The 72,089-nt window shown below is 47.3% G+C and overlaps 1 long non-coding RNA gene across 1 annotated transcript; it reads right to left on the bottom strand.

Moving 5' to 3' along the window:
• Window positions 1-23,514: 23,514 nt before the first annotated feature.
• On the bottom strand, window positions 23,515-36,070 carry LOC138304373 (uncharacterized). The gene is made up of 2 exons (XR_011205553.1): window positions 35,749-36,070; window positions 23,515-27,495 (listed from the first exon to the last, which is right to left on the bottom strand). It is a non-coding gene; the product is annotated as an uncharacterized lncRNA (long non-coding RNA).
• Between the last annotated feature and the right edge of the window lie 36,019 nt (window positions 36,071-72,089).

Raw genomic sequence — 72,089 nt, 5'->3', positions numbered from 1 at the left:
CGGCGCACCCATGGTGTCATTAGGTGGGTGGGGTTGCAAGAAATCTGGTGCATCAATACTGATGGAAATCTGGGCCAATAAGTGCATATACAAAGATGAAATCACTGCAAAAACACAGATGCATTCACTGCAGAGATATACACACACAATACAGATACCTACACAATCACTGAATACACAGATGCATTCCTGTAGACAGATATGCAATCTTCAAAAACATTCACCTATGTTGTTTAGGGTTCACGCACTCCAAGTAAACTTTGAGGAAATGGTGACAAAACCTTTAAAAACTTCAGTAAAATTTCCATTAAAAAATGTCTACAGAGCAGTAGGTGATAAAGACCATTCGGAAAATGCAGTTTCACATCGCCTATCATTTTTGTAGTATCCTTCTTCACTTCAACATTTTATCTTCTCTCAGTTTTCCATCCTGCTTCTTCACTTCAACATTTTAGCTTCTCTCAGTTTTCCATCCTGCTTCTTCGAAGTAGATTCTCAGTAGTATACATGACCAGTGGTGGCTGCCGCAAATGTCAAAGGGGGCGGGGTGATGGGGTAAAACAACTTTAACAATAAAACATCTTTTTAAAAACGTACCTTTCCCGTTGCCACAGCTTGCTGCCTTGCGCTATTTTTCTGCTGTCCCAGCATTCACTGGGACAACAGCACAGGCTCCCCAGCAATCCCTGTGCTGCTTGCATGCTAAACCTAGCATGAAAGCAATGTCAGGATTGGTCTGAGCGGCTTGGATTACCACTCAGACACAACCCTGCGGTCTGTGCAGTTTCTCCAGCCCGGCTACTCAACACAATGGGTTGGAGAAACCTAAGTACCATGTGTGTTTCGCCAGCCTAAAATGGCCAGCCAAACTCACCTGCGCACTTAGGTGCACTATGTCCTCATCCCCCTCCCACCTCCCATGACCCAGCTTGCCCCCCCTGCACTGCTGGCTGAGCCAGCATATAAAAAATAAAACAATATTAAACTATTGCTTTATTTTTCATCTCCAGACTCTTGGCCAGGGACTGTGGGGCATATTTATACTCCGTTTGCGCCGAATTTGCGTCGTTTTTTTCGACGCAAATTCGACGCAAAACTAACTCCATATTTATACTTTGGCGTTAGACGCGTCTAGCGCCAAAGTTCATGGAGTTAGCGTCATTTTTTTGCGTGAACACCTTCCTTGCGTTAATGATATGCAAGGTAGGCGTTCCCGTCTTAAAAAATGACTGCGATGCATATGCGTCGTATTTATACTCCTGGGCAAAAATGACGCCCGGGAGTGGGCGGGACTAAAAAACCCGCATTTGCGCCGGATTTTAGCGCCTGGGTCAGGGCAGGCGTTAAGGGACCTGCGGGCTCAGAATGAGCCCAGAGGTGCCCTCCCCTGCCCCCAGGGACACCCCCTGCCACCCTTGCCACCCCCCAGGAGGACACCCAAGGATGGAGGGACCCACCCCAGGGACATTAAGGTAAGTCCAGGTAAGTATTTTTTTTAATTTTTTTTGTGGCATAGGGGGGCCTGACTTGTGCCCCCCTACATGCCACTATGCCCAATGACCATGCCCAGGGGACAGAAGTCCCCTGGGCATGGCCATTGGGCAAGGGGGCATGACTCCTGTCTTTGCTAAGACAGGAGTCATTTCAATGGGGGATGGGCGTCGTAAAAAAATGGCGCAAATCGTGTTAAGACGATTTTTTTGCCTCAGCCTGACTTGCCCCATTTTTGGACGCCCAAACGCCATTTTTCCCTACGCCAGCGCTGCCTGGTGTACGTGGTTTTTTTTCACGCACACCAGGCAGCGCCGGTCGGCTAACGCCGGCTAACGCCATTCAATAAATACGGCGCCCGCATGGCGCTTCAGAATGGCGTTAGCCGGCGCTAATTTTTTTGGCGCAAAACTGCGTTAGCGCAGTTTTGCGTCAAAAAGTATAAATATGGCCCTTAATGTTCCTCTGCCATTGCGGAGGAGCCGCCGATGTATATGACTCAAAATCCTGCTGGAAGGGAAATTAAGGAAATAGATTTAGTCTGACCGCATGCTGTCTGAACCTCTGTGTCTCCGTAGGCTGAGCAACTACACACATGTTCATGCATGTATAATGTGTAGCTCTGCTTTTTATTGCTTATATTGTGAGATGGTACATTTTTTTCCTCCCTCCACCTTCTAAGGAGATTCTCTGTCATTTTACTGGAGATTCTACTTCAAAGGGGAAGGATGGAAAAATTTTAGAAATTAAAACGTAGAAGTGAGGAACCATAAAAATTGCATTTTCTGAACTACATATTTAGGTGATCTATGTTGGGAAAAAAAACACTATTTTCACGAGTGTGTTATGGGACTGTTAAGTCCCAAACATCCTTGGGAGGATCAGAATTGCTTGACACTTCATGAAATTATTTGAATAATTCGTGATTGCTCTTTCAGAGCCTGTCTGTTAGAAGATGTGAAAATAATGCTGTAAATGTTCAACTTGGTCTCATTTTTCAAAAACGAAATTGGGACAAGAACCTTCAAAACCGCCACTTCCATCCTGGAAAATGTAGGACTCACACACTTTGCTCAATGGCTCATTATGTATCAGGGCTGGTATTTATGCCACCATGACTTTGAATGAATACCAACTGTAAGCAGAAAAGTGTTCAACAAACTTTGCAACTTTGCCATCCTGCCATTTTTATTTTGTCCCTGCCGTTCTCCCTTTATGTTGCTATTTCCACAACAGTTTGAGTGCCCTTACACCCTTGGGACCCCAAACTGCAAACTCATTCCTCAGGGTGACCTTTTTGTGGTACCTGAGAGGAGAGACTGTCAATAGGTGGCCCCTATCTTAGACTTCAAGATTAGTCCTCATTGACTCTGGCAACTCTAGCCGTGGTGAGTGACAGCATGATACAAAGTTTTGGGATGCCTAGTGGCACACATGGAAGCTGCTTTTAATTTAGAGCAACAAAGGGGTTTGCAAGGTATGGGATGAGTGTTTTCCCCAATTGGATGATATTCTTCTTCCCTTCTGCAGCTGTGTGAAAAAATCTGGGTAGGGTGCTATCCCAGAATGTGGAGGACAATTCTGTCGAAAACGGTCTTGGCGTAGTTGTATTCTGATATAAAGAGGACTTAGCTTGGCAGTTTGGGCTGGACTATTCCTATTTGAGCAGAATCAAGACTGTTTCCATACAGCTTGGTCCAATCTGAGGTGGCGGAATGGACAAATAACCGATGAACTGGGACGCAAACATGGAGCTTCCAAAGTTAAAACAATGCAGACACTGCAACCCAACACACCACATGTGGAATTGTTGAGTACAAGCACCCTCTCCCTCTCCACTTGCCATAACTAAGGGATAGCAAGTTGTCATGGTCGTCATAGAAGAGGCACCCTCTGTAGTTACAATAAATCATTACTTCATTCTTCATTACTTCTTCGTCAGACTTTAGAGAATAAAAATACCATGTACATGCTCCTCAGTGCCATTGTCTAGATGTCATACATTACACTGCATCCATCATTGTGGTGAAGGAATAGGGAACATTTTCATGCAAATGATCAATGATTGTATCATTAATCATTGGTAGACTTTAGCTGACACCTTGCTGCCATTTTACGACCAAAATATAATCAATAAAAAACTCAAATTAGCAAAAAGTAAGTCAAAGACTTCCGCAGATTTTATTTTGCTAAAAGATATCAGGTCCAGCTGTAGAATTATATTCTGTAACTTTCTTGAATGCCTTTCTGAGGCATCTCATGAACAAGAACACAGACTGTCCATACATTTAGCTCAATGTCTGTTACAGGTCTAACAGTGGACTGAATTAGTCTATAATGTAAGCATTGTTCAATTTTCTAAAGTGAGCAGTACAAGCCACATGACGTTCAACAGATGCCTAGTCCAATGTCCATAGCTGATCCTAAACCGGACATTTGTCTATAACTTTAATATTAATAATAATCATGTTGCTTACTACATCCTCCAGTTGCCACCCTCGACTCTTGCCATAGCGAGTATGCTGACTTTGTAAAAAGTACAGTGCCAGCTTGCACCATTCCACAGCGCCAGCTGGGTGCCATTTTAAAGGAATGGCACAAGCTGGCACTAAACTTGGGCTAGCGTCTTTAAAAAATACACTAGCCGGGTGGGGGTGGTGGTAGGGCAGGAGGGGGTTTTGCGTAAAAAAATGACGCTAGCTTGTTTAGGGGCAAAAATAATGCCTCTAACCAAACTAGTGCCATTTCCTGGCGCACAACCACCAAAAACATGAATTCTTTCTTAGGAAAGACAGGAGTCTTGCCCACCACCCTATTGGCCAGCACAGGGGACAAGTGTCTCCTGGGCATGGCCATTGCACCCAGTGCCATGCAGGGGGCCCCAAGTAAGGCCCCCTATGGCACTTTAAAAAAAAAGAAAACCTACTTACCTATACTTACCCTACTCACCTGGGATGGGGTCACTCATCCTCTGGTGTGGTTGGGGTCGTTCCTGGGGTTTTGGGAGGGCACCTATGGGCCCATTCTTTAGTGTTTAACCATGGAAATGGGTCCACAGGTCCCCCAGCTTTGCACCATTATTTAGCCCCTCCGCCCACCCGTGCGTCATTTGTGACGCACGGGGGGATAAATATGGGGCTATGGGGACAGCACCAATGTTTAGATGCTAATGCCTACTTTGCATCTCATTGATGAAAGGTAGGTGCACACATCCAAAAAATGGTGCAAAAAATGGTGCAAACTCTTATATTTTTACGCTAGACATGTCTAACGTCAAAATATAAATATAGAGTTAAGTTTGTGCAGAATTTGCGTCAAACAGATGACGCAAATTTGGTGCAATTGAAGTATAAAGATGGACCCTAGTCTTTTCTGTTCCTGGACTCCCTGCTGAGACTTCTCTCCAGGTGCACAATACCACTTTTTTCTAATAAGGAGATAGTATTCCATGACCTCAAAGACCAACTTAAGACAATTACAGATGCTTGGAAATTCCACAGCTAGGGCAGTAATCAGAACTGTAGTAAGAGTGCATATATCGCTTATTTTACATGTCATGGACAGGTGGCTAGTTGAGAAGAAGATTTGTTGTAAGGCACTGGCAGTAGTACCAAACATTGTCTATGGTTCAGCACCTGCATTCTTGTGAACAGATAGGAGAATTATTAGTCCACTAGAGGAGGCACAACTCCACTTCCATGCCTGGCTGTGCAACAGGTGTGAACACTTTATAAATGATGCTGACAACGGTTGTCATTATGATGGTGGCCTCTCCTGAGTGTGTTGATGGTAAAGTCTTCAATGATATGGTAGAGTTGCTGATTAAGGTTTGTGATGACTACCCTCAGGCAGCCTTATACATGTTTTACAGCAAAATAACAGACACATATGATTCTGATTCCAGGAAAAGTCTGTGAGATGCTTTAGGGCAGTACTTCCCAAACTTTTTAGAACAACAATCCAATTTTTTGAAAAACAAACTTTCCCAACCCACCTAGCTTTAATGGACATGAAGCAGCACGATTGATTTTTAAATGGAACTAAAGCATTGTGTTGTAGCCCATTGTCATTTACAGGCAACACATTTTCTATTGAAATGACCACGTTTGCGCAGACTTGCAATTTTACTAGTAAAACTCTGCAGCACCTAATGATAATGTGTGGAAATTGTGTGTCTGTGAATATTTATCGTTTTTACATCACCAAGTAAAGTGCCTTGATTTGTTTTGATCCTATTAAAATCTCTGTTTCCACCACACTTCAGAATTTTTAAAAATGTGCTTCATTTTTGTTTTCCTAACTTGAATGCATACAGTTCATTTACAGGTATATACATTTTGTTGTATGTTGCAAAAAATGACATCCTACAGCCGTTCCTTTCACGATCCCTGTACCCCAGCAAGATTGTTGCATTGTTCACTTAAAAACGACGTCACGTTGCAGTGAGAGAAAGAAAAAAAAACACCAGTCCTCATATTGAAAGAATAAGCAGCAAATTGTCAGGCGACATAGCCTGACATTTTAGCTCTGTCTTTGAAGCATTGGCATATGTGACAAGATAAACACAGAATTTAAAGGCATCTTTATTGCTCAGACTTTCTCGATCAGCTCGCAACCCACAGTTTTGGAAACGCTGCTTTAGGGTGCTGTAAAAATAGGATGTGGTCATGAACTGAGGGCAATTTTGTGGGAGCAGATCAATAAAAGAGCAATTGTGCTTTTGAAATGATTTACCTGAACCATTGCTTCAAAAGGGGACAGCTAGGTAGAGTGGAAGTAAGTGTTTGATGGTGTCAAATGGTGAACAGTGGCTTGGGTGTATCACGGATTATGGCTCATTCTTCTGAGAGTGAAGGTGGAATGTCCCAAAAGTTGAAGTTCATCGTGCTGAGTGTGATGGTGCATTGTTCTGTGGTATTAGTGTATTGTGCTGTGTGTGATGGCACACTATGCCATTGGTACAATATGCAGTGAGGGGTGGTGCACTATGCTGCAGGTTTGGGTTAAGTGTTCTGAGGGTGATGATGTAATGTGCCTCAGGATGCAGATGAATGTGCTGAAGGTGACAATGCTCTGTTCTGTAACTGCATCTTTGATCTGATCACAGGAGTATTTTAGTGTCACTTTCCTTTATTGGCTGTTTAGGTGTATCGTACTGATTGCACTGGAATGCACAAGGGACTGTTTTACATCTAAAAAGTATACACCTTCATTACACCTTTCGGGACTGATGAATAAAATTTCCATTCACAAAAAGTAGTTACAAATTGCACACTGACTTTTTGCGAATAGAAAGGATTTTGGGAACTGGCGTATATACTAATAGGTTGGTTCACAAAATTCAGATAATGGTGGATTGCAATCCAACCTACCTCACCAATATCAATGAGGTAGGTCGTAAAATGCGACACTACTTTTGGCTGTTACCACAGAGATGGTGGGCTGTTGAGGTCTCCAGAACACCAAGAGTGTGATCACATTTTAAATAAAGTCAACATTTTTTTCCTAAAATGCCGCAAATGGGGTTGCTTTCAAACAGATTTTTTTATTTGAGTGCGAGTTGGCAGTGGTCGTAGGTACCGCTGCCTACTCAGCAACAAACATGTTTTTTTAAATATTCACAAAGGAGAAGAAGTCTCCAGGAAACCTCCTTTTGAGGTGTTAGTTTCTCTCTTTTGCGATTAAATTTTGGTTTCAAAATCCTTCAAGATTCTCTGTTTGGAAAGGATGCCCTAAGCAGGCCCCTTCCAAAAAGTGATTCGGTATTGGAATGGGTAGCGTTTTTCAATTTCAACCGATCACAGGCAGCGAAAGTTCATTTCAAACCACCAGGTGGCAGTAGAGGACCACTAATATTCCCCTGCTGCTGCACCAGCCTGCAGAAGATTTGCTAGCACTGAGGCAAACAACCATGAAACCCGACATCCAAGGCATACAACTCCCACAGGATAAATGTAGCTTATGAAGCTGAGTAGAATAGATTTAGTACGCCATCCCCTGTCTCAGCCGTTGATGCTCTTGCTGACCTGTTATGACAAGGCCAAAGATGCCAGATGCCAGGCAATGAAGTGTGGTAATGTGCTTATTGATACGCTGACACCTAGGAGGCGGCAGAGGAGGTTGCCCTGCCCCAATCCCGAGGCAGCAATGCTGGGTGATGAAATGTCAAGGTCGAAAAGATGAGGTAGTCAGAGAGAAGGCGGGTTCTTGCGATGGCATATTAGCTGAAGAGAAATCATCCACTCTTTCCACCATTCCCGAGTTCAGGGGTCACAGACCCTGATCTCTGAGCTAGAGTGCTGCCGGCGGCTGAAGAGGGGTCCAAATCTGTGACAGGGGCAGGACACAAGGAGCAGTGATGATGTGAGTGACACAAAAAACAGTAAATATCAGGTTATCAGGTTGCAACTATAACAATCTGGAACACTGTAGGAGGCTGGCCTGGCTTGTAGTGGGTACCAGAGGTACTTACACCTTGTGCCAGGTCCAGTTATCCCTTATTAGTGTAGAAGAGGTGTTTCTAGCAGCTTAGACTGATAGAAGGTAGCTATGGCAAAGCAGCTTAAGCTGAACTAGGAGACATGCAAAGCTTCTACCATACCACTTATATCATATGCACAATATCATAAGATAACACAATACACAGAGTTACTAAAAATAAAGGTACTTTATTTTTATGACAATATGCCAAAAGTATCTCAGTGAGTACCCTCAGTAAGAAGGTAAGTACTATACACAAGTTATATGTACACAAACCAAAATTAGGTAAGTAAGAGCAAGAAAAGTAATGCAAACAGTGTAGAATTACAATAGGTTGCACTAGGCAAGCATAGGTATAGGGGCAACACAAACCATATACTCCAAAAGTGGAATGCGAATCACAATTGGACCCCAGACCTATGTGAGCTTGTAGAGGGTTGCTGGGACTGTAAGAAAACAGTGAGAGTTACCAAAATACCCCACCCCAAGACCCTGAAAAGTAGGAGTAAAGTGCACCTACTACCCCCAGAGAGCACAATAGTCGTGAAAGGGGGATTCTGCAGGAAGAACAAACGCCAGCAGTGCACTGACAATGGATTTCCAGACCTGAGGACCTGCAAGACAAGGGGACCAAGTCCAATAGTCGCAACAGTGTCCAAGAGGGGGCAGGAGCCCAGGAAACCCTGATGAAGGTACAAGGAAGCTGCCTCCAGATGGAAGAAGCTTGGAGTTCTTCAAGAAAGAAGAGGACTAGGAACTTCTCCTTTGTAAGACAGATGTCCCACGTCGCAATGAAGCTTGCAAAGGTGTTCCCATGCAGAAATACTGCAAACAAGCCTTGCTAGCTGCAAGGGTTGCGGTAAAGGTTTTTGGGTGCTGTTGAGGACCAGAAAGGACCAGGATGTCGCCTTTTGGAGAAGGAGACAGAGGGGGCGCTCAGCAACTCAGAGAGCCCTCTCAGAAGCAAGCAGCACCCGCAGAAGTACCCCAACAGGCACTTAGAAGAAGAGTGAACTGGAGTCCATGCGAAGTTACAAATGGGGGTCCCATGACATCGGAGGACAACTCAGAAGGTTCTGCACTGCAGGACAGAGGGCTGGGGACCCAGGCTACGCTGTGCATGAAGGAAATCCTGGAAGAGTGCACAGGAACTGGAGCAGCTGCAAATCACGCGGTACACAGCTTTGCAGTCTAGAGTGGGAAGGCAAGGACTTACCTCCACCAAACTTGGACTGAAGAGTCACTGGACTGTATTAGTCACTTGGACAGAGTTGCTGTGTTCCAGGGACCATGCTCGTCAGGATGAGAGGGGACCCAGAGGACCAGTGATGCAGTCTTTTGGTGCCTGCGTTAGCAGGGGGAAGATTCCGTCGACCCACAAGAGATTTCTTCAGAGCTTCTGGTGCAGGGTGAAGGCAGGCTACCCCTAGAGCATGCACCACCTGGAAACAGTCGAGAAAGCCGGCAGGATTAGGCGCTACAATGTTGCTAGTAGTCGTCTTGCTACTTTGTTGCGGTTTCGCAGGCATCCTGGAGCAGTCAGCGTCGATCCTTTGGTAGAAGGTGAAAAGGGAGATGCAGTGGAACTCTGGTGAGATCTTGCATTCGTTATCTGAAGAATTACCCAAAGCAGAGACCCTAAATAGCCAGAAAAGGAGGTGTGGCTACCAAGGTAGGAGGATTGGCTACCAAGAGAGGTAAGAGCCTATCAGAAGGAGCCTCTGACATCACCTGCTGGCACTGGCCACTCAGAGCAGTCCAGTGTGCCCCCAACACCTCTGTTTCCAGGATGGCAGAGGTCTGGGACACACTGGAGGAACTCTGGGCACTTCCCCTGGGAGGTACTGGTCAGGTGAGTGGTCACTCCCCTTTGCTTTGTCCAGTTTAGCGCCAGAGCAGGGCTGGGGGATCCCTGAACCGGTGTAGATTGGCTTATGCAGAGATGGGCACCATCTGTACCCATCAAAGCATTTCCAGAGGCTGGGGGAGGCTACTCCTCGCCAGCCCTTCATACCTATTTCCAAAGGGAGAGGGTGTAACACCCTCTCTCAGAGGGAATCCTGTGTTCTGCCTTCCTGGGCCAGGGCTGCCTGGACCCTAGGAGGGCAGAAACCTGTCTGAGGGGTTGGCAGCAGCAGCAGCTGCAGTGGAGACCCCGGAAAGGCAGTTTGGCAGTACCCGGGTTCTGTGCTAGAGACCCAGGGGATCATGGAATTGTCCCCCCAATACCAGAATGGTATTGGGATGACAATTCCATGATCTTAGACATGTTACATGGCCATGTTCGGAGTTACCATTGTGAAGCTATACATAGGTAGTGACCTATGTATAGTGCACGCGTGTAATGGTGTCCCCGCACTCACAAGGTCCGGGGAATTTGCCCTGAATGATGTGGAGGCACCTTGGCTAGTGCTAGGGTGCCCACACACTAAGCAACTTTGCACCCAACCTTCACCAGGTGAAGGTTAGACATATAGGTGACTTATAAGTTACTTATGTCCAGTGGTAAATGGCTGTGAAATAACGTGGACGTTATTTCACGCAGGTTGCAGTGGCAGACCTGTGTAAGAATTGTCAGAGCTCCCTGTGGGTGGCAAAAGAAATGCTGCAGCCCATAGGGATCTCCTGGAACCCCAATACCCTGGGTACCTCAGTACCATATACAAGGGAATTATATGGGTGTACCAGTGTGTCAATGTGAATTGGTAAATTTAGTCATTAGCCTGCAGTGACAAATTTGGAAAGCAGAGAGAGCATAACCACTGAGGTTCTGGTTAGCAGAGCCTCAGTGAGACAGTTAGTCACCACACAGGGAACACATACAGGGCACATACTATAAGCACTGGGGCCCTGCCTGGCAGGGTCGCATTGACACAAGGACTAAAACAACATACATATAGTGAAATATGGGGGTAACATGCCAGGCAAGATGATACTTTCCTACAAACACCTCTTTTGCATAGTGATGAGGCCATCCCCATGTAGGGAAGGAAGTCCCTTCACAAGTCGGTTTTACTGTCATAGACCGTAGCTGTTAGCTGCGCTGATTTTTCAAGATCAGGTATATGAGATGTACGGTTATAGACACCAACACTGTCTGCAGAAAGATGTCTCTGCACACCAACGTGCCCCAAAAGTAGAAGAATGAAAAACAAAAGCAATGAATACAGGACATCGTTCCTGCCGTCTATCACGTAAGCATGGTTCCCAATCTGTCACACTTATTGAAATGATGGACCAACTTTAAACTTGCTTAGGCTGAAAATTGAGCAGGCATTTGTCTTTTTTGTTTTTTAATGAAAATTGGGGACAGACATTGTTCATATCTAAAAGGAGAAATATATAATTCATTCTTTTAGAAAGCAATTCATGACGTTAGAAGTGTCTAACATCAAAATATAAATATGGAGTTAAGTTTGTGCTGCATTTGCATAACAAATTACTCAAATGCGGCACAAAAAAAGTATAAATATGGGCCTAAAAGCCTAGTGGAAATCACAAAAATAAACACTGAAAACAGGAAACTAACTTATTTTGCGATTCAGTAATGACTTTATTACATACTAAAAAGCCTGTGATTTTCCAGATTGCAGGCTTTGAGACCAAAAAATAGTTTTGTACATCAGGCCCTTCAATCCTTATTACATCCTTGCACTGCAATCCTGTTTTCATTATTTTACACTGCAGTAGGCATTTTTATTGCTTTTTTCAGCCCTCAAGTGAGTGTCTCAAACCTGTTAGCTTTGCTAGTGCTTCCACAAGACTTTGAAGCTACCACCCAATACTGAGTCTAAGCGGATGGATACAGAGGTAAATAAATTAGCAATCAGGGGAAATTGGCTGAAACCCTACACTAGTTTTGTCAGAAACTACCACTTGCTCAACATTTCACTGTCTCTTGTAGTAGTGCTACTGCCTATGAGCTGGAAGCCCATGTCCCTCAACAGAGCACTGCTTCACATACTGTAATTTGTGATAAGGAGGCAGAATCATGAGACATCTGCCCCTTATGTCTGCTGTCAAATGTTGCTCAGTGTGCCTATATTTGCTAGGTTGTTAATCTTTAAATAAGTCAATTTTCATTAATACTGCTAAGTGTTATACCAACCAAAGAATATACATCTAGTTTTACTTGTAGTTGTGTCAGCTGTCTACTTACTTACCTTGATATTATTGTTTTACCTACTCAGATGTGTTCGTAAAATGGAATGTTTGCCCTAATTCTTTAGTCAGTACCTTGGATTTGCCTCCATGTATCCGTTGTCCTCATGTGTGACTTTTCAATGACTCATAAGTCACATTTTAAGCAACACTTTTTTAAGAGGAAAAATAACCAGTTCGGTCTGTAAAAAACATTAATTTCAGAAACAATTTACTTTCATTTGTATAATTGTCTCGAAAGGCTCATACACATATCTCAAGTGTTTATGCCAAGTAAACAACTGCTGTTGCTCAGACACATGTGAGGAACCCATATCAGGGCTCAAGAGCCGGCTCATGCATTTGCCACAGGTATAATATATGCATCGCCTAATATTGTGAGCCTCTCGCCAAATCTATAGCTGCCCACGATATTCCTATCTGTGGATACCTATCCAAAATAGGGGAAGAGCATGTGACAAGCTAGAGCCGCTCGCAGGCACTGTCAGAATGTTGTCAACACCACTGCTGCTGTCTTCTTCCCTACTTTGGGACACCTACTGTGCGTAACAAACTCTAGGCTACATGCATGCTACTTGTATACTCAGGACCCTATTCTCACGAAGAGCCTCCTCAGGCATTGTGGAGACTCCACCACGAGTGTGGAGACTTCGACACGACTGTGGAGGCTCAGAGGTGTAAGTTAGTTAGTAAGATTGGGGGGTGTGAGCCTCAGATTTTCTGACAATCGGGCTGGCATATAATGTTTATATACATTATATGACAAGCAAGGTGCATGAGAGGGGCCAATGGGGCATTGGAAAGGGAGAGAAGTGCTGATCAGTAAGAGTACTAAGCAAGAGCAGCTCGCAGCACTAACAGGGGGCGGGGTAGTGCACGTGTGGGGGGTGAAATTAATGAGAAAAAAAAAACGTACCTTCATTGTCACTGCCGTCACCACCATCACTGCCACGCTGCTCCTCTCATGCAGGCAGGCACAGGCTACCAGCCAGCCCTGCGACCAATCCTGGCGCTGTTCAGAGAAGCGTCAGGATTGGCTGGAAGCGCCCAGCCAGGTCGCTCCCAGGGAGACTGGGAGACTGTGCATGCGCTCTCCAGCCCGGCAACTGTGTTGCTGGGCTGGAGAGATCCTACTGCGCATGTGTGTTTGGCTGGCCTGAGACGGCTGGCCAAACACACATGTGCTCTACTGTGCACTCCCCCTCACTGCTCGTCCCCCCGTGGCCCCATCCCGTTTACTAAAATATGATAATAAACATAGTTTATTATTGTTTTTTAGTGAAAGGTTTGCAGCAGCTGCTGCTGGTGGAGGCGATGCTTCTCCGCCCTAGCGGAGGAGCCGCGGCTGTTACTAAGAGAAAAAAAAACAATATTTTGAAAAATAACCAATACTTTTTTGCCTTTAAAAACAGATGGAGTGTGTGTTTTTGTGTTCGCATGTTGAAATTCCTGGTGAAATACGACTGACATCTCGCAATACCCGAATGAAAGAATCTGCACCCAACTATTTATCAAAAAATACATTTATCAGGGAGTGTAACACCCCAAACACCCCCCTGAATCTACGCCCCTATGGAGGCTCTTTGTGGATTAGGCCCTCAGATGGTTCTGTGATATAGTGAATATCAAGCACCTCTCCCTGTCAACACCCTCCCCTGGGATGTAAGCAAGGGGATGAATGGAGAAATTATAGATTAGGTTAAAAAATGTATGTCTTATGTCAGCAAAGTGAAGTCAAAAGTGAGGCTACCCTAGAAGTTTGCTTGAAAGGCAGAAAAAGTTGTGGGTAATTATTGTGTAAAATGGGAAAAGATGGAATAGGAGAGGGTGTCGTTAAATTAAGCATAAGCGAGAGGAAAACAGGGGCAAATTAAATGTGTCAGAGAAGGCAAGATATTCTGCGGAGCTACCTATATGAAATGCTAACACGATGAGATACAGACTGCAGAAGCAACAAATGTATGCTAGTAATAGGCCGATTGTATTGCATGCTTGTTCACCTCCATAAAATGAGATTTGTGGAAGACGCACACTGTTTAAGAAGCGCTGCTTCCATGGCCACATTTCTCCCCCTTGCCTGGGACTTCCCCCAAGTGGCGATTTCTTGGGCTGGTGTCTATAGCGAGATGGCCTAGATCACTGGTCATCTACCGCACTGCACACCACAGGTAGCCCTGCTGGGCTAAGTAAAGCAGGTCCCCCTGAGGCTCTCTGCCTTGCTGGTCTTTCTACCCAAACTGAGGGTGGCCATTCACTGAGGAAGGCGGTCAGCATCCTAAAGTGCAAATTGGCTACATGACGCTGCATACTGTCAGGAACAGCTCACACACTACTGGGAACTCATGCTGATATGCTCAAGGCCCAAGGATATCTGGGGGCCACTGGTCCTGTTATTTGGGGTTGCAGGTATGGATGGGGCTCTGGATAACGTGGAGGGCTTGCCGATCTTGGATGCTGCCTCCTGCTAGTGAGTGGTCCCCACTGGGGCTCTGCACTGTGACTCTGCTCATCCCTCTTGATTTGCTTTTTCTGCGTGCCCTAGCCTGTTGTCTGTGATGAGGGATGTTACCTCAGTTGTGGATTCTCAACCATGACCTCTTTGCTCACTCTTTCTACTGTAATACACAAAGCTATATGACATGCGAGACCTCTGTATTCCCTGTCCTCATGCCCTATATTTTTGTTCCTTTTCCCTTGTTTGTCATTATAAAATGCCAATAAATAATTTAAACAAAATAATAGGCAGATTGTGAGAGGTAATGAGAGAGCAGCATAAGGATACAGACAGATAAAATGTGGACATTTTAAAGTGTTAGACAGGAGCTGCAGTACATGAGTGTTAGACCTGAGAACCTTAGGGTGGCCATCCCCCAACTTTTTGCCTGCCTCCCTCCATTTTTCCGATACTGTTTTTGGTGGTTTTAGGACTCTGTGTACTTTACCACTGCTGATCAGTGCTAAAGTGCATGTGCTCTCTCCCCTATACATGTAAATTGGCTGCTACCCAATTGACGTATTTAATTTACCTGCAAGTCCCTAGTAAGCTGCACTAGAGGTGCCCAGGGCCTGTAAATTAAATGCTGCTAGTGGGCCTGCAGCACTGATTGAGCCTCCCACATAAGTAGTACCTTAACCATGTCTCAGGCTTGCCATTGCAAAGCCTGTGTGTGCAGTTTCACTGCCACCTCGACTTGGCATTTAAAACTACTTGCCAAGCCTTAAACTCCCACTTTTCTACATATAAGTCACCCCAAAAGTAGACCCTAGGTAACCCCTTGTGCAGGGTGCTATGTAAGTAAAAGGCAGGAAATGTACTAATGTGTTTTACATGTCCTGAGAGTGAAAAACTCACACATCCGTCTCTCACTACTGTGAGGCCTGCTCCTCTCATAGGGCAGCATCAGAGCTGCCCTTACAAATTTTTAGGCTGTAGATTCTGATCTGAAAGGAGTAGCCCTGTCATGTTTAGTATGGCCAGAATGGTAATGAAAAATCGTACTTACTGGTGAAGTTGGATTTTCCATTACTATTTCAGAAATGTCACCTTTAGAAAGTAGGCATTTCTCTGCACATACTGCCATCTGTGCCTTACAGCTTGTCTCCAATCCACATCTGGTCTGTGCTGGTTGACAGCTCCCCTTGTGCATTCCACCCAGACAGCCAAAAGCACAAGACACTCAGCTGCTCCTGCATTCATCTGCATACAGATGGGCTTCCCTGGATAAGAAGGGTGGAGGGACTCTCTCACGCTCCAAATGCCAGTGGCCTGCCCTCATATATAGATCTGATAACTCCCAAAGGGCTCCTGGCAGACAGGGCTGGGTTGAAAGGGGAACTTGTGCACTTCAAAACCACTCTTTGAAGTTTCCCCCACTTCAAAGGCACTTTTTGGTGTATATACTGGGTCTCTGACCCCACTCAGACACTTCTAGATCTACAACTGGACTCTGTCAGAGGGACCTCCTGGCTGCCGAAAGGACTCATCTGGACTGCTTAGCTGGAAGGACTGCTGCCCTGCTTGTTGCCCTGCTGCCTGCTGGCCCCTGACTCTGCTGAAAGGACTCTGCCTTCCCCACAAGTCCTCTCCAAGTGCTTGGATTGAGCTTACCGCCTGTTCTAAAGTCTCAGGGCCACGAAGACTTCACCAAAGAGATGAAAATCCTCGTGCATTGGAAAATCGATGCAACTCTTGCAGAAATCGAAGCAGCTCCTGCCTCATGGTTGAAAAATTGCTGCATCGCCTACCAGTTCAACGCAGCGCCTGCTCCTTCTCACCATTGCATCAAGGATTTTCAATGCATTGTCCCTGGGTGTCAAAATATCCCCACATCGCAGTGAGGAACAAAGGCTGCGCTCCTGGAAATCAACGCATCACCTTGCAGTGTGGAAAGAAAAGACGCATCGTCTGTGCTGCACCGGAAAATCCAATTCAGCACCTTATTTTTCAATGCATCTCCTCCTCTGCGGCCCCCATGCGTCGTTATTTTTTACGCATCCCAGGTACTGTGTGTTACAAGGATACAACCACTGATTTTTAAAGATTAAGACTTATTTAAACCTATAAAGAGTAATATCTTGACCTGTGCACATCCGATTTTTGACGTTTTGGTCTTATTTTATTCAGATAAATATTTTCTATGTTCCTAAACTAGTGTGGAGTACTTTTTGTGGTGTTTTTACTGTGTTACTGTAAGAGGTATTGCACAAACACTTTACAAATTTCCTTCTACGTTAAGCCTGCCTGCTCTGTGCCAAGCTACCAGAGGGTGAGCACAGGATAATTTAGGTTGTATGGTGGCTTACCCAGACTAGGATTGTGGTCCCTACTTGGACAAGGGTGTATACCTCTGCCGACTAGAGACCCAATTTCTAACAATGAGGCTCATGCAAGTGCTTAGATAATACCATTCACTCTACACCTATAGCCTGTGGCTCAGTTGAGTCTCCATCTGTCTTACTTTTCCACACCCTACTCTCACCTGAAACCAAGGGTTTGTGGCTCCTAACCCATGTGGTAGTGACACTAAAGCAACTGATCGCAGAGCTGAACTTCAAATCTGAGAGCCCTGAGACTGCAGCAGGGTTGATCTCTCATTCAGAACTGGCCAGGCTGATGGAGTAAGCTGATCCTGCCCCCGAATCTGAGCTCTGAGTAAAGGGGCTGAGAAACATACCCTTCAATTAGTACCACTTTAAAGCCAAATTTATAGGCATTGCCAGTGAATCCTGGATGAGTGGCCAGTATACCGGCAGTGGAGAAGCATACAGTTGTGTGCTGAAAGCGCATGTCCAATAATCTTGTAGAACTGCTTTGAGTGCCCGGTGCTTTGGCTGCCATGAAAGCTTAAGCAGAAAAGTGGGGGAAAAGGAGCAAGAACAAGATGGAAAAACAGGGGCGAAGGGAAAAAGCAGGGATGAAAAGGAAACTACAAGAGTGGGATACAGGGGCATGGAGAGTAGGCCGACGGATGAAAGAAACATGAGGTGAAATAAAAACTAGGCAGGTTTTATATTCGGCAATCGCAAAATTTGGGGGTGTCACCAGCAGGCCTCTTAATAAAATTTGGGCCCTAGCACTCATTCTTTAACACATTAAACAGTTGGTAGGTATCTTAGTCCCTGCTTGGATGAGAGGTTAATGACATGGGCATGGATATAGATGCTGCACTACTTGGTAGATAACAGGGTCTCCTCAGGTCAGATAAGGAAGGTCACTAGTGGTCCTTCCGCTCTGTTTGAACCGAACAGTTAGTTTTGAATCTGTCTCTTTGGGTCTGAGGGAAGTCTGAAATAACACTGTTTTGGTCGGGAGAAAAGTAAGTGTCCACCTCAGATGTGAATGGTGGAAACGGCAAGAGAAACAGAGTAACCTTGGTGGGGCTGAGAGGGGTTCGAGTATGGAAGCCTTTGTGGGGGCCCCTATATCAGTAGCAAATACTAGTTTGTTCATAAATACATATCAGGGGACTGGCTAAAATTAGTGAAGGATGTTTCCGGAGGTGAGTACTGAATGCAGGATGATATCTATAGCCAGTTAGAAGAACTACTTTCCTGGCACTGCACCTTCTGCTAAGAGTTGGCTGTCATCCGAGCCGCAGTTTATGTTGTGGACATGTAAAGCCGGATGTGGCGTCAGCTCTGAAGGAGCGGTACTTTCGGCCTACATGTTGCATCACTTGCAAGGTTCTGGCAGGCATTATGTTTTCAAGTTAGAAGACAATTTGAACAAGGTTGCTGCCCATGAAATGACTGCTTTTTGTATCATGTGTAGAAAGTGGAGAAAGCACCTAAAGTCAGGAAGATCGGCGTATCTTTACTGCGCAAAATTTTGGTTTGTATTGAAATGGTTTCAGGAAATGTACTAAGAAAAAGTACCTGGCTTCCTACCTTCATTTTTTGGTCTCGTCCACGAGACAATGCATGCGCTGTCAGTAGTGAGTTATTTTGTCAGCTTATAGTGGCCTTAGATCCCACTCATTGTTTATCAATACTAGGCTTCATTGTTGTTTCATTTGCTTCTAATTTGTTTTCTTGGTGGGCTTTCTCTCCTCTTTTTGTGTTTGTCCCTCGCCTGCAGCATTGACTTGTTACTTGTGTCCCTCCACTACTCATTTTTCAGGTGCTATGTTTTTCTTTTTGTTTAAGCACTCCATGAGTGTATATATTTTCTAGCTTTTTCTCTGTTTGTCTTCCCCTTTCCAAACTCCATTGTTTTCCTAGTGTGCCTTTCTTTCCCCCTTCAGTGTTGTGTTCACTTTCTTGCCCTGTACATCCGTTGCTGTCTCGCCCATTCACTTCTCCCCTGTGTTGCTTTCTTCCCGCTAGTTTGCCTCCTTCCCCTCGCTCTCTGTGGTTCTTCCTCCTCCTCACACCCTCCATGTTGCTTCCGCCCACCCCTCTGTGTAGCTTCCCTCACCCCCAAGATTCTGCCTCATCTGTACTGTTTCTGTACCCCTCATGGTGCTCGATCTCCCTGTCTCTCTATCATATTTCACCCTTTGCACTTGACTCTCAGAGAATCTGAGGATATTTGGATCTGCTTCGCCAGGGAGCAAACAAATGACTTTTGAATCAACTTCACTGGGGAACAAATACTGCAGCTCTACTTCAAAAGGGGAGCCGGTGCACCAAGAGCCCCTGGACCTGTAACCACAGCCTGGGGTGTCACAGTAAAGGAGGTCAGACCCTCAGCTTTCTTCCACTGAAGTGCATGGTTCCCCATCTGATGTATGCCACCGGCTGTGCTCCTGCCGTATGATAGACACCGCAGAGTGAGTGCCAGAGGACCAAAGGTGTGGCTTGACTCCAAGGATGCCAGTTTTACATCACAATTTGTAGTTCTCGCCTACAAGACAGCTTTTAGCCATCTGTAGGTAAAAGCCTATTGTGGACCACGGTGCTTTAAGTAGGATGAATGGGGGTGTGACCTAAGTAATTAGGGAGTGGCTTAAAAGATCTGAACTACAATCATAGTTACTTGTTAATATGAAACTGCTAATGTGCACTCACAAAGCCAACATGTCTGGCTAGTGTTAGGCATTTGGTTACTGTTTAATATTGCTGGATGCAATAGCATACAAATTACGAGGCACCTATGTGCTGGTCAGACAACATGCTGTAACAGCATAGGATTTTATTGCAAATAATTAAAAATGGTAATTACAAATGGTACATATGGAACCATCACCAGGTGCACACTGGAAAGATGCCATGAATTGGATGAGAATATAATGTGAACATTGTTATGGCCCACTAACCCACACAGCTTTCAGCCTCTGCTCCAGAGCTCTCAATTGTGGCCCTTGGGAACAACCTCCCACTCTCACCTAAATATGACTCAGCTCACATGTAACACACAAGCATCGGAAAACTCAGTAGCTCAGTCTTTTTCAGCCAATACTTGTAGGCTTTGCCAATACTTAGTAAAGTTAATTCCAATTCTAAAATACAAGTACACTAAAGCAAAGGGAGATTACAAATGTTAATAAATGCAAAGCCTTTATTTATGTAAAATATATAAAGTATTCACAGAAAATATAGCTAAAACCACTGGCAAAGCCAAGCGGTCCCAAAGATGAGACCTCTTAGCTTTGCCAATTCTTATTCGGAATATAATTTTGTTCTCAGGCTGAGCTGACACCTGTCTCCCCAGGGGACCCTGAACGGCACTTCAGTGGACGATATTTTCAGCAATGGGTGGACTTTAAAGTTATATGTGAGACTGCCCTTACTGGATTGTCTGTATTTATTGCAACAGGTGCAGTACAAAAGGCTCCGGGATGTGAGGGCCCACTTTACCTTAATGATGGCTGGGGAGGCCAAGAGAGCTCTACGCCAGAAGGGGCTTATGTTTATTGGTGGCTGCCAAAGAACATACTATTGAACTCAGATGCAATTAAAACAACCCCTCGAAGCCTTAACAGTTACATTCATATCAAGCAATGGTAAAACTAATAGATCTGGCCTTGGCAAAATACGCAACGGTTAATGATTTTTGTTTTTATGTTTTACTGAAAGCATGTGCCACAAAAAGAAAAATAAGAACAAAAAGAAAAGAAAAGTCACCTAAAGTGGCAACCATTTGCTTTCAATGATAATCTTTAATTTAAAAAAGTAACCAATGTTTATAATTTTAATAGCACTCTTGATTACCTCCAACAAGGATAGACACCTTTTTTATATGAATACAAATACCGGGAAAATGTGACTGTTATTGGTGTAAAGAAAATGTACAATTGCCATTGCATTTAGGGCATAGCTAAAGTTGCTGCAGCAGTTGCAGCTGAAACAGGGCAGAGCCCTGCGAGGCCTATGGAGCCCTGGTAACTGCTGTATTTTACTACTTCACCAGCAGTCAGAGGCCGTTCCCCATGCTGGTACCAGGGTGCAATGCATCCTCCTACACTACTGCTTTCCATTACTGAAACATGGAGACAAAGATTAAACACACAAGGATAATGTGGCCTTGGAGCCCAGCCACCACATAAACAACCAATATGGCAACACATCATGTACCCTTCATTCACCCCTCCTAATTAAATCCCCATGCTCATGGTCCCGCCTTCTATCTTCTGTTGCCTTGAGCTTGGCAGGGCTTTGAAGCAAGCTATAAGTGTTATACAAGCAAGCAACAAGACGTCTTTTATAAACCATCAACAGGGCCACTGGAATCATATGCAGTGCTTAATTTGTGCTGTTGTTTCCGGCACTTGTTTTTGAGGGCCGGCGCTTAGTCTTCTGCCTCAAGCATTTACTGCGAGCAAAAGACACACATGGGAAAGACGGAGGAAGACAAAAACGAAAAAGTGTCACAATGGGAGAAAGTAGAAAACTGCTAGAGTTAGCTGAAGGGGCAGGGAGCGTCTGTAAATGGATTGAAGAGGCCCGAAATGGCTTCAGGATTACGTCGCCTCAGTATTTCGTGCTCGCACGTTTAAATACAGCAGCCGCATGCTTCAGAGGAGGACTTTGGGCACCGGCACATTGTTATTTACAAATTAAGCACTGATTATATGTCATTGATAAACGAACTTATGCATCAAGGTTGATTAAATTATGTATCAGTAAAAGTTATAGTATGCAGCACATTAAGAAACAGATATAAACACAGTAAAAAAGGGAGAAAGCAAGGATGAAAAAAGCACAAAAGTGAGATAAACAGACAAGATGGGTAAGGTAGTGGAAAATAGTCAAGGTTTCTACCGATTAAGGGGCATATTTAAGAAAAGTGGTGCTGCACGCAGTGCAGCACTACTTTTCTTGCACCCCTTAGCGCCTTAAAATACGGTGCACCATGGCGGTAGTTAGGGGACTAGTGTCAAAAATGTTGACACTAATCCTGCAAAGCACCCAGAGGCCCATTGAAAGCAATGGAAGCCTCCTTTTAATGCCTGTTCTGAGCAGGCGTTAAAAGTGCCGAACAAAAATGGTGCAAGGAAATCTCTTAGATTTCCTCGTGCCATTTTTTCGGCCCCCCCTAATCGGGGAATGCCAGCTTTGCATACATTACGCCTGGCGCGGGCATAATGAGGGCAAAGGCTTACAAAGTGGCGCAATGCATGCATTGCACCACTTTGTAAATATGGGGAGGCGTTTTTGATCTTCTAACGCCACATTAGCGTTAACAAATGAAGCTAATGTGGCATTGGAATTGTGCTATGGGCGCTTAAATATGACCCTAAGTGCTGAAGGTTTCCTGTTTGGATTTTCATTACTGTGGGGCCCCTTGCTAAAAGCAGCATATGGTCAAGAGAAGTTAGGTATTCTGGCCTTAGAGGGATTCTCACAAACTATCAGCATGTAGGAAAGGGGACTGCCCGTTCACATGGCCAAGCCAGAAGCAATGGTAAATGATTGCCCTTCTGGAATTACTTTTAAAAGCAAGCAACACTGAAGTAAATGCCTTTGGGTCCCTGGGGATTAGGTCCTAATGCATTTATACCCCATATAGGATCCAAAAGAGGTGCTCTCTGAAGTGGTGGTAAAGCTGTGAGTAATATAATGTATTTATTTAGTTATTTTTAATTTACAAAGCATACTATCAAAGGTGGGCATCATGTCAAAGTAACAAATGACAGGCTTTTAACTTCTTGGAGCAGTGGACAGCAAAAAGAAAAGATAGGTTTCAAGGCTCGGCAAAATCTCAAATTGTTGTTGCTAGGATGCATCCTAAGTAGAAGCTCATTCTACGTTTGGGTGCAAAAGCTTGAAAGGACTTCCCACCACAACACTTACCCTTGGAAAATAGGACCTTAAGAAAGCACCTGCTATTAAATTGTATTGACAATATGGCTTAAGTCAGTCAGTATAACAACAATAACAGTAATATCTATTACTAAAAGTGGGACCCCTGAGCTTATTTTTTTTTTATTATTATTTTTTTGTGCAAATTAGGCACTAGTTTGTTATTAGCAAAAATGGTTCAGAACCAGCACCTCAGAAGTTCATGTAGAGTTGCAAACATTATTTGGGATAATTTAAGTTGGGCATTGATGTAGCAGCACCTTAAGCACCTGTAGATTTTTTTTTTATTTTAATAAATAATTTAATTTGTGTGCTGGTAATTTTTTGTTAATTCCAGATAATTGCTATTAGCAGAATCATGAGTAGAAAAGTCAGTTTCCAATGCTTCTTTGCCACAATTCTTAACTTATTTAGAGTTTGGCCTTCGGGCTTTACCGTCACAAACATGACGGATATCCCATCCGCTGTATTATCATTTCTTTAGGATATTATGGGATCGTAATACGGCAGACCGGATATCCATCATGTTTGTGACAGAGTGACCCCATCCTCCAAACTCTAAATCAGGCCCTAAGTTTGTGGAACCAGAGTGCCAAACTCTAACCCCATCCGCCCACCCATAAAAAATTACACAAATGATTATTAACATACAGTAGATTTAATATCTCAATTACAATCAAGTCTTTCACATCACCAGAAAGGGCAGACCTACAGCATTAGCAATGTGCAGTCGATGAGTTGGACTGATGCTACCGCTGCTTGGTGTCACAGCGGCTCCAGAGTGGAATTTCTCGTCTTTGTTGATACGCGTGGTCAGAAGCCCACAGTACACTCATCCATAAAGTAGGAAACACTACACTGTATGCATGGGCTTAGTAGTGCTTTCTACTTTATGGATGACTCCACTGTATATCTCGATGCTCTCTGTAGGGTACAAACGTTCGGTATTTTGCAATGTCCACGTCTTCTGCATCCTTGCTGCCTCCAGACATTTACGATGTTAGTCCCGAGAGGGTCAGTGCCTGTTTGGTAGAAAAACTGGCACTGCCTCACTCTGGCTCGTGGGATGCAGCGGGGTGGCTTGCACACAATATACAATATGCGGTGACACCGAAGGCAAGCTGCAAGAGAACTGGGGTTACAATGGACAAGCAAGCTTTACATTGAATTACACAAGGGTTACACAGAGGTTACACTGAAATTACACTGTATTACACAAATCTTACTTTGGCAACCACTGTGGTTACACAATAGAACACTGGACGTGTCCAATGTTTTATGCAGAGGTCTCTGCTGAATATTAGCAACATCTCGCAAAGGTTGCACTAGAATTTGTGTGACAAATAAGTTACACAATAATAAAAAAGTATTTAAACGCAGGTTTAGCTTGAGTGGGGCTACCGAGACACACATATTACCCAGAAGCTGCCCTCTAAGTACACAGTTTACACTATCATTACACTAAAGTTGCGCAGATATTTACCTGGGATTACTCCAGCATTAAAAAGAAGTTGTATCACATTTGCAGGTGGGGATATGGGTGTTAATTATGAGTTACACAATGGATGCAAAAGGGTTTTAAAAAATGTCATAGTGGAATTTCACGAGGGTAACATGCAGGTCACAGTGATAAAAGGTTTGCTGGGAAATTGCTCAAGGGTAACGTGCAAGTCACAATGAAACCGGGGTTATATTGGAGTTAAACAATGGTAGCATGCTTGTTACAATGAAACCGGGGTTATACAGCAATTGCAGGAGGGTAACATGCATTTTACAATGAAACCAGGGTTACAGTTGAATTCCACAAGAGTAGCATGCTGGTTACAATGAAACCGGGGTTATATAGTAATTACACGAGGGTAACATGCTGGTTACAGTGAAACGGGGGTTATATAGGAATTACAAGAGGGTAACATGCAGGTTACAATGAAACTAGAGGTACACTTGAATTACACAAGAGTAGCATGCTGGTTACAATGAAACCGGGGTTATATTGTAATTAAACAATGGTGGCATGCTGGTTAAAATGAAACCAGGGTTATACAGGAATTACAGGAGGGTAACATGCTGGTTACAGTGAAGCGGGGGCTATATAAGAATTACAAGAGGGTAACATGCAGGTTACAATGAAACTAGGGGGACACTTGAATTACACAAGGGTAACATGCAGGTCACAATGGAACTTGGGTTATCCTGAAATTACATGAGGGCAGCATGCTGGTTACAATGAAACCAGGATTATGTAGTAATTACACGAGGGTTACATGCAGGTCACAATGGAACTGGCGTTATTCTGGAATTACATGAGGGTAGCATGCTGGTTACAATGAAACTAGGTTTACTGTGAAATTGCTGATGGGTAACATGCTGGTCACAATGCAACCGGGGTGAAACAGGAATTGCACAAAGGTAAACTGGAATTACGCAAGGGTAACATGCAAGTTATTCCACAATCACAACAAATTTACAGTTTGCTCTATAATTTCATCATGACCATACCAAAGGTATGCTAGCATGGCATCATGCATACACACAATATTTTAGGATTATAGGCATCACATCAGAATTACACATGGGCTACGCCAAGATCGTTGCACTGGGATACTCTTAGATCATGTTATTAATAAAAAAAGATTGTGATGATATTGAACTTCTGTCAAGGTTATTCTAATGTTAGATTTTCAATGAACGAGTTGTATACTGTAAGTGCCACTGCACAATGTTAAATATCATAGTGTGAACACACTAGAGTTTGACAATAGTGACATTCCACTACTTCAAGGTTGCAAAGGAAATGAAATAGGTTAGCACAGAATTACAAGAAATACCTTGAGGTTAAACTGTGCAAAATATACACTGAACCTAAACTGAATAAGCATACAACCGATACACTGTAGACCAGTGGTTCCCAACCTGTGGTGCGGGGACCGCTGGGGGACCGCAGAGCCTCCTCAGGGGGTCGGTGACTGCTTAGAAAATGTAATACACTTAAAAGATTAGGTCTCCAGCTTTCAGTAAAGACTCACTGGGGGGGGGCCCGGATTCTAATATTGATTCAGTGGGGGGCCCGGGTTCCAGTACTGATAAAGTGGGGGTTCACAGAAGTCAAAAGGTTGGGAACCACTGCTGTAGACTACTTACCAGCGATACACTGTCTGGTGCTGAAACAATTCATACTGCAGATCCACTGTGCAGTGCTGAACTGTGCTGGAGTTATTCTGTAAATAAAGTTCAGCCATAACAAGTTTAGTCACACAAGAGTCATGATGTAGTAACAACTTGGGCACGGTAAAATACTGTCCCGAAATGTATCTGTTAAAACCAAACCTTACTGTATGCTGGCAATGAAAAGAATGTTACGTGCTATTTCGTGAGTTGTATGGTGTGTCTGTGTGACGTGCGTTATGTATGTAGTGCACTGTAGTGCCTGTGTCACAATACTGCGTTATGTGGTATATGTTATATGAAAACGTATACTGTGATGCTGGGATATGCTTTAGCCACTCACTGTGATGTATTGCGCATCACTCGACTAGGCTGCAATTATTCAGTTATTACACTGCACATATATAATGATACACTGAAACAGATTGGCGTTGTCTGGTTTTGCATTACTCAGGAAATCTATGGGTCACACTAAAGTGGCACTGTGCTCTGCTGAGCTCAATCGAGTGAAGTGTAACAGTAATGTGCTATTTAGAATTGAATCACACTGCATGTACATTCTGCAGTACAGAGCAGTACTAGTGTTACACACTACGGGCATGAGTTAGAGATTGGCAGACAGGCTTCTCAGCCTCAGGCGTGGTGCAGTACCCTGTCTGCCAAACTGATGGTCTGCCTGCCCTATTCAGAGTCTGGAGGATTGTCATGCTTCTGACAACGGGGCCTCCAATAGCACCTCTGCCTGAGAGTGTACACCCATGGCCCAACAGAGCTGGGTCCTTAGCGTCGGTACATCAGACCGCCTGCTTTATTTAGAGTGAGTAGTCAGACATTGTTTTCCTTTTTAGAATCACCTGGAGAGTTATATGCATAGAGGCTGTCATACTTCATGTGGACGCTCACCAAACTTCTTTGTTTGGGAGTTTGTTTTTGCAAAGAAACCAAGAAGTTTGGTGAGCAGCAGCATGAACCATGGTGGTCATGCATCAAGCTTTCTGTGTGTTTAGAGGCCCAGAGATCACTGCAGAGCTAGCAGAGATCTCCAAATGTAGTGGGCGTTAGTCTAGCCACGGTGGTGGAGAAAAGACCTCCTCCACTCTGATGGAGGACAGGCCTCTTCCAAAGTCTAAATCAGGCCCCAATTCCAGTGCACATTAGATGTGCAGTACTGAATAACACAGGTGTGAAACTCTCTATGGTGCACTGCTGTACTAAACTGGAATAACTTTGCACGTACGAGATTAGTAAATCAGACTGGGAAGAGTGCAGAGATTAGCTGAGCTGTGTTTAGTGCATGGTTAGTGAGCCCCACAGCCTGGCTAGGCACTCATGTTCCTGATACAGAGGAGTCCTCTTGCCTGATGAGCCCTCCTGGCCACAGTTTTATGGGCGCCATCTTGGTGCTGAAATCCACTTTTTCAAAATGGAGGATCTGGGGCGGCCCTTTTGTCGTACCTGTTCAATCAAGAAAGAAAAATGTCATTAGTAGAACATCCAGTTTTTGTTACACATCAAAAACAACCATTCAATCATGAATTAAGCAGCAACGGAAAGCTTGTTAATTAGAAACAAGTAGGAAATATGAAACAATAACATGTTGGTAATCCACAGTGATAAAAAGGCAAAATATTAATATCAAGACAGAAAAACATGACATCATCATGAAAAGAAGATTTATATGATGATCCTGAGAAGGAGGTGTTTTAGCCAAATCAGTCTTGAATGGCTGTTTCTGTATGTTAACATTAAGTAACGGCAGTTAAACCTCCAGTAATAAAATATTGAACCGGAGTTTAAAAGTATATTACAACCCACCCAGCCTGCCCCTCTTTACATATAGGTTCCAATGTGGTATCCAGCTTTACCCAGTGCTCTCTGAATACAATTACTCCTCTCCCAGTCAGATTTGCCCTCTAGTTGGAACAGAACTGGAGATCTTCATTTTACTGGAAATCGAGAGTGGAGGTGTTGCACTAGAACAACCCTCTTTCTCTGTCTTCCTCCCCAGTGCTTAATTTGTAAATTAAGAGGTGTCGGTGCTCAAAGCCCTTCTCTTTAACACGAGGCTGCTGTAATTAAATCTGCCAGCACTGAATACTGAGGCAGCGTAATACTGAGCCATCTCGGGCCTCTTCAATCCATTTACGGCCACCCCTGCCCCTTCAGTTCATCCTGCAACTTTCTACTTTCTCCCTTTATGACCTTTTTTAGTTTTTCTTTTTTCCGTCTTTCACATATGTGTTTTTGCTCGCAGCAAATGCTTGATGCATAAGAATAAGCCCCGGCCCTCACAAATAAGTGCCGGTGCTCAGCACCGGAATCAACAAGCACAAATTAAGCACTGTTCCTCCCGCAATCTCTGTTTACCTTGTGGATTTGTTTGCTATCCTTTGAGTTTTTGGAGAGAATGGATTCATTTTGCTGGTAGGGGCAACCTTGACCTGGATGTGATCTCAGCTTCCGTGGCCTCGCTCATTATTTAATTTTTTTGTATGAGTGTGCCCCCTCTCCCGTGTCCAATTATTTCTTTACACAGTTATTAAAAACATTGAACATGATCCTGTCCAGTGCAAGGCCCTTCCTAAAAGTTGACCTTTCATTGTTGCAACCTTTATTCCTACCCTCAGAAAAGCAATCCGCCAGATCAAATGAGGTGGTCACATGCGCTTGCACATTTATCGGTATATTTACAAGCCGCGACCCCCACCTTGTGCCGCCCTAGTGTCATTTTTTTATGCTAAGGCGGCATTAAGGAGGCCATTCCCCACGCCATATTTACAAAGTGGCACAATGGAAGCATTGACCCACTTTGTTACCCCTTGTGCCACTTTATGCCTGCGCCAGGCATAATGTATGCAAAGAGGTGTTCTCCTTCAGCAGGGCCAGAAAAAATGGCACAGTGAAATTTACAAGATTTCACTGCGTCATTTTTTCCATGATTTTTAATGCCCGCGCAAGGCAGGCTTTAAAGTGCCATTCCTGTATTGGCCTATGGGCCTCACTGTGCTTTTGCTGCACTAGCACCAACATTTTTTAAGCTAGTGCAGCGAAGCACCACAACAGCGCCAAAAATGTTGACGCTGTTGTGGTAATGACCACCATGGTGCACTGTATTGTTAATACGGCGGAACCATGGTGTCATTAGGGGGGCACAAGAAAAGTGGCACATCGGGACCGATGTGCTACTTTCTTATAAATATGCACCTTATAATCTTTTGTCATTTTACTCCATCTAGGAAATGTGTTTCCACGTGCAGAAACCAAATCCCCCTGCACATTTCTAGTTATTATGAGGGCGTTTGAGTGTTTTTAACACCACCTTTGCCTACTAAATCAGAAACAAAATTGGAACACTACACACTGTAAATTCCTGCCTGAGTCCTGCAGATTTCTGGTTTAAGCGATTCACTAAATTCCCAAGGGTAAGAAGGAAAATCTGCAAAATTTGTAGATTCCTACAGTCACTCCTCCTGCCCTAAACTTAGTGGGAAACAATGTTCCATTTCGAGATCACCGCTCATTTACTCATCTTTAGAAGATGGGACTTTTAGGTATTTTCACACATTATATTCACACTTACTCCACCTTTCTGCAAACCCTCTCCACCTTACTCCGCTAGCGTACCTACGCAAACTGAGTGTAAATATCCATTGGCTAAGCGTGTGAATACCCATAAGTTTAGGTCTATGTGAGTGTTCACCAGCTTTCCAATGGCAATCTTCTAGTCCTTTTGTGTAAACAGTACTCACGCTCTTACGCATCTACTTCAAACTGTAGACACTTCTGCTTAGTAGCAAGTTCCAACTGTGGGTGGTAACGACGGAAAATCTTGATTGTGTGATTCAAAATTAGATATTTATACCCACAGATGCAGATTTTCTTCACATTAGGAGTAGCCAGGCGGGAAAGAAAGGGTTTTAGGTTAGGCCCTAAATGTATCTGAGCAAACTGAGTGTAAAACACAATCAGGGAAATTTGTTAATATTCACTAATTTAAGAATTTATGGTTGCTTGTCCAGATTTCCCAATTACCACCTCCTGCTCCACATCCCAACACCTATTCTTCCACCCTTAATCAGAAACTCTACACTGCCTACAATTCACAATACTTACTGATATTCCATAGCCGTGTATTCCATCGAACGGACTAACTGCATGAAAAAATCGGTGAAACAAAATTGGTAATGTTCTCAGTATTTGTACGGAGAGCTTTGTAGTCCTTCCTTGTTCTGGGCGCCCCTCCTGACCACTTCTGGGGTTTCCATTCACTGGTGTTGTTTAGAAAAGAAGATGGCACGTTTTGCCCACCTAGGTGGTACTTGGGTGGAATAAAAGTGTTCGTAATTGGGACCAGGCCACTAGGCCTAACTTCGGGGCATATTTATACTCTGTTTGCGCCGGAATTGCGTAGTTTTTTTTTACGCAAATCCGACGCAAAGCTAACTCCATATTTATACTTTGGCGTTAGACCCGTCTAGCGCCAAAGATCTTGGAGTTTGCGTCATTTTTTAGCGTGGACACCTACCTTGCGTTAATGATATGCAAGGTAGGCGTTCCCGTCTAAAAAGTGACTCCAAGGCATGTGCGCCTTATTTAAACTCCCGTGCAAAAATGGCGCACGGGAGTGGGCGGGTCAAAAAAAATGATGTCCAGCAGCTTTTGCGTCATTTCTTAACGCCTGGTCAGGGCAGGCGTTAAGGGACCTGTGGGCTCGGAAGGAGCCCAGAGGTGCCCTCCCATGCCCCCAGGGACACCCCCTGCCACCCTTGCCCACCCCAGGAGGACTCCCAAGGATGGAGGGACCCATCCCAGGGAATTTAAGGTAAGTTCAGGTAAGTATTTTTTTTTAATTTTATTGTGGCATAGGGGGGCCTGATTTGTGCCCCCCTACATGCCACTATGCCCAATGACCATGCCCAGGGGACAGAAGTCCCCTGGGCATGGCCATTGGGCAAGGGGGCATGACTCCTGTATTTGCTAAAACAGGAGTCATGTCAATGGAGGGTGGGAGTAAAAAAAAATGGCGCAACTCGGGTTGAGGCAGATTTTTTGCCTCAGACCGACTTGCCCCATTTTTTGACGCCCAAGCTCCATTTTCCCCTACGCCGGCGCTGGCTGGTGTGGGTCATTTTTTTTTACGCACACCAGTCAGCTCCGCCGGCTAACGTCATTCCATAAATAAGGCGCCCGCATGGCGCTTTGGAATGGCGATAGCCGGCGTTAACATTTTTGACGCACAACTGCGTTGGTGCAGTTGAGCGTCAAAAAGTATAAATATGGCCCTTCGTATCTCTACGAGTATTCCATAAAAGAAAAAAAAACATTTTCGAGCGTCTACATGTCCTGTTTTCGTTACGAATTTGCACTACTGCGGCGTCTAGGTTCCCGAAGAGTTTTAGCTGCAATTTTCCTAACAGCCAGAGAGTGGGAGTATTGCTCCATGAATCGAAATAAGTTCGTCAATGGCAAATTTCTTCTTCTCCAGCTTTCGAAAGTTGAGTGCGAAAAACGTAATCAGCTTGCCAATTAAAATTAATTTCGGCTCGTAAATTCCCAAAGAACATTTGAGCAATATTCATAATTTCGGCTGTACTTTCAGCAAAATAAAATGGCTATACTCTTTTTTCACCACAAGTAGCACGAAATCGAAAGTGACTTGTATTACATTTTGACCGACGAATAATCCCACCGATTTGAAGCTCTATATAACACGTGCATGTTAGCAAAGTCAACTTTTCAAATATTTTAACTTTTCAAAAGATTTGAGAATATTTTTTAATGAAGAATAATTCTAGTCCTTTTAAAAGTTGGGCTTTTTGTTTAAAACATTCACTCATCCTTGCGTGTGAAGGATAACTTCAAACTCCACGCTAGCTCAAAAAACAAAAGCGTAGGCTCAGGCGGTTTTACTTAGATGGATGCAAATTGTATATGGATGATAGTTTTAGGTATTTCCGCACCTTGCAGTACCCTTGCTCGAATAATAATGAACTGAATTACTGCACTGTATTCTAGATTTATATAACGCTCACTACAGCTGACGAGCTATCGAAGCGCTGTTCGGATTGGTAGCACGCTATCCAGTGGTGACCAGAGCTAATTTCTGGTGCGAACTGTAATTGCCAAAGACGATTTGAAAAGAGGGGCGGGCCTGCCATTTGTAAAATTCAGCCAAAACTACAGAAAGTATCGGAGAAATAAAGGCCCGTATTTATACTCCGTTTGCGCCGAATTAGCGTCGTTTTTTTCGACGCAAATTCGGCGCAAAACTAACGCCATATTTATACTTTGGCGTTAGACGCGTCTAGCGCCAAAGTATGGGCAAATAGCGTCATTTTTTTGCGTGAACGCCTTCCTTGCGTTAATGAGATGCAAGGAAGGCGTTCCCGTCTAAAAAAATGACGGCGACGCAAATGCGTCGTATTTATACTCCCGGGCAAAAATCACGCCCGGGAGTTGGCGGGTCAAAAAACCCCGCATTTGCGCCACTATTTAACGCCTGGGTCAGGGTAGGCGTTAAGGGGCCTGTGGGCTCAAAATGAGCCCACAGGTGCCCTCCCCTGCCCCCAGGGACACCCCTGCCACCCCTGCCCACCCCAGGAGGACACCCAAGGATGGAGGGACCCACCCCAGGGACATTCAGGTAAGTTCAGGTAAGTATAATTTTTTATATTTTTTAATTTTTTTTGGTGGCATAGGGGGGCCTTATTTGTGCCCCCCTACATGCCACTATGCCCAATGACCATGCCCAGGGGACATAAGTCCCCTGGGCATGGCCATTGGGCAAGGGGGCATGACTCCTGTCTTTACTAAGACAGGAGTCATTTAAATGGCGTCTGGGCGTCGAAAAAAATGGCGCAAATCGGGTTGAGGCGATTTTTTTGCCTCAACCTGACTTGCCCCATTTTAAGACGCCCTAACGCCATTTTCCCCCTACGCCGGCGCTGCCTGGTCTACGTGGTTTTTTTCCACGCACACCAGGCAGCGCCGGTCTGCTAGCGCCGACTAACGCCATTCCATAAATACGGCGCCCGCATGGCGCTTCAGAATGGCGTTAGACGGCGCTAAATTTTTTGACGCTAAACTGCGTTAGCGCAGTTTAGCGTCAAAAAGTATATATATGGGCCAAAATGTCCAGCTTTTCATCCAGCAACAAACAGCGCTTAGTGTGCGCCGCTGGTTTCAGGTGGGTGGAATTGGAAACCATTTTTGGAGACCGCGATTTATAATTTTTTCAACTGACTTTGACTCAGAGAAAGAGAGAAATGCAGAAAAGCGAGACAGAGGAACAGAAAGAAAGGAAAGGTAGAAATACAGTTACAAATCGACAAAGCAGAGATAAAAATTCAGAAAGTCTGAAATCAGGAGCCAGAAAGGGTGGCGTGGTGGGCGAAAGGGGCAGTAACTGTGGCGTCACACCTACTGGCTTTTTTTGTAGTTGTTGCAAATTAAGCACTGCCCGTGGAGCATATCGGTAGTCTAGTGTGCAGAGATGTGAAAAGGCTCCTGGCCTCGAAAGGTGCTGCAGATTCTAGCAAGATTAAAAGGTTACGCAAAATGGAACACTAGTCCTTACAGTGGTATATACAACCCAGTCTACCTCTGGCGAGGCCATCACAGTGGCCATGGGGCCACGAAAATAACACATTCTCAAAGACAGTTGTAAACATGCACCTGAAGTTCTACGAAAGTGCGGGGGCGCAGATTCACAACTTTAAGGAATTCGCAAAAGAACGCCTTGAAACCTGCAACATATCACCATGGAAATCCAATGTTGGGGTCATTCCATGCAATATCCCTGTAAAGGCATTTACTCCTGCCGTTGTTACGAGTAAATCTTTCATCGTTCCCAGGACCGGAAAGTGTAAGAGAAGAAACTGTAAATACCCACAAATGTGTAAATGTGTTGTGGCCAGAGACGGAAGGTATCCCAGCCCTGAAACATGCACCCGCGGCAGTTGACAGGGGTTTCCTGACAAACATCTGTGCATGAAGGGATCATATCATAAGCGCAAAAACAGCTTTTCAGAATTCCAAAGGTGGCTTTGCGTCCGTGTAAAGGGCTACTTGGCTTATGAAACCCAATTTACTCATGCGTTTATCTTTGTGAATTGGGCCTTCGGGGTCAGAAAAGAGGGCTCGTGTGAGTGTAACGAGTGCTGAAGCACAATCCACAAGAATGCACGCGGCTCTCGAGGGGTAAGAAATGTTCAGACTGTTTGTGACGCACTCCAATATGCCTATGTGCGGAACAAAGTAAACAACAAACGTAAGCGTTTTCTGGAGATTTTTTTTCTTCTGCAGAGTTCGATATAAGGAAGGAGAACCAATTCTGAAAAATCCAGCACTGCATCAACTTCAATTGCACGGAAATTCGCTTTCAGGAGAAAAAAATCTGCCCAATTCGTGGTACAGGCTTGAGTCGACATTTGTTTTATGTATAGTTTTTTAAAACCTTATTTAGTGACGTATTCTGAGCGCTTTTTGCTGATATTATATTATAAATATATCCAATTAAGCAGCAGGCTTGGACTGAAATGCAAGGACGTGTACGTAAATGTAAGTTTAATTATTCTAAAATAATGGGGGGTAAGGGAGATGACAAAATGGTAAAAATACTAATTATTATTATGAGATTCTTGTTGAAGCTGTCAACTGATATCTAACGCATTAGGTTAATGAACCTGTTGCTGAGATGGGTGTTCATCACATGGCAAGTTTCAAGATAAGAAGTGAAACGCCCACTCTATGGTCATCATTATGAGTGGCCTCTTACGTTTGATGATAGGGTTGGAGCGGAGTCAGTCACATGCCAGGCAAGTGCATCTGAAAAGGCGGTGGGGCAGTTAGTTGCGTGCGAGGTATGTGCATCTCAAAGGCTGTTAGGGCTGGGACAGACTCAGTTAGCTCTCAGGCCTGTGCCTCTAAATGGCCAGGATGACTAAGGCCTTCCGTCACGAGCCTGTACCCTGCGGATGTTACAGGCCAATAGTGCTGGGGAAGAGTCAGTTATGTGCCAGAAGGATGAGAGCCGGACCAGGAAGGTCGAAGAAGTCCTGACAGGGCACCTAAAATCCGTTAAACCACTAGTATTTTAGTTTACAGAACTCCTAAATGATGTAACCCAAACCTATATTTTTACGAATATCTCTTCTTCGCAACAGTGCCAATGACAACTGAGGTAAAGTTCTGTGTCTCGCTGCAGGCGACACATTCGAGTTGCAGTAAGATAAAACAGGGAATTAACGCACGTACAATAGTGACCTGTTTGTAACATACAGACCTAGTACGTGAATGATTCGTATTCAGCCCTAGCGAAGTTTAGAGGCACAGGTCTGCAAAAAATTCCCCTAATTTCTCAACATAAATCAGCCTGCTTCTGCGCGCAGTTAGGCCAGATAGGAAACTGTGGACTTCAAAAAAGCGTGCAACGCAGCCAGCCTAGAAATAAGACACGGGCTTTACTTAGTCGTCCTAAGACTCCATATTGATAGAAATAGCGAAATTATAAATTACTTCCACTTGCATTCGAACATAGGCCATGCAGGTTACACAAAGCCTCCTACGGTAGGCCCTCAACAGACTAGCTATAAAACTAGAACATTCTAGAAACAATTTTTTCACTTCTGGAACTTTGTTAGTCTCATATATGGAATGTTCCAGAAGGGAGTCACAGTTGAATCACATGGGCAGGCCGTGAAACCTTACCAGTTCCCGATTTCTTCCTTTTCAGCAAGCGCGTGACATGGTATCTTCGACTGGCGGAGTGGGTGGTTGGCTTCCACCAGTCCAGGCTCCACGGCTTCAATGAGTCCCGGGACAGTTCTGGTGTCGGGGCGTTCTTTGGTGTCCACTCTGGAAAGGTCGCTCCTGCTGGACGACATGTTACTTTCTTGAGTCCTAGCCTTGGGTGCGTCTGGGCTGTGGCTCTGGTGCATCAGCCGCGCTGGGGTGGCACTGGCCGATCCAGAAGGCGGAGATGGGCTGGGGCAGTGGTGCTCACTCGGTTGGTCGGTCTCCCAGCGCTAGAAAGTGCGGAGTCAGAGAAGAAGAGGAAGATATGAGCGGAGGTCTCCCAATATAAGGGCAGTGATGGCACCCCGCCCCTAGCAGTGACACCACCACCACTTCCCCACCCACTGGTTTCCCTCCAACCGAACCAGCCTGGATCACATGAGTGCTAACCACAGGAAGCAGGTGGGAGGTGGAGGTCGCGGGGTGCTGGCCTGCCCAGAAGCTTCCAGTAAAGACAGCACCTAGAGGCTCTTCTGGTAGGCCTGAGATCTCACGGTGGCCCACAGGGGGGGGCGGGGGTAGGGGGAGCAGCAGGTCTAAATCTCACCAGGACGCCTGACCGATGGGTCCTGCATCCGCACTGCTCTGTTGATGCACCTCAATCCATACTTATAGAACTCCTGTGACAGCAATGCACCCCAGCCCCCCCGCCTGGTCAGTATTAGGAACCACTCAGAACTCTGGTGAACCTGGGCAGAGCTGCCTATGTACCTCAGTCAAGATCTGCAGCACTGTTATTGTCGAAGGGGCGCCATATTGCTCAGCAGCCCCCCTCGGCCATGCTACTATGAGCAGTCTGCAGGGCGAAGCGCCCTCCTCTGGGGCAGGCGCGCGCCACTGCCCTCAGCCCGCGCGAGGCCCGCAGGTGCTGCCTGCAGCCAGCTGATAAGGGCGGGTGTCAGCCCGCGAGGCCTGTCAGCGCAGAGCCCAGGGCCGAGTGCGCGTTATCGGGAAACTGGTAGGGAGTAGGGGCGACGCTGCAGAGAGGACGAGTGACCCAACGAAAGAATGAATGAACGAGCAAATAAAGCAATGAAGGATGAGCGCATGACTGAATGACTGAGCAAAGCAACTGAATTCATGTCTTACTTGATGGAGAGGCTAATGAAATGGAAGAAATGAAAGCGCGGTGTAACACTACCAACTGCGTGGCAAACTCTGAGTTCATGAACAAATACACTGAAGGCGGCGTTTCCACTTGTTCGCTGCGCACCTGCGGTCTTAACCGCCTTGCTTCTCTCGCTCCTCAGTAAGACGCACCCCTCTTATTTGCCCCCCTCCTCCTCTCCCTCGCTCTCACGACTCTGAGGTGTGCGTCGCCTTCCTCCCCCATAGGGCGCTGTTGGTTTGCGGTTTCCTCGCCCCAGTTTTTGGGCCTAGTTGCAGCACGAAGCCGCCTTTCCTCCCCTTCACCCTCGCCAGGGCGTGTGCAGTGGCGCCGGGGAGGACTGGGGCCAGGGGTGAAAGCGGGGACCCAATGTACACAAATTAAGGCCGTCATTTACTACTCAGTAAGTTGAAGGGGTTCATTGGCCTTGCTTACCTTACCGCCAAAGGCACCCTTGCAGCGAACCCCTTCTCCCCTTTTAGTCGTAATGTAAAAGGATCCCCCCGCCCGTAAGAGGGGCACTAAAATGTATCTTAGGATGGCCCCCTGATAAATACACAAAGGTCCTAGGGCCGACAGGATGTCGGGGTCAAGCAAATTTGATAGGGTAGTACTGACATCCTTTCCCTCTGTGTATTGCAGTACTGCATCCTCTCAACTGCTGGCTCAAACTTTATGAGATGGAATGTGTCCTCAAGCAGCCGTCGTGGATTTGGGGGTAGAAGGTTACAATGTCCCAAAATCAAGTGTTGTAGGCAGGTGGTGAACAAGGAGTGTAGTACTGAAGGTGACAAACAGAAAGCCCCGCCCATCTTTATAAGCAACAAAGCAAACATAACTTAGATCCCAGACTCTAAGATGACCAAAGACCCTTTCTTTACTCCAATTCCAAGGAGCTTATGCCCACACATTGGTTGTTGATATAAAAAATGATCAGCCTGATGTGGAATTGGCTGTAACAACTCCAAGTACTGAAATACTTACCGGGGTATAAACTGACCTAAAAATACTGAAAATTAACTATTCTGTAGCATGACTTTCAATCAGATATGCATGTCCCAGTGGCCTCTTTTTTGAAGGGAAAAAATAACTTGGCACAAGAGAACGATGAAACACATTGCAAACACAAGTTTGTGACAGCACATTGATCCCTACAGTGTCTTGAGCATTGACTTCACTGTCATCGGTTTCTATTGGCAAGTAATGTTGTGCATTTATATAATAGCCGGCTGTAGACTTGGTAGGAATAGAAATGGTGACAGTGGTGATCCATACTGTACCTGTCAAAAGTTGTCTACAAAAGTATTAATAGAAATTTGACAGGAAGAAAAACATAATTTACTTACAAGAAGTGCTCCAAGCCGCCGGGCTAATAAAGAGCCTGCCAAACTAGGAATTCCGTATTAAGATTGAGTCAAAATTATTCACAATAAAAACAGGCATTGACAAATCCGCCTGAGCCTAGTTTTAATTTTCTAGTGCATACTGTGTCTGCATTTCATCGAGGCCAACTCCTTGGACAATTCCCAGTCCAGCTCCTGCAGCAACCACAGCATGGAGACAGCCCTCCTGGGAGCCACAGACGACATCAGATTACTCCTAGACCGCAACCACACCGCACCACTCCTACTCCTTGGCCTCTCAGCAGCATTCAACAGGGTCTCCCACAGCACTCTGCACACCAGACTCCACAACATAGGAGTCCACGGAAGAGCCCTGGAATGGATCCACTCCTTCCTCTCAGGAAGATGCAGAAGGTCAGACTCCCACCCTAAACTTCCAGACCCACAGGAGTCAACTGCAGAGTCCCCCAAAGATCCTCACTGTTTCCCACACTGTTCAACATATACATGGCCCCTCTCGCTGCCATCATCAGAAGCCACGGTATGAACATCGTGTTTCAACTCATCATTTCCCTCACAAAAGACCTGGTCATGACCAAAAGGAACTTCCACTCAGGAATGGAAGCCGTCGCCATCTGGGTGAGAGAAAGCTGCCTCAAGCTCAACTCTGACAAGACGGAACTCATCACCTTTGGAAACGCCACCTCAGCTTGGGACGACTCCTTGTGGCCCACATCCCTCAGAGCCCCACCGCACCGATTGAGCACGCCCGCAACTTAGGAATTATCCATGACTCCTCCCTATCCATGACCCGCCAGGTAAACTCTGTTGCCTCCTCCTGCTGGCACACACTCTGCAAACTTCGGAAGATCTTCAGATGGATCCCAGCAGACTGTCACAGGACAGTCACCCACGCCTTAGTCACTAGCAAGCTTGACTACGGCAACACCCTCTACACCGGCACCTCAACCAAGAACATAAAAAAACTACAACGCATCCAGAACGCTGCTGCCAGACCCATTCTGGACCTCCCTTGCCAAGAACACATCTCCCAACACCTGCGGACCCTCCACTGGCTATCCGTCGAGAAGCAAATCACCTTCAAGCTTCTCACCCACACATAAAAGGCCATACACAATGCAGGACCAGCCTACCTGAACAACAGCGTCTCCTTCCACACCCCGCCAGATCCCTCCACTCTGTGCAGATGGCCACCATCCCGTGCATCCACAAAACCACCGCCGGAGGACAATCTTTCACCTACACTGCAGCGAAGAGCTGGAACAACCTTCCCATGCACCTCAGACAAAGCTCGTCGCTCTCCATCTTCAGGAAGAACCTCAAGACGTGGCTCTTCGGATGAGGCCCCTCCCCCCAGCGCCTTGAGACCCTCATGGGTGAGTAGCCGCGCTCTATAAATACTGATTGATTGCATTAGAACGAGGCATAGTGGAGGGAAAGGTGGGATAGGGCTATTGCTGTAAAGTAGTCCTACGTCCAGTCAGTGGCATAACGAAACTGAAAGGGGTCCCCCTGCACAGAACATGGGAGGGAGCCACCCTCCAGATTCACTCAGACCAGGTGCTGTGATGAGGGGGCCCCCTGGAGCTCAGGGCCCCTTCCCCGTATCGCGGAGGCTGCCGGGGCCTTTGTTACCCCCATGCGTGCAGTTGCAGTATTTAAGCAAAGGCAGAATACACCCCAAAACCAGTAGCAACATGACAGATAAATACTCCACAGGGGAGGGGGAGCCAAGATGTAACAGACAAAGTCTCAGGACAATGGCTGAAAGAGGCTGGTCATAGAAAGCAACTGGTTGAAAGAGGCCGACCCAAAGCACACTCTTTGTATACGGTTAGTAATAGATCTGTATGACTACTGCATTCTCAAAAGCCTGGAGGTAAACATCATTGTTGGGACAGAAAAGTCCTCTGCATGGTGATGATTGTGCACCCCTGCCCGGAGTGCCATAGCTGCAGCAATATCTTAATCCTTGGTACCGATTTTTCATTATGAGTGATCACAAATGAAGTGTATGTGCCAAGACTCAGGCCGGTCTTGCTGATTGCGGCCTTGTTAGACCAGGGTTGGGAGTGCACAAAGCTTTACCTCGTAAGTGGTAAAGGGCTACTGCCCTTACAAACAGTTAAATAGCTCAAGCGTGGCAGCCTACCGTTTATGTGATAGTGATCAGTAGAGTGAATCCACCTTTTCACAGATGTTGCTGAAGTGAGTTATACCGGTCTACTCATGTAAGGTTCTGCAGCTCTCTACCTAACTCACACTTGGCTTACGTCATGTTAGTATGTAGTGCTGTGTAGCACACGTGATTGCATGTGTAGGCTGTAATGTATGTGTGTCTGTATTTGGTACAGTACATGGCAGCTTGTGGGTTCCATATTGGCAGCACAGGGCCCTGGAAAGGAATGTATGTGTGGATAAGACATCCCAGACAGAATATTTGAAATGTCTGCATTCTTGAGAGGTGGGTGAGATACACACACACACACAGGCAGAAGGGAGAGCCAGGCTTCCCTGTACACTTCAAAAGGGTCCTTTGCTCCTGAAAAGGTCACTGGTCAGTGGGGCCTGAGCATATCACAGGAAGGAGATGGGACTGAATAATTCATTTTTAAAAGTAGACCTGGGGCAGTGGTAGCCTTTTAATCAGCACATATCAGTAATGCTGACAGTCAATTATGATTCTCTAGTCACTTCCCATGTCCTGTGTTTCGGGGCTATAACGTTTTAAGATGCTCCTGCTGTGATATACTGCTTACTGGAAAAAAGGCACGACAGAGTAGGCATTTCAAGGTGGACACCCACTACAACACACACTTCAAAGAATAAGAGTCTACGGGCCAGATGTACAAAGCCCTTCTGCATTTCTTAACGGTCTGAATCAGTATTGTGGGCCGTTGGGAAATTCAAAACGGTCTTCGCTGATGTACAAAGGCCTTTAGGAAATCACAAATTGCAATTTCTACCCTGCAGAAATAGCAATTTGTGATTCCCAGAATAGGAAATCGCAAATAGGGATTACCTATGTGTGATTCCTATTCTGATGTACAAAGCATTTCCTAAATGCAATTTGGGCATTTAAGAAATGCAACTACCATCAGCTTCAAGTCAATTGTAACCATGTGCAATTTAAAAAAAGCACCCCCAAAATGCTTTTTTTAAATTGCAATAGAGCACGCACATTCCCCTTGGGCCTATGTGTGCTCTACATCTGCACACTATTTTTCGAGGGCACCTAGGTGGGGGGGGGGGGACTTTTGCCTATTGCCATCCTTGGTTTTGCATTTCCTAAGTAGCAATTTCCTAATAGGAAATCGCTACTTGGGAAATGCAAAACCTTCCTATTGACACAAATGCAATGGGATTCCTTATTTGCGATTTCCTAATAGTGATTCCTATTTTGCATCTAAGGACTCCTAGCAGATTATGCTTACTGAATACTGTATGTGAACGGTACTTCCCATTGTTTGCTGGTTCTTGTTTACTAAATGCAAAAATAAATACATTTTAACAAAAAATCCCATGCCAAATGCAGAAAATCCGCCTTCAGGGCAGAACAACGTTCACATCTAGCATCCCCCCTAAGGCCCATTCTCTTCAATCTACTAGGCGTGTAATACAGACGATGCAGGAAGTTAAAGTGTATAAGGCACAACCTATAATTAGGAGAGTTCCCGCATCTGCACGCAGCAATAGCTCCACTTCTTCTCAGGAGTGGTTGCCCCTAGATCCGCCTCCCAGTGCACTTTCGCTTTGGACTCAGCAAGAGGCTCCGTAGTCTGCATACAAACATACAGTCTCGTAATGAGGCGTCGGGCAGACGGAGCCGTATACACCACCTCCAGCACCCGGCACAGCGGGGGCTCTGCGGGAAAACAGGAGTACCACGCCCGCAACAAGGACCAGATCCTGAAAAAAAATAATCAACAGATCGCAGTGTCGCAGAGGGCTCCTAGAGCGCTCTCCAGGGAGACAAACGTCCCCGCCTGGAACCAAGACTCCAAAGTGGTCATATTTAACTCCCAGAGGCGCTCAGATAGCTGGCCATCCTCTGACAGAGAAATGCCCGCCACAGACACACCTACTCCCCCCCTCACCCTCCACTCTCTCAACCCGGGCCCTGCCCCACATGCACCCCATCTAGCCCCACACACACTCATGGCCCCTTCACCTGCCACACCTGTCACTTCTCCTGCTTGTCATCCCTCACACCACACAACAACCATAGCGACCCCACCTTCAACAAACACAACACCCCCTACGCAAGACTCACTCACCCTGCCCCCACGAACCAACCCTGCCACACATCAGCCCACAACAAGAACACACCCCGCAACAACACCCTCAAGCACCACACCAAAGCCACCCACCGCAACCACCTCAACTGCCTGCTCCTCAACATCCGCTCCCTACACAAACATGCCATAGAACTCTGGGACCTCATCACATCACACTCACCTGACATCGCCTTCCTCACGGAAACCTGGACCAACCCCTCCTCAGAACCCAACATAGCCATCGCCACCCCCAAGGGATACAAACTCCAACGCAAGGACCGCCTCAACAGGCCATGCGGTGGCATCGCCATCCTACACATAGACACCATCAAAGTCACCACCAGCTCCCAAGACACCACCGACAACACTGAACACATGCACTTCCTAATCCACATTAACAACAACTCCACCCTCAGAGGTACACTAATCTACAGACCACCAGGACCATGCTCGGCCTTCTGCGACACCCTCGCCGACAGCATCAGCTCGCACGCCCTCTCCTCCACAGACTACATCCTCTCGGTGATTTCAACTTTCACTTAGAAAACCTACAAGACCACAACACTACCTCCATCATAGACAACCTCACCAACCTCGGACTCAAACAACTGGTCACCGCACCCACCCACTCAGCAGGACACACGCTCCACCCAATTTTCACGGCAAGCCAACACGTAGCCTACACCCACACCACCAAACTCCTCTGGACTGACCACCACTGCATCCACTTCTCCTTCACCAAACCCCCCACACGCTACCATCAACACACCACACCATACCGCATGTGGGACAAGATCCCCACAGAACGACTAAACTCCCAACTGGCCCATAACCCCCCCACACCAACGACCCCAACACAGGAGCACACAACCTCTCTAAATGGATCACTACCTGCGCAGACACACTAGCCCCCCTCAGAAAACACATCGACACCCGCAACATCAAGAACGCCCAATGGTTCACCCCTGAACTCCAAGACTCCAAGTGCAAATGCCGCCAAGCGGATAAAATATGGCGATTAGAACCTTCCACAACCAACTTCTCCACCCTCAAAACCACCATTCGCACCCATCACCAACTCATACGCACCGCCAAAAGAGATCACTACAAGACACGCCTTGACAACAACTCTAAACAGCAAAGAACTCTTCACCATCATCAATGAGCTTGCCAAACCCAAAGCCAGCATCATAGACCCCACACACACACAGCCCCTATGTGACGCCCTGTCCAACCACTTCCTCCACAAAATCCTGGACATCCACAACAGCTTCATACCACACACACCCAGCACACACACCCCTCACTCACCCAACCCAACCCCCACTCATGACCCCCCACCACACTCTCCACCTGGACCCCTACCACACACGAAGAAACCGAGAAAACCATGAACTCCATCCACTCCGGCTCCCCCTCCGACCCCTGCCCGCATCGCATCTACAACAAAGCCAGCCTAACCATCGCCCCCATACTCTACGACATAATCAACTCCTCTTTCGACTCCGCCACCTACCCAAACCCCTGGAAGCACGCGGAAATCACTGCTCTCCTAAAAAAAAACAAGCCAACCCGGAGATCCTCTCCAACTACTGCCCCATCTCACTCCTCCCTATCCTCTCCGAAGCAGATGACACCCAACTCATCCTCTCCCTCACCCGCAACACCACCACCGCCAAAACCAACCTACACGCTGCTCTCCTCGACACCGCCAACTGGATGACCACTAACCACCTCAAGCTCAACTCAAAACCGAGATCATCATCTTTGGCCCCAACAAAACCACACGGGACGACTCCTGGTGGCCCACCTCCCTAGGACCCCCACCCACCCCTGCAAACCACGCACGCAACCTCAGCATCATCCTAGACCCCTCCCTCTCCATGACACAGCAAGTCAATGCCCTAACCTCCTCCTGCTTGAACACACTCTGCACTCTAAAAAAATCCTTCAAATGGATTCCCCCAGAAACCAGGAAGACAGTCACCTGCGTGGGCACTCATCAGCATCAGACTGGACTATGGTAACGCCCTCTACGCCGGCACCACACTCAAACTCAAACGCAAACTCCAGAGAATCCAGAACACAGCCGCACGCCTCGTCCTTGGCCTCCCCCGACACGAACAAATCTCACCACACCTCAAATCCCTTCACTGGCTCCCCATAGACAAGAGAATCACATTCAGGATCCTCATCCACGCACACAAATCCCTTCACAACACCGGCCCAATCTACCTCAACGAAAGAGTGAACTTCCACACTCCCACACGCAACCTCCGATCAGCCGACCTCGCCCTAGCCACAGTCCCCCGCATCCAACGCACCACCACAGGAGGCAGGTCCTTCTCCTACCTCGCCCCCAAAACCTGGAACTCCCTCCCCACCGACCTTCGCAAAACCGAAGACCTCCTGGTCTTCAGAAAGAACCTCAAGACATGGTTGTTCGATCAGTGACCCTCCCGGCCCCCACCTTGATTCCCCCCCCCCCAGTGCCTTGAGACCCTCACGGGTGAGTAGCGCACTCTACAAATTTATTTGATTGATTGATTGATCCCGCACCGGCATCGAAGGCGCAAACACCTCATGCATCCCAGCCTGCCTTAGCAAGCACGCCCAAGCCAGCCCCAAGCACACCACAGTGTTTATGCCTCGTCCACGGGGCCTGGGCGGTCCGCCAACCACCCCAGCCAGTCTATCAGGCCATATCGAGTCATGCTCGGGGGCCAGATGTGGCAAATAACATATAGGATGCAACCAAAAATGCGCAAAGTGGGCCTGCGCACATTAGTAGTAAAGTTCGAGGCCCAGGGCCGCAAGGCTGCCCTGCTCGAACGGAAGAGTCAGAGTCTCCCAGGAAATTCTGGGCTGCCCTCCCACTCACGCAAGGGTCAGGAGTGAAAATCTAAGCCGTTTCAAGAAACCAGTTGTGAGAACAAGAGGTAAGCTAGTAAAGAGATACAAGAATTTAGGCAAAACCACCATCTTTGCTATCCCCAAAAAACTCAGGGTCGTCAACATTAGGGCCATAGATGGACATCAGGCGGAACGACCTATCGTACAATGTGCCCTTCAGCATTACATAGCGACCCAGTAGGTCCGCAAGCAACCCGCCTGTGTGCCATGGCAATCCCTTCCTGATCAAAATCGCCACACCCTGCGCATAGCCCGAGTACACTGCCATATGACTCTAGCTAATCCAGCTAGCCTTCACCCGTGCTCTCGTTTCCTCAACCAGCTGAGTCTCCTGCAACATACATATATCAACAGCATGGCTCTGCATATAGGCCGACAGCAATCTCATCTTGCGTCCATCATTCAGCCCCCTGACATTCCGGTGAGGCACCAAAGCGCAGTCACGCTTGTCTTTGCCATCTCAAAAATCCCTCAAATCACATGGCGTCCCCAGCCGCCAGACAGAAAGCAACAGCTGCAAAGGAAAGGGGAAAAGAGAGAAGGAGGAATAAGACAATACTATCAACCCCAACAGCAAACATTGCACGTCCCCACCCACGCCGGCCCCCCAATCAGGCCAGCCCAGTAAACCCACCCACACCCAAACTCCTAACCCACTGCAGAACAACAAATCTCTCAGTCGAACTCATCAAGCGGGGTATCAGCGAGGCCATCCTGGAACTGCCCCGATTGGGGTGGGTGGGGAGGAGCATCAGGATACCATCCATAGTCCAAGACCGGCCCGTCAGAGCAAACCCAAGGCAGATCTCAAGGCACGGGGGCCACTGTGGTCCTCAACAACAGAACAAATTTTAATCATTGTCGCTGTCAAGAGGTGAATTATCAACCGCCCCATCCGCCTGTGCACAGGCTGGAGGTGCTTTTTTAGGAATAGTCTTGGCATATTTGGTTGCCTGTTTCGGATCTGTAAAGAAGTGCAGCCTGCCCTTATGTAGTACATGCAACTTGGCACGGTAAATGAGCATCCATCTGACTCAAGGTGCGTTTGACCGGGAGAAACGCCCTGTGGGCAGCCTGCATTCCAGGAGTATAGTCTGGAAAAATGCTGAGCTCGTTGTTATTATATATCACTGGATGACGCTCCCGGGCTAGCCGAAGTATGGTATCCCTTTCTCGGTGGGGGCCGTGGACCAGTCGACCGAGGAGCCCGCTCCACCACCAGCACCTGAGAGAGCTCTCCAGGGAAAAGCGTTGTAAGCATAGTCTCCACATAGTCTTCCATCCATCCCTTGGCCGTCGTCTCTGGCATGCCCAAAATGTGAATGTTATTGCGGCAGGACCGGGCTTCTAGGTCTTTGTTCTTATTACGGATAAGTGCCAGAACGCGTTCCATCTGCAATAGCTTCTCTCCATCCCCGTGGCGGCCATCCTCCAAATTCGATGTGCGCGACTCCACATGGTCGAGAAGGTTGGCATGGCCATCCACCATCTCCTTTAGGCGGTACATTTGCTCGGTCAGATGGTCTTGCTTCCCATCTTTGCTAGCCAGGCTGTGTTTAAGGTCTACAAACATAGCTTTCACAGAGGGTGATCCACCTCCTGAGGTAGGTCGTCCAACTACCTGCCAGCCTGGCTGCTTTTCTTTTTGCCCTTAAACGTAAGTTTTGGCTGCTTCTGATCTGCCTTCCCTTTCGCAGACAGGATGCACCACTCCACTCAGGTACGCGCTGTGAAATACTCCAACTCGGGCAGGAACTCGGGTCAAAGGGAGAACGGGACTCCGCCGACCTCCCAGCGCGGCTGAGGGTCAGTTACCCACACCAGTAGCCTAATGGCAGAGCCAGCACGCCTTGCCAAAAGGGAATGAGCCTCGGCCAGCAGCCCCAGGTCACTCCAGTGATGAGCATCATCCTCCAGCCCAGCAGCAGCCGCTGCAAAAGCCACAAGCCGCGGGGCCCAGTCAACACCACCAAGGGTCTCCGGCAGGGAGCCAGTGGCCAAGGCGCCAATCAAGGCCACCAGGCTGCGACCCCAGAAGTGGGGGGGGGCTGCCGTCCAACAGCGACCCCTCAGCACCCAGGCACTGCAGTGTCTACAGGCCACCGGCACGCCCCTTCAAGAGGGAGCCAGGTAAGGCCCGGCCGGGCCACGCAGCGGAGCTCCAGCGCATCCCTGCCCGCTCGCCCAGGCTGTCGGCACAGTAGCACAAGTACCTGCAGGGCCCACGGGCCGACCAACCCACCGGTTAGGCCCTGTGGGATATCGGTGTCCCAGGGCTCGCACATCACAACCAGAGAGCCGCAAAGCCGCCAAGCGACAAGGTAGAGGGGGCACCGCACCACACAACTGTGGGAGCGCCGAGAGCCAAGGCCATTCCTGCGCAATACCAGTGAGGCGGGCGCCAGGCCCAGCGCCACCTCCACTCTCCACACGCTGCCTGCCGCCTCCACCAGCAAGCCGGCAGCGCCTCTGGCCCCTGCAGCGTCCAGCCACCTCCCTGCGCAGGGGAGCTGCTGCAGGCAGCGTCGGGCAGCTGGGCCCAGCAAGATAAATAACAAATGTAGGCTCTTGCCCGGCAGAGCCTCACTAAGGGCCAGATGTAGGTAGAAACCAATTTGCGAGTTGCAAATTGCGAGTCCTTCCGACTCGCAATTTGCAACTCGCAAATTGGTATGCAGAAAGGTGTCTCAGACACCTTCTGCGACTCGCTATGGGGTCGCAAAGACCCACCTCATAAATATTTATGAGGTGGGTCGCAGTTTGCGACCCCATAGCTAGTCTAGGCACTCACGGGGATGGTGGCCTGCTGGAGACAGCAGACCACCATGTCCGTGACTGCTTTTAAATAAAGCAGTTTTTTTTTTCTCTTTGCAGCCCGTTTTCCTTAAAGGAAAACGAGCTGCAAATAGAAAAAAATACCGAAACCTTTTTGTTTCGGCGTTTTTTCAGAGTAGGCAGTGGTCCATAGGACCACTGCTTGCTCTGAAAAAACATTATTGTGAGCATTCACAAAGGGGAAGCGGTCCCATAGGGACCCCTTCCCGTTTGCGAATGAGTTACCATCCACTTCAAGTGGATGGTAACTGCGGGTTGATTTGCGACTGCTTTCGCGGTCACAAATCAACCCTACATCGCGGTGCGACTTGCAAATAGGTAGGGAACGCCCCTTCCTATTTGCGAGTCTGAAACACATTTTGCGAGTCGGTACCAACTCGCAATATGTGTTTCAGCATAGCGTGAGGGCATTAGCGCCTCGCAAATGGCGTTTTTCGCTGTTTGCGAGGCGCTAATGCCTTCCTACATCTGGCCCCTAAGTGGCGGTCATTTGCAGAGCGGCCAAGCCACGCCCCATTGAAACTGCAATTTAATTCCATTTTCTCAATTCATTATATTTTGCTCAGATGTAAGAATAGCCTATGCACGTTAAAGAACATATTATACAGGTAAATCAAAATACAAATAGCAATGAACAAAATTAAAGAAGCAATGAAAAAAAATCCATAAAACATATAGCCCCTCATCACAACCCTGGCGGTCAGTGATAAAGCGGCGGTAATACCGCCAACAGGCGGCGATAAAAAAAATTGAATTATGACCACGGTGGAAACCACTCATACAGACAGCCACTTTAACACACTGACTGCCACAGTGGTAACAACAAGCACCACGGCAGTAACCACCAACAGCCAGGCAGAAGACAATGTACCGCCCACACTATTAAGACAGGCCTATCTGCCACCTTTTCCGGGGCGGTACCACCAACATCAAAAGCACGGTGGAAACAGAACACAAAAGTCAAAGGACTCACCTCTGGAGACTCAGGAAACAACCACAACGCCATGGAGCCCGAATTGCACATCTTTCCCGTGCTTGTATACCTCTTCCTGCATTACGAACATCAACGCCGGCGAAGACGACCACGGTGAGTACTGCCACCTAGCACACAAGGGAGGTAGGGAGAGAGTGACACACACATGCAACATGCAACACCCCCACCCCCACCCCCAACACCATACATACAACCAGATGCAATAACATTACATATCCACCCTGTACCCCTCAGGAATAATGCAAGGACAAAAGGAATTGATTAAAGTGAGTGTAATAAGACAAAATAGTATAAATACTTTCTTCAAATACAAAATGTATATACATATTTACAAATGGAGGAACACTGCCCAGTCCTCAGTGTCCGTGGGCCACAGGGCCACTAAACATAGGCCAAGGCCCCACCTCACTCCTGCAACAACAGAGAGAGAACACTGCATCAGCATCTGGTCAAAAATACACAGGCACCTCAGGGGGACGGGGAAAGGGGAGCCAAATCAGCCGGAAGATGGTAAAACGCAACTGGTCCTGGAGGGGCTACATGCGCACTGCTTGGTCCTGGGGAGTTCAAGGCCACAGTCTCTCTAGTGGGTGGTTTGCCCACTGCTTGGTCCTGGGGGAGTGCAAGGCCACAGTCTCTCTAGTGAGTGGTTTTCCCACTGCTTGGTCCTAGGGAGTGCAAGGCTACAGTCTCTCTAGTGGATTGCTTTTTCCACTGGTTCTGGAGGGGGCCTTGTGCCCAGTGTGCTTCATCCTGGCAGGGATGGTGTGAGTGGATGGCTTCTTCCACTGGTTCTGGAGGGGGCATTGTGCCCAGTGTGCTTCATCCTGGCAAGGATGAGGTGAGTGGATGGCTTCTTCCACTTGTTCTGGATGGGGCCTTGTACCCAGTGTGCTTCATCCTGGCAAGGATGGGGTGAGTGGATGGCTTCTTCCACTGGTTCTGGAGGGGGCATTGTGCCCTTTGATGCAGAACTTGGGGAGTGCAAGGTCACAGTCTCTCACCTGGGTGTCACACCTACAGGATTTGCAGGGTCCATGATGTACTACAGCCCATGGAGGCAGGACTACACACTGACCGCCGGCAGTGACGGCTGCTCAGTGGTGGCAGTGGCGGGGCTGGTGTCGGGGCTGGCAGTGGAGGGGGGAGGCTAAAGCCCATCCCTTGCAGCCTCGGATGGTTGGTTGCCCACTGGGGCTGCTGCTGCTTGTGGCGGTGCTGGTGGCGGTGCTGGCAGTGGTGGGGGCAGCCTCCTGCCCATCCCCTGCAGGCTTGGATGGCTGCCCACTGGGGCTGCTGCTGCTGGTGGCAGTGCTAGTGGCGGTGCTGGCAGAGTTGGGGGAGGCTCCAGCATTTCCCCTGCAGCTTCGGACGGCTGAACCGCCATGGTTGGGGGTGGGGGCTCAGACTCAATCCCAGCACCAGGCCTCCTGTCCTTCCTGCCTGCTGGTGCAAGCCCCTTGCCCTTCCCTTTGGCAGCTGGTGGTGCCTCCTTGCCCTTCCCTTTGGCAGCTGGTGTTGCCTGCTTGCCCTTCTCTTTGGCAGCTGGTGGTGCCTCCTTGCCCTTCCCTTTGGCAGCTGGTGGTGCCTCTGCCCTTCTCTTTGGCAGCTGGTAATGCCTCCTTGCCCTTCCCGTTGGCAGTTGGTGCAGGCACACTTTCAGTGCTGATACTTGGTTCCCTGGAGCCTCTCCCACCTGCAGTAGCTGTAGACACTGCTGTGGCCTTGGACTGGGTGGCTGAGGTGCTCGCCTCGGTTCTGACCACCCTGGCCCGACGTAAAGGACGGGGGGAGGGGTAGGGAAGAGGTCAACGGTGGAGAGGAAAAGCTTCTTAGGTACATTGGTGCAGGAAGAGGATGAAGTTTTGGGAGTGGAGGAAGAGGGAGTGGTTGTAGGAGGTGTCTGTCTGCTGAGTTTGGGTGCAGGTGCATGGGATGGATGCTATTGTGAGGTGGATGGCTGTTGGGTGGCTGAGTGCTTGCGTTTGTGTACTTTGGGAGGAGGGGGCACAGACACAGTGGGAGAGGACACAGGGGACGTATGCATGGATGTCAGGGTGGTGACTGCCAGTCAGGGGTGTGTAGAGATAGGCGTGATGGTGATGGAGGTAGTGGATGAGGATGTAGTGCATGCAGCTGTGAGTGTAGTCACCACTGGGAGGGAGGTGGAGGACGAGGAGGAGTGGGCCACAGTGGAGGCAGTGGATGTTGGTATGTCTGCATCTGGATGGTGTTTGTGTGGGATGCTGTGTGGTGCTTGTGTTTGCCTGAGCCACTCCTGTGTGTTGTCTTGTGTGAATGCTGGTCTGCCTGTCTGCTTGGGATAGGTTGGGGTTGAGGGGAATGGGACTGGGTAGAGGAAGTTGGAGGGGGGAGGCTAGAAACAGGTACAATGGCTGCCATCAGAGAGGAGGCCAGATCCTGGATTGATCTCTGTTTTGCCGCCGTTCCAGAGTGAATGCCCACCATGAATGCATTAGTTTGTTGCAAATGGTCTGCCAGCCCCTGGATGGCATTCACTATGGTTGACTGCCCAACAGAGATGGATCGCAGGAGGTCAATACCCTCCTCACTTAGGGAAGTAGGGCTAACTGGGGCAGGGCCTGAGGTGCCTGGGGCGAAGGAGATGCCCACCCTCCTGGGAGAGCGGGCACGGGAAACACGCTGAGGGGCTGCTGGGAGGGCAGTGCTGGTACGGGGGTTGGCGCTCTACCTTTAGTTGGGGTGGGCACAGAGGTGTTTGCCACCAGCAGGGAGCTTCCATTGGAGGAGGTATCACTGTCAGAACTGTCCCCTCCTGTCTTTGCCGCCCTCCATCCCACTGGTGCCCTCACCGTCGGTGGATGCGGCCTCATGGGCCGTGTGGGATGCAGCTCCCTCTGTCGCCGGTGCCTCTGCTCCTCCGCCAGATGATGCTAATACACATAAGGGCAGGGTGATAAAACAAAAAGGGGGGGGGAGACAAAGGAAACACTTGGTCAATGGCTGCTCCAAAACCAGAGTTGGCGTACACAACACACACACACACAGGAAACAGCCCTACACACGAGGCAATGCACTAACAGTCACAATGCTAGTCACCAGGCCATGGACAGGAATACCTAAAGTCAATAGCAGCATACCTTAGACCCACAGACCCCTGCCCGGTAGCGGATGCCTACTAGCTTGGTAGGAGGTGGTGTTCATCAGACCCAGCCCAAAATGGGACCTACCCTGCAATGTCTGGCCTGGCCTAGGGGCACCCACAGGCCCACAGCCCCTACACGGAGACCACTCCACCACGCACTAGTATATTGGGAAATTGTACTCACACCCTTGTGGCTGCTGTGATGCCCTCAAGCACCCATCCAGCTCTGGATAGGCCACCGCCAGTATGCTGGCCATCAGGGGGGTCAGGATTCGAGGGGCACCCCATCCTCATTGGGAGGCCATCCCCAACTGGGCCTCCGCTGTCTTCCTTGCCCAGCGTCTCAGGTCCTCCCACCGTTTGCAACAGTGGGTTCTCCACCTACCATACACCCCCAGGGTCCACACATCCTTGGCGATGGCACGACACATATCCTTTTTCTGATGGGCGCTGACCTGCAGAAAAATACACATAGAAAAAGGTATCAGTCAGACCGTCCGGCCTGTTACCTTCATGGCCCACCATAGCCCTCACATCCCCTTATGCACAGACATTGCCCACCATACATGCATCACGCTGCCCAGGACCCTTCCACCAACCCCCCCACACGAGGCCCTCACACACAGCACTCCATGTTTTCATGCCCCATACATCGTGCTCACAGTGTACTCACCTGTTGGTCTGGAGGCCCATACAGCATTAGGTACTGGGGTAGGACCCCATCCACCAGTCTCTCCAACTCCGCAGTGGTGAAGGCAGGGGCCCTTTCCCCAGTAGCACGAGCCATGTTCGGTTCCAGGCACAGGTAACAGCAGCACTTGCAGTGTAGGTCCTCTCCTGTTGGAAGTCAGGTAGCAAGTGAGTGAACAGATAGAAAATGGCGGTCACGTCCGCGGTGGTGCGTACCGTCACCGCCGGCGTACATCACCATTGGCCACTGTAATCCACAGGGCCCAATGACAACCAATGAGGAGTTGCACTGCGGTACTCGACTGCGTCCCCCAAAGGCGCACAAGGTCAGCGCATTACCTAATTTCCACATGTCCATCCACACAGGACAGGCGGACGCCATTTCAGGGGGGGGCAGGCCATGGCACCTAACTGCGTCACAGTACACATAGGCACCATTTGGGCCTATCTAACAATATACTGTTACAGTCACAACATGCAATGCAGCGTAGTGTTTGGAAATGTGGAATACTGACCAGCTGCTCCCCGTTTTGCCCCCTAGATTATAACTGCTGCGGATGAATAGGAGATGGAGACATCCCCACGTGTACAGACCCCTGGTGGACTTGGCAACAATGGAGGACAGGCACATTATCCTCACCTATAGAATAGACAGGGCCACAATCACAGAGCAGTGTGCCCAATTGGACCCAGACCTGATATCTGCTATCCGTCAGCCCACCGGGATCCCCCCTCTTGTGCAAGTCCTATCTGTGCTTCATTTCTTACCTACTGTCTCCTTCCAAGTGACAGTGGGTTTGGCAACTGGAATGTCACAGCCAATGTTCTCAATAGTGCTGACCAGGGTGTTGTCTGCCCTGATTAAACACATGCGCAGCTACATCGTTTTCCCCCAGGTGGAGGATTTGGCCACAGTGAAAGCTGACTTCTATACAATGGGACATATCCCCAACATGGTGTTGGTCATAAGGGTTAGTGTGTGTCTAACAGGTATCCCTCGATATTTTCAGGTGACTCTGGTTACCCCAACCTCTCATGGCTACTGACCCCAGTGAGGAATGCCAGGACAAGGGCAGAGGAACGTTACAATGAGACACATGGGCAGACAAGAAAGATTATCGAAAGGACCTTTGGCCTTCTGAAGGCCAGGATTCGTTCCCTCCATCTAACTGGTGGATCCCTGTAAAACTCACCCAAGGTCTGCCAGATAATCTTGGCATGCTGCATGTTGCATAACCTTGCATTAAGACGCCAGGTGCCTCTTTTGCAGGGGGGTGAGGCTCGAGATGGGCATGTGGCAGCAGTGGACCCTGTGGACAGTGAAGAGGAGGAGTCAGAGGATGAGGATGAGGACAACAGAACAGCAATAATACGACAGTACTTCCAGGGACAAACAGGTAAGACACTGTAACTTCACTTTACATTGACAGTTTTGTGTTTGACACTGTACATGGCATGCAGATTCTCCCAATTCTATGGCCACTTACTGTACCCTTTGGCATCTCTATTTTCAGATATCTGTTCCCCACTCTTGCACCTGGTGTGTTGACTGCAGCCTACTACAGATCATTCCTATGTATACATTCCTGTACAGTTGTATTGCAGTGTTTAAAGCTTGTTAAACAAATACATAGATCATTCATTTGACAGACTCCATACTTGTATTTTTTTTAATAATGGTTATTTACGTGCTAATAAGTAGAGGGAGTAGTGGAATGGGCTGGGTTGATGGTGGAGGAAAGTCCAGGATAGAGTCCAGTCTATTTGTATCACAGGTGCATTGTCCAAGGGGACATAGGAAGTGGAGAAATGGCAATTCAAGGTGGACAGAGTGACAGAGTGGGACACCAGGGTGACAATCAGGGGAGTCCTATTTCCTGGCAGGGGTCTTGGCAATGTTCTCGGCATCTGCCTGGATCGCAGGGACAGTTTGTGGGGTGGTTCTACTTCTGCAGGAGGAGGGGTGCTGGTGGCCTGTTGTTCCTGTGGCGGGTCCTTCTGTCCACTAGCAGCAGCGGAGGTGGAGGGCTGTTCATCAGTGTGGCTAGTGTCAGGGGCCTGGTGGTGTGCCACTGCCTCCCTCATGGTGTTGGCTATGTCTACCAGAACCCCTGCAATGGTGACCAAGGTGGTGTTGATGTCCTTCAGGTCCTCCCTGATCCCCAGGTACTGTCCCTCCTGCAGCCACTGGTTCTCCTGCATTTTGTCCAGTATCTGGCCCATCGTCTTCTGGGAATGGTGGTATGCTCCCAGGATCTTGGTGAGTGCCTCCTGGAGAGTCGGTTCCCTGGGCCTGTCCCCCCCCTGTCGCACAGCAGTCCTACCAGCTTCCTGTTGTCCTGTGCCTCTTTCCCCTGAAACATGTGCCCACTGCCACTGACCCCAGGTCCCTGATCATCCTGTGTTTGTGTGGTGTCCTGGGGTCCCTGTAGTGGTGGGCACACTGCTGATTGACGTGTCCTGGGGACAAAGGTATGGGCCCGCTGGGTGGGTGCTGAGCTGGTGTTTCCTGGGGGGCAGGCTCTGTGGTGGTATGGGACTGTGCCTGGGTAACGGACTGCCAAGAGGTCCCTGATGGGCCAGGTTGGTCATCCAGGTGTCCAGAGCTGCTGTCATCACTGTGGGCCACTTCTGTGGGGGGACTGGATGTTGCTGGCACCTCCTCTCCGGTGACGTTGGGTGGGGGACCTGTGGGGATGTAAATGCAGTGTTATTGTTTCTGCGTGTGACATCTTGAACATAGGTGGGTTGCCCTCTATGGTTGTGATTACCCTGTCAGCTTTGCCTTGTGTGAGTAGTGATTTTGTGGGCTAGGTGATTCTCTATAATGTGCATGCTTTAGTGATGTGTGTCCATGCGGGTCTGTGATGGGGGTCCGTGCATTGGTGTTATGTGCAGGGCTTGGTATTGGGATGGGTAGATTGTGATGGTGGAGTGTATGTGAGGTGGTGCAGTGATGGGGGTGAGGGTAGGGGTGAGGGTATGTGATGGCATGCAGGTGGGGGGGTATAAGTATTAAAGAGTTGATTTACCAGAGTCCAGTTCTCCCGCTACTCCTGCCAGGCCCTCAGGATGCAGTATTGCCAAGACTTGCTCCTACCATGTTGTTAGTTATGGGGGAGGAGGTGGGGTAAACCGCCAGTCCTCTGTGCTGCTATCTGGTGTCTTGCTACCATGGAACACACCTTCCCCTGTAGGTCGTTCCACCTCTTCCTGATGTCATCCCTTGTTCTTAGGTGCTGTGCCACGGCATTGACCCTGTCCACGATTCTCCGCCATAGCTCCATCTTCCTAGCAATGGATGTCTGCTGCACCTGTGATCCGAATAGCTGTGGCTCTACCCGTATGATTTCCTCCAACATGACCTTCAGCTCCTCCTCTGAGAACCTGGGGTGTCTTTGTGGTGCCATGGGTGTGGTGTGTGTGAGGGTGTGTGGGGAGATGTGTTGGGGTGTGTGCTGTAAGGGGCATGGATGGTGTATGGATGATGGTGTTCTGTGGCTCTGGTTCTGTGGGTGCTCTTGGTGTCTCTCTCTCTCTCTCTGTTGTAAAAAAAAATTGTAGTCAAGGGTTGAGGGTAGTGTGGGTGGGTGTTTTATATTGGTGTGGGTGTGTGGGTGTGGTGTGTGTATCAGGTGTGTGTAGTTTGAATTGTCCAATGTAGTGTTGTTTTTCTTGTGTGTGTGTATTTTGAGCAAAGCGGTATGTACCGCCAATGGTTTAGCATCATTGAATGTCCGCTGCTGTGATTTGTGGGTCATAATGCTGTGGGCGTAGTTCTGTTGGCGTAACAGTGTAAGTTTTGCTACCGCTACTTTATCACTGACCTTTGGGCTGGCGGACTTGTGTGTGTGGCTGTGTAGTGACGGATTGCTATGTGTGTGTCATATTATGGGTTGCGGTAATCCGCTGCGCCGGCGGTATGTTGGCAGCAGTCAGCATGGTGGGAAGTGGGACTTACCGCCGATGTCATAATGAGGGCCATAGTCCTTCAATCATCTCATTTTGAAGCAGTGTGGTTATCTCCAATACTTTCAATATGAATCCGCATCAAAGAAATGGTTGCATCATGTACACATCTCTATATCGCCCTTATTTTTATACACGTTTGAGGAAAGATGTGTGACCTAAGAAATCCCTATAGGTAGTATGTGAAATTCCTCGCAACCTCTCTTTAAATACAAAAGATCAATGCGTTTCGACCCTCTTAAATTGCGGGCCTCATCAGGACTATCGGAGAGAGAAGTACCTTTCCCTTTAATCTGAGAACACTGGAGGTGGAACTCCAGCCAGTCGCTGGAGCTAGAAGCAGCCTGCAGGGCCTAAGCCTCCACACACAGGTCCCTTCCCCTGGGGACAGTGAAGATGACAATCTGAGGCCTGAGGATGTGTCTGGCCTCAGAAGATGAAGGTCACCGCACAGTCATAGGATCCTTCCACCCGTACAGCTGCTCGAGCCAGAAGTGACTGCATTCACCGCTGGTGCTGCCTTTGATGATGGAACCATCTCTTTGATGTGGACTTTTATTGAAAGTATTGGAGATAACCCCACTGCTTTGAAATGAGGAGATGATTGAAGGACTAAGTCCCTCATCGTGAGATCAGCAATAAATCCCACTTACTGTCGCGGTGACGCCACCAACATACCACAGTGGTGGCGAATAGCTGTGCTCCATATTATGAGACACACACCAATCTGACAGAATACTGCCACATACACAAATCTGCCAGCCCAAAGGTCAGTGCTAAAGTGTCGGTACCAACACCCATACTGTTACACCAACAGAACAACGCCCACCACATCATGACCCACGAATCACCACGTCAGACATTCAAAGGCAGTAAACCATTGGCAGTACACACTGCGTGCTCAGAATGGACACCCAAATACTAAACTAAACAACATTGGCCAATACACACACCTGACACTCATACACACCATACCCACACACCCACAGCACTATAAAACACACACCCACATTACCCACAATCCTTTACGAATACAAATAATTGCCACCAGACTGACAGCACACAACAGCCATGTCCCCACAAAGACACCCTCGTTTCACAGATGAGGAATTGCGGGACATGGGGGAGGAAATAGTCGGGGTAGAGCCACAGCTATTTGGTGCACAGTTACAGCAAATATCCATTGCCAGGAAGATGGAGCTATGGTGGAGAATCGTAGACAGGGTGAACGCTGTGGGACAGATCCAAGAACAAGGAATGACATCAGAAAGAGGTGGAACAACCTCAGGGGAAGGTACATTCCATGGCAGCAAGGCACCAGCTCGACATCCAGAGGACTGGCGGTGGACCCTCACCTCCTCCCCCACAGCTCACAGCATGGGAGGAGCAAGTCTTGGCATTACTGCATCCTGAGGGACTCACTGGAGTTGCCGGAGGACTGAACACTGGTGAGTCAACATTTACTACTTATCATCTCCCATACCTGCATGGCATCTCACACCCTCACCCTCACCCTCACTCACATCACTCCACTCCATCCCACACACTGCACCTACACATATGACTAACCCCAATGCCAAGCCCTGCATTTGATACCAATGTACGGACAACCCTCCCAGCCCTGCATGGATACCCATCACAAAAGCATGCACTGTAAGGAGAAATAACAATCCCACAATACATCACCATACACAAACAAAGGTGGCAGCGCAAAAGCAACAATAGAGGGGAAGCTAGGGATGTACAATATGTCACAGACATAATACATCACTTACAGGTGCCCCAGCCACTCTCAGCGGAGAGGAAGTGCCACTACTAACCAGTTCCCGAACAGAAGATGCTCCCAGTGATGACAGTAACTCTGGACTTCAGGATCTGGTTAAACTCCCTGGCCCATCAGGGACCACTGGTCAGTCGGTCACCCTAGCTGACTCCCAGCCAACCACAGAGCCTCCCCCATCAGTATCGAACACCACTGCACCCACCCAGCATCCCCACACCTCTGTCCCCAGGACACGTCAATCAGCAGTGTGCCCACCTGTAGAGGGACCCCAGTCCACAACTCAAACCCAAGACAATCAGGGACCTGGGGCCAGTGGCAGTGGGCACATCGTTCGGGGAATACAGGCACAGGGCAACAGGGACACTGAGAGGACCGCTTTGCACCACGGGGAGGGCAAGCCCAGGGAACCGACTCTCCAGGAGGCACTCTCTACTGCCCTGGGGCCCTACCAACAACCCCAGGACACAACAGGCCAGATCCTTACCAACATGCAGGAGAACAAGCGGCTGCAGGAGGAACACCATCAGGAGATCAGGGAGGACTTGCAGGCTCTCAACACAACCATGATCTCCATAGCAGGGTTGCTGGCAGACATGGCCAACATCATGAGGGAATGGACAGCACACCTGCGGGCCCCTACCACTAGCCAGTCTATTGACCATCCCTCCACTTCAGCTGCAGCTAAAGGGCAGGAGGCCCCGCCACAGGACCCACAGGCCACCAGAACCCCTCCCCCTGCGTTCCCTGCAACCCAGACAGAAGCCAGAGACACTTGCCAAGATCAAGACCACCACCAGGAAATTAGACTCTCCTGACTGTCCCCCTTGTGTCCCACCCAGTCACCTTGTCCACTTTGAACTGCCTTTGCTCCACTTCCTATGGCCCCTTGGACACTGGACCTGTGCTACAAACAGACTGGAACAATACCCTGAACTTTCCTCTACCATCACCCCATTCCATTGCACTTTCAGTCAATTATTCACACTACAGTAAACACCCTTGAACACAATTTGAGTGACACTGTTTTATGTGTTGAAAATGTGCATTTATGATAACAGTCACATCTAGTGCAAATGATCTGACCACCGCAATAGCATACAAATAATGACATATAGCCGTCTGCAGTAAACACATCAGGTCACTGTTGTCATATCACCAACATCTGTAGGAGGACAAGCCATAGGTGACAGTAAGTTGAGATGCAAAGGACGTGAATGCCTTCATGCTACAGCCACACAGAAAACATCAATAGTCAGAGTAATGGTCAATTGCATTGTCTCATCTGTGTGTCATTGGAAGTATTGACGTACACCTGATGTTCTGTGGTCCACATCCTCATCCTCTGCCTCCTCATCCTCACTGTCCTCAGGGTCCACTGCTGCCACAGGGGCATCTCCAGTCCCCTCCTCCTACAGAAAAGGCACATGTCGTCTGAGGGCCAGGTGCAACATGCAGCATGCCGTTACTATCTGGCAGACCTTCTCGGGTGAGCAGCACAGGGATCCACCTGTCAGATGTAGGCATTTGAACCTGACCTTCAAGAGGCCATAGGTCCTCTTGATTATTCTCCTGGTTCGCCCATGTGCATCATTATAACGGTTATCAGCCCCTGTCCTGGCATTCCTCACAGGGGTCAGGAGCCACAATAGGTTTGTGTAGCCAGAGTTACCTGCAAATATTGAGGGACAAAATTTAGCCTTACACAATCCTATGGGGATAAAACTTGAAAGCATACACTGACATGCAGTGGGTGGGGACTCTGGCTCACCTATTAGCTGCACCTTGTGCCTCTGTAGTTGGGCCACCAGATTTGGGATGCTGCTATTCCTCAGAACGAAGGCGTCATGCAGCGACCCAGGATACTTGACAGTGACATGGGAGATGTACTAGTCCGCCAGGCACACCATTTGCACATTGAGTGAGCGGAAACTCTTCAGATTCCTGAACACCTGTTCATTCTGGCCGGGGGGGACAAACGCAATATGTGTACCGTCAGTGGCCCCAATAATATTGGGTATATGTCCCATTGGATAGAATCCGGCCTTCACAGTGGCCAAATCTTCCAAGGATCCCACTCCACCATCCAGGAAAGGGAAGGATCCCACCCCACCATCCAGGAAAAGGAAGGATCCCACTCCACTCAGCCACCAACGGAAGAAAAGGTTCCCACTCAGCCTCCAACGGAAGAAAAGGTTCCCACTCAACCACCAATGCAAGAAAAGGTTCCCACTTAACCCCAATGACAGGCAAGAAGCTCTCACCTCCAGCTGGGACACAGCATCCCTCACCTAAGGCAGAGGCTGCCCAGGTGGCACTTCCCACAGCAGAGACAATGCAGCCCTCACCTTCAGCAGAGGCTGACGAGGAGACACCTCCCACCGCAGGGACAATGCAGCCCTGACCTCCAGCTGAGACACAGCAGTCCTCACCTCCAGCAGAGGCTGCCTAGGAGACACCTCCCCCAGCAGAGACAATGCAGCTTTCACCTCCAGCTGAGACACAGCAGCCCTCACCTCCAGCAGAGGCTGCCCAGGAGACACCTCCCCCAGCAGAGACAATGCAGCCCTCCAGCTGAGACACAGCAGCCCTCTCCTCCAGCAGGGGGCATGTAGGCCACCCTCCAGGGACTGTTGTACAAGGATCCCCCTCCAGGATCAGTGGGCAAGTTCCCCACCTTAGAGACTGTGACCTTGCACTCCTCAGCATTGGGAAATGGGCATAGAGTTCCCTCCAGGATCAGTTGGCAAGCTCCCCACCTCAGTGACTGTGACCTTGCACTCCCCAGCATTGGGAAATGGGCATAGAGCCCCCTGCAGAACCAGTGGGCAAGTTCCAGACTTCAGCTGAGGTGCCTCCCACCTCCCTTCCCCCTGAGGTGCCTGTCCACTTCTGTGATGTTGCCCCTAGACAGTTTTGTGCGTAGTTAGTCAGGATCAATTGGGGCTTGGACTGTGCCCTGTGGCCATATGGGCCTTATGGACTTTGGACTGGGAATTGGCCCTTTCTGGACAATTGTTTATGTCTATCTGTTCTAAAATTGGTTCATATGGTGGCTTTTGCCTTGCAATTACTTTACATTCTCAGACCTTCCGACCTCTAGTCCTTGTATTATTATGCCGCGTGCCCCGTGGTATTGGTTTACGTCTGCTGCTGGTTGTGTGTATGGTGTGTGTGTGTGAATGGTGTGTGTCATGCGTGTGTGTGTCACGCTCCTTTTCCTCCCTCCCTCCCATGTGTGCTAGGCGGCTGTACTCACCATCGTCGTCTTCGTCGGCGTTGATGTTCCAGGTGGAGCATGGCATAGAAGAGCATCGAGAAGACTTGAATTTCCTGTACCATGGCAGCGTTGAGCTTTTTTGTGTCTCTGTTGGTGAGTCTTTGGTCTTCTGTGATGTGTTTCCACCAGGCTTTTGATGGTGTTGGTACCGCCCCGGAAATCGTGACGGTGTGCTGTGTCATAATGTGGTGGGCATTACCTTGGCTTCCGCATGGCTGTTGATGGCTACTGCTGTGGTGCGTGGTGTTAACGCACTGGTGGATGGTGTGGTACATTGGCTGTCTATGGGAGTTATCACCGCCATGGTCATTATTTGGCGGTAATTACCGCCAGCCAGTTTACAAGTCATCGCCAATGTCATAATGACCACCCATATGTTTTATGATTTTTTTTCATTGTTTCTTTAATTTTGTTCATTGTTTGTATTTTGATTTACATGTATAATATGTTCTATAACATGTATAGGCTATTCTTATGACTGAGTAAAATATAATGAAATGAGAAAAATTTATTAAATTGCAGTTTCAATGACTGATTTACAGTTTCATTTTTTGATATTGAGAATTGTATTTTTCCCTACTACTTTACCTCTTGTTACTTTTTTTCCATGCACAAGCCAAGCATGAAAATGTTTGGTATGTAACTTGCGCAACAAGCATATGAAAATCTTATAAAGGCTGTTACAAATTCAAATAAATATTTTCTTTAACATGCAGAAGCATTTCACATCACATTATTATCACTGCATTGAGAGGCACTTATTCAAAGTCATGTGGCCTGAATTAGAGGTTGACCGATGGAATTCTTCATCACCAACATGATGGATATCCCATGAGCCAAATTTCAAGTGCCATAGGATATACTGAGCTTGCAATACAGCAGACGGTATTTCAGTCACAGTTGTGACAAAGAATCCCATCTGCCACACTCTAAATCAGGCCCATTGTTTTTTAACGTGAACTTACAAATATTCATTCCGACCTGACAACAATCCTATCAGTGAACTAAGAGGCAAGTCAGTAGTCAGGCACACCCTATATGTTGCCTAGATTCCTTCCATACATGGAGCAACATTATAGTCTATTAAATTAAACACTTGGATCCATATTTATGGGCTTCATGGTGCAGGGCAGCGCAGCAAGTATTCTTGCTGCGCTGAATACTATCCAATATAGAAACTGTACAGACTATCCAACTGTGTGGAAGCAGAAATAAAAAAAACTCTCTCACATTTCCTCTTTCTGTGTCATGAGGGAATCAGTAGGAGATTTTGATTAAAAGAATAAAGAACTCCTTTAAAATTAGAGCCGAGCAGGCATGTTCGACAAATAGGAGGGATCTTGGCCATGCAAGGAGAGATGCACAATACTCACATTCTTCATAGTAATATGATCATGGACTGAAACCCAACAAAGATGGTTGAAAAGGAGTGACTGGATCAAACAGTCGGGCTGTGACATTGTGGAAGAATTGCAACCTAAGAAGAGATTTTTTTGCGAAGTCTTAAGTAAAGACATTGACAAAGTTGTCGCTGGTTCTCATAACATTTGCAATGCCTGATGCCCTTCCTGATGAGGTGAGAAGAGGAAATATCTTTTTCATACTGTAAAATGGAAGAAGCACAAGAGTCAGACAGACGGCTTGAGAGACTCAGTAGGAAACTTATACACTAGATTCCTGACTCAAGGCACTGATGGAAGACAGAGGCACCGGTGGCCAGAAGGTGTGGTTTCATTGGTGCCCCCTTGTCCCATTCAACAAGATCTCCCGTCTTCAGTGGCGGCCGGCAGCTTTAGGAGGGAGAGGGGTGGGCGGGACACACACACACATACTCATTCTTCACACACAGACACGCACGCACGGACATCCATTAACAACACGCATACGATTCAAACATGCACGCACGCACCAAACATTCATTTTAAAAGATCGCACACACTCATTCTTTCACACACACGCGCACGCACGCAAGCACATCCATTAACAACACTCAAACATGCACGCGCGCACCAAACATTCAATTTAAAACATCACACACATACACACACACACTTACCTTCAGCCTCCAGGTCCCAGGAGGGTTGGGACTGCTGCCTAGGTCAGCCAATGAGGCAAGGCAGCAGTCCCAGCCTCGTCACAGAGTGGCATGGAGTCAGTGAGACTGCTGACCCCACCCCACTCTGTGACGAAGTGTCACTGATTTACACTCGCCCTGGGCACTTCAGGGCTTAAACCTAAAGTGCCCAGGGAGAGTGTTGATTGGTGACGCTTTCCTCGTCACCCAGGGAAGGGCCTTGAGGCACCTTTGCTGAGCCGAGGAGGTCATGCCCATAGGAGCTGTGACCTCCTCAGCCCAGCAAAGTTCAGCTCAGGCAGCCAGGAGTGTGCGCAAATCACGCATGTCTGCTCCTGGCTGCCTGAGCTGAACATGGAGAGTGTCTGTCAGGCTGACCTTTTTTCAGCCTGACAGAAACTCTTCATGAGAGGCAAAAGGGGGGGGGGAGCGTGCCCCCTCTGCCCTAAATGACGGGCCACCACTGCCAGTCTTGTCTGAGTTAGGCTTCAACTAGGTGGTCATCATCTAATCCTGGACTGGCAGTGTGCATACTTGAAAATGGCAAGTAGTTTAACCAGGGGCTGTATTACACAAAGTGCAGCAGAGACCCCATTCACATTTGTGCTCTCTTCTTGTACCCCTCTGGCACTTTCCAATTATAAAAGGTGCCGCCAGAGATTATGTGACCCTTTCTTAATAAAGTTAGCACCTTCGTAAAATGTGTACTGGCACAATTCCAATAGTGCGTCACCTCATTTGCATGAGGGCGTAGCCCCATGCAGAGAAGGTTGTTCAGTTCTGCAGAATGGGACAGTGCAATAAATCATTAATTCGGCACCACTTCGCCATTAGGACAAAAATAATATCAACATAGTCTTAAAAGTGTCAGTCTTCGGAGTGGGTGAAAAAGGCTAGAGGTTAAACAGAGATTGTAAATATCCTAGACAAAAGTGAGGATCCTTGTGAAACACCACGGGTGAGCTGACTGGGCTGCTTTAGAGAGGAAGGAAGAGCGACCGTTTGTATTCCGTAGCTAAGAAAAAGTTTTATTGTAGAGCTGCCCCCTCTTAGGCCAAACATCCTAAACTGTTTTCAGAATGGCTTAGTTCACATAGTAGCTGGCAATCAAGTTGTTCCAAAACACTCTGCTTTGACAATGACAAAATGGTACTTAAACAGAATGGCTGCAGGAATTGTACCAAAAGTCTACCTTAACTGTACCCTAAAGCTAATTCCTTTCGATTAAATAGCATCTAGAACAGCTAGTGCAACTTCTAGGATTTTGGGGCAAGAAGGACAATAAATAGCCCAGTTGCTGGTGTGTTTGTTTTTTACACCCAGCAATGGCATTTATAGTAGAGAAGAGACAATGGCTGGTTGGAAAGTGGCTAGGACTGTACATGAGCCTAAATAGTTTACAGTTTTCAGAGGTCAATATTCCCCCTAGTGAGGATTGTTTCCATAATCTGATGGGGTGAGGTTCCCAGGGTGAATCAGATGTAAGGGATAATGAAGCAATTTAGAAATGATCTCCAGGAATTAGAAAATAAGTGAGAACAAGTTTCGTACATGATGTCATGGATTAAGGGTAAAATGTAATCCCGAAGAGGAGTACAGCTGACAATCCGTACCCTCGACCTAGGTACTAAATAATAATATTTAGGTTAGGAGCTTATGAAAAACTATGGGAATGAAAATGACACCGGAAACACTGGCCAACAGTAAACAAGATATTCTCAGAACCACTACTCAGATATCTCAAATAAAAGAAATGCACTTTGAGGTGTATGCAATACAAAGCATACAGTCGGTATCATATGCAATACCAGTGGCATCATAAGACTTACGACTCTCTCTCAGAGATGAAAGAATATAACTAGCCACAGTCCTACCCAGAATCAGGTCTGGAGACAAATAGCTGGAGTGCATCTCTGGTACAGCTGAGATGGAGGGAGGCAGTTCATCGGAGTAGCAGGCAGTTTATGCAACATGGTTGCTGAAAGATGTAGCAAGCCAATGGAGAGGCAAAACTGCTGGTTTTGGGCGGCAGCACCACCGCTTGTGAGGAACTGAGTTGATCCCATACCGTCTGGCAGCCTAACCTTTTCGACTAGCTAGCAGCACCTCACTCAAACCTGGAAAGTAACAGTGATTTGTGGCAGCCTGACATGGCATTGTGACTCCTCAGGAAAGTCATGCTAGACGGATCTTACCCCTTTCTTTCATTAGGGCACAGTCTATTACATGCGAAGACAGACAGAGAATGCAGGACATGTTTCAATTTGTTTTGTTGAAGCAACTGCATTTTATGTACTAGAGCATGATCTAAGAGTATTAGGAAAATAAAAAACAATACAACTATTATTGTGACCATGAGTGTTAGATCTGGCATGCTTGGCATGGGTTCTCCTGACTTTGTGCCTCTGCTCTCTGTGACTGTGTGCTGGACTCTGTTTTTGCTGGGTTTGGTATTCTGGGCACTTTACCACTGCTGACCAGTGCAGGTGCTCTCTGTGTAAACTCTATGTGCAACTGGCTTTTCCATGACTGGCATATTTGATTTACTAGTAAGTCCCTAGTAAAGGGCACAAGAGGTGCCCAGGGCCTGTAAATCAACTGCTTCTAGTGGGCCTGCAGCACTGATTGTGCCACCCACATGAGTAGCCCTGTAAACATGACTCAGACCTGCCACTGCAGTGCCAAAATCCAACTTTTTGTAAATGTGAGTCACTCCTAAGGTAGACTCTAGGTAACCTCATGGGCAGGGTGCACTGTATGTTAAAGGTAGGCCATGTACTGATGTGATTTACATGTGCTGACGGTGAAATACTGCCAAATGTGTTTTTCACTGTTGCAAGGCCCATCTCTCTCATGGGTTAACAAGGGGACTGCTTTTTAATATCTTTTAAGTGCTGTTCCTCCTTGGGAGCAGATAGAGATCTAAAGTTTGGGGTCTCTGAACTCACAATTTAAAAATACATCTTTTGGTAAAGGTGTTTTTTAGATTGTCAGTTTGAAAATGCCTCTTTAGAAATTGGGCTTTTTTTTGTGAATTCCCTCTAGAGTGTGATCCAAAGGGAGCTGGGGTGTAGCCTGTGTATCCTGATGATTCTCCTGGGCTAGAGTGGAGAGGGAGGAGCTGACACTTTCACCTGAAAGGGCTGTGCCTGTCCTCACACAATGCAGTCTCCAACCACCTGGCGTGTGTCTGGAGCCAGGCCTGGGCAAAGCAGGATCTTGTGAAAAACAAAGACTTTCCTTGGAAGTTTGCCTACTTCAAAGGCAGAAAGGAGTATAAGTGGTGGACCCAAAACCCCAGATTTTAGAATACTTCTGGATGAAGATGAACCTCTTCCAAGGAGAAGAGCTGAAGAGCTGGAGGAGGAGTACTGCCCCTTTACCTGTGAGTGTGCTTTGCTGGGTTGGCCTGCAGTCGCAGTGTTTGCCTTTCAGAGGACAAAGACAGGACTTTGCAGTGTTTTCCTGATTGTGAAATGTCTCCAAGGTCTTGGACTGAGTTTGCCCCCTCTTCTGAAGTCTCAGGGCCATCAAAGACTTTAGCTGCCAACACCTGGACTCTCTTGCTGAGACTCCTACCCTGCCAAGTGGTGCCTAATCTAGTCCCTGGGCCCTTGAAAGGAGAAGCTGGTGAAACCAAGGCTGAAATCCATGCACAGAAGCCGTGCAGGAGAAACAACTGATGCAGCACCTGCTTTGTGGCTAAAAAATCGACGCACCACCTGCATCGTAGCTGGGAAATGGACGCAACACCTGGATGCAGCTGCCAGAATCAATGCATCACCCTCATAGCACGGCTCTTCATCACAGTGCACCGGAATTTCACATTCATCGTCGCTCTGTGTCAAAAACACAGTGAACTTGTGTGGACCCGAGGTTGCCAGTCCGTAAATCGATGCATCGCTCTTCTGCGGGAGAGAATAACGATGCATCGCCAACCCGACTGGAGAAGAAACAATGGATGGCCTAACTTGCAAGTAAGAAGTTGACGCATCGCTGTTTTTTCTGACTCACACTCACCCGTGCAGCTTTAATTTTCTAGCAAACCAGGTACTTTGCGTAAAAACAACGCATCCATAAATTTCTATGGATTAAGACTCTTTTTACTTAAAAAATTCTTAACTTTGTTTGTGTATGTTGGATTTTTGTAATTTCGGTCTTGTTTGATTTAGATAAATGTTGGCTATGTTTCTCAACTGGTGTTGTGTCCCTTTTGTAGTGTTTTTACTGTATTACTGTGAGTGTTGTTACAAATACTTTACAAATTGCCTCTGAGATAAGCGTGACTGCTTGTGCCAAGCTACCAGGAGGGTGAACAGGGGTTATCCTAGGTGTGTATCTCCCTTACCCTGACTAGAGTGAGAGTCCCTGCTTGGACAGAGTGCAAACTGATTGCCATCCAGAGACCCAATTTTTAATGATCTAATTTTACAACTGATAAAAATACTAAAATGAAGCCATGCTGAAATAATAAAAAGGAATAAATGAAATTAACTAGTTAAAAGGGCACAGGTCGGAGGCCCAAAGCTAAACAAATGTGCCCAAGCAACACACTAAAATGAACCCACGACACTACCAAGTTGGTGAGCTTCACGGCTTGTAGCAGAGCAGTGAACACAAGAAGCATAAAGCACATAGAGGAATTTGGAACATAAAGTAAAAGGTATCAAAGGAAAGAATGTCAAAGGGTGTAGATGCACAAGGAACCAAAGAGAAAATGAAAATAAATGTGAGTGTACAGATGTAGCGCAGGAGCCGAAAAAACTGGGAGATCGTGCCAAACACTGACCCAGTGCCCGCACTGAGTTTATATAGTCACAGTCTTCTTGAAGCCCTGCCCACAACCCAGAAGTGCTCATCACCTTAACTTCTAGGATCCCATTCTCCATCTATGCCAATCCTGACTTGTTCTAAACGTGAATGAGGGCTTGAAGCCTTCATGTGTGACAGCTGCCAGAGCCACTGTGGTTACCTGCCCAGCCTCGACAGGATCGCCCCCTTTGATGCATTGGGGGGTTCAATTGCGTATTTTCCCTTCCCAGATCTGTCCCTTAATGACCATCTCCAGAAAGGAATAGAAACAATGGACCCAAGGGCAGGGAAAATCTTTCTGCAAGACAGAGTCATTAATTGTTTGTGTTTCACAAGCAAACTCACACATTGGGAGTTTATTCTTGAAAAACAAAAAAAGGTTAAATAGGCAAAAAAACATGGCACCCTCTTTGCATTCAGCTCTGACGTAAGTAGATCAGCACACTAGTGGATGAAAATACGATGTGCAGTACTCTCTTGAGGGTGGGGTAGGCCAATTCTCTACTACCTCAGCAGGCTGGTGGACAACTCACCAAAAATTAAACATTTGAAGTATGCCATAGTGGACAGTTGAATCATAAGGAAGTGATGTGGGAGAAAAATCACCTTAATATAATAGTGATACACATCCAATGCTGAAACACTAAAAAACAACTTCTCCTATATGTACGACTGGATGACCTAAATGAAAGATACAACATTTGGGGGACATGGAGATTCTTCCAAAGTGACAGGAGCAGAAAATTATTTAAGCTAGATTTCTGCTATCATCATAGTAGCTATATCACAAATTAGTGAATTTCCTTTGCATGCTTACTAAGGGAATGAGAAGATTTTGGACTAAGTGGCGGACATGGACAACTAAGTTACATCCAGGGCTCTGGGGTTATCATTAGGAAAGCAAAATTGCAAAATGAATAGAAATCTATACAGCAAACTAAAAATGCACCCTGGTGAATGTCATTCCAGGGTGGTGGAGAGACCAGGGAAAGGCTATACGTACTCAAAATTGTATATGGTTGTGTGTGGGGGGGAATAAGCGCATGGGCATGTTACTGGGCAATGTTTTGAAAGCCATTCAGTCTTGCTGTGAGTGTACAGAGAAATTCAAGATCACAGACAAGAAAGAAAGGGGAAGCTTGACTCGTAGGTCTTGAGGCCTGTGAGTGTGGGGGTTCTTCATGATTGTTTGATGAGGTTCCGCTTGCAGAGGGGAGCCTACAGGAATGAAAACAGAAACTTGTTGACAACCAATACCCCGGGATTCAGAATTTACTGCACATGATAATTAGCACCCATTAGAGGTGTTTTCCATGTCGATTTGGTGCATTCTGCACGAAGATCTGCATGTCCTTGTATTTAACTCGGTCTTCACTAACTGGCTGGACTGCCTGATATCTACCTTGGGAAAAAACTGAGCTGCGCAGAATACTCCTCACCACCAATAATTGCGATACGCGTGCAGTGTAGCAATTTCCTGAATAGGAGTGGGCCTGTTACTTCCAGTCTCTGTGCAAACCCATGTTACCACAGAGATGAACATTTTGAGTATTGCAGAGTAAAATGCAAATTATTGCATTAGGTTAGCAGTAACTCCAACAGGCATGTTTTCCTGCTTTTTCTAGGCTTGTCTGAAGAAAGTGCTTATCTGTGATATTTAAAGCCTCTTTTCCACATTTTGGCTCCTGAGATACTAGAAGGTTGATGAGCTCACTCAGCTAAAAACATTATATACTTGTTAGAATTGAAGGCCGCCTTCTTCCTTTCTCATGAGCACAGACTCTCGCACCTATGTACGCCCTTTCTTTTAAATATCAAATGATCTACATTGGAAAATCATATGAATGTGTGCTTTTCCACTGGTTGCCAAGTTCGTTCCAATACTGGTTGGCTTGGGAATCACTGTGCTGACCTAATATGTTCTGTCATTCACAGATAACTGTTTTTCCTTTACTTAATAAATCATTTCAGACTTCCATTGGTGCGTGTGCGGATCTTTTTTAACAGCAGTAATAATCCCACTACACACAATTTTTAGAAGGTGAATTTCTGCTGGTCCAACTTGCGGAAATGTGAAAGGTAAAGCAATGTGATAAATTCAGATATATGAGGAATAGTCTGGGCAAAACTGGCAATTGGAGATACTTACTGCAACCCGATAAATACCGATAAACACCGCACTCCACTGTTTTGCTATTTATCGGGTGCTGTAAACACCCCACTCCCTTGTGACCTACTTGTAACCTGGAACTTAAATATATTTTCTTTCAGTGCTTCCCTCCTACATTATTTTCTGCACTGCTTGAACACTTGTATTCCACAAAACAGCGCTTACAGGGCCCAGAAATGAAACCAGGTTATCTACAAGCTCACTTCAGTGTCATGGCATGGTACACTCTGCATCTGTTCACAGATTTTGGTGCACTGCTGTGCACTGTGCCCAATACATTTTTACAAATGTATTTTGGATTGGAAGTCCTGTGCATTGAATCATCTTTGTGAACTTTTAGACAGTAGACGGGAATGTCAGAGCTACTCTTCCTGAACCGTAATCACTAATAAATAGTGATTATTGGGAGACAGAAATTGAAAATTGATATGGGAGCCCCCAAGGTTTGCAAGGCTTACAATAAGTATAACACAGTCCAGAATTTCCTCCTTGTCGGTTCGTCGGGATTAAATATAGGAAATGTTGACCCCGATGTCCCTACTTTAAAAGTGCAAGTCGTTCTGTCACATCCTATAGCCCTGCTAATGAAAGCCTGCAGAGAGATGAGTTTTTCCAAGTGTTGGCTGCACAGATCCTTCTTTCACAGTTCATGCTCCGAGACATGTCTGTTTATAGATGGAGGCTCCTGCCGCTGTACCCTCTGCACAGATCCCTCTCACACACTCCAAGCCCCTGCTAATGGATGCCTGTAGGTTGATGCTTCTGTGCTCCTTGCACAGCTACACCTCTTCCATGCCTAATGCTCCAGAGGATGTCTTGAATAGTTTTATTCACTTGTCCCTGTGTAACCTACACATCTCC

This window comes from Pleurodeles waltl, chromosome 7 (assembly GCF_031143425.1).
Source record: "Pleurodeles waltl isolate 20211129_DDA chromosome 7, aPleWal1.hap1.20221129, whole genome shotgun sequence".
Taxonomy (NCBI): Eukaryota; Metazoa; Chordata; class Amphibia; order Caudata; family Salamandridae; genus Pleurodeles; species Pleurodeles waltl.
Note: the sequence above shows the minus strand (reverse complement) of the source record. Positions and strands in the feature narration are given on the sequence as shown.